This window comes from Leptodactylus fuscus, chromosome 6 (assembly GCF_031893055.1).
Source record: "Leptodactylus fuscus isolate aLepFus1 chromosome 6, aLepFus1.hap2, whole genome shotgun sequence".
Lineage (NCBI taxonomy): Eukaryota > Metazoa > Chordata > Amphibia > Anura > Leptodactylidae > Leptodactylus > Leptodactylus fuscus.
Genome location: NC_134270.1, coordinates 102,398,330 through 102,465,497, shown reverse-complemented (window position 1 = coordinate 102,465,497; position 67,168 = coordinate 102,398,330). Strand labels below are relative to the sequence as shown.

Genomic DNA, 67,168 nt, shown 5'->3' with positions numbered 1-67,168 from the left:
GGACGGGTTTCCCCGCCCAACCACGCCCCTAGCCCGCCTACTGGGTGTGTCTGGACAAGCCCCTTTTCACCCCTCCCTTCGGAATGCGCACATTCCTGAGGTTGAGGAATGCGAGGCGATCAAGAATGTTAATTTGATACAGGTTTGATAAGGTTTTATAGCTTAATTTTCAGATCCAGACCATTCAGTATGAGTTTCGGCTGATTAAATATGTCGCCAAATATAGGACCCAATAACTGCACGGCTCGAGAAGTATAGCGAGCTCTTTTAGCAAACCCAAGATTATTACCCGCGAGGGTCCTTTCATGATGTTGGCCGGCTGTGTCTTTATAGAACAGGCCCGACGTGAACTGCGACGACAGAGCTTGGGGGGAGTAATTCAATATCATTTCTATATAGGCCCTATAAGTATATAAATTATCACTGCGCGATATAAGTCTGTCGCCGAGCGTCACGTCCGTCTGAAAAGCGTAGCTATCGGGTAATTAACCAAGCCAACATTAGCGTCCGCGGGAATAGCCGTATTGTCCGCCTTCACAATACGGCAGGTAATGTACAGAAGCGTATTGTTCAGGTCGTAATAATATTCACCACTCCCTGAAATGAAGAACTCCAACGGGGCATTGTCCGCGAGAGCCGCTATGGGCTGTACTTCTACAAAGAGCGATTTTTCTATGCTCGTCTGCGTCGGGGGTAAATCAAAAATATCTAGTTCGGATTTGGTACACTCTAAAGAGCCGTCGTGTATAAAGGCCATATTATTTCAGTAAAAGATGTCGTCTCCGGACGATCTAACAACTCTCTGACGACGACGTCTTTTACGACAGTTGTTTTTATTCTTGAACACGGGCGGAAATGAGGCGGTGTGTTTTCTTTTAGCGGGTTTCTTCACAACATAAACTAGGCCCGAGCCACTCTGATCTTTCGGCTCGTGGTTTAATTTATCCATCACAGCCGTTGATATACTTGTGACGGCGTCTTTAGCGATATTTCTGGCCGCAGTTTTGACGTGTGGTTTCACAAGAGCAATGCCGCGCCTGAAAAGAGGCACAGCCCGTCTGAAAAGACCGCAAAACAGACCGCTAGGCCGGCGCCGTACATATACTCATCCCCCTTGAAGCCTTCTAGACCATTACCTGCTTGATTAATGTAATAGCGCGCATAAACCGAGGGGTCCCCAAACGAACGAGGTGCCAGCATTTTAACGTGTCAACACCTTGCACGGTCTGAAATGCAATCGGACGATGGTCTTTCCGTACTTGAATTTAACGGGTTTAGCTTGATCATTTAATATTGATATTTTAATGGAGTCAAATGCCCTCGTGCAGAGGGGTATATAGTCCGGGCTATTGTAACGCAACGTAACAATATCGTTTTTTTTTACCGGCAATCTCTACGGTTCTTAAAAGTTGAACGTAACTGTCACCCACCAACTGATGTTGTATGATGTTACTGTAGACGTACAGCGTGTAAAACTCGTCTTTTATATCAGGATGCGGCTTCCGAAAGCCGGGGTTCTTTACAGTCTCGGACCCGTTAAAACAGCACGGTAACCCAAAAATATTAGACAGCTTACGACCTAGCTCGAATCTCGTTGTGCGGGATGTGGGTATCCTCACAGTGCCCCTTATTTCATCATAGCTGAGCCTAAAGTTTTTGTGATTTAATTGCTTGATCTCGTCATTCAGCGTTGAAACTAACTCTTTCAAGCTCGAAAAATACGCGGGGGTTAGAAAGTGCTCGGTCAGCGCTTCACCCTGTTTAGCGATAAAAAAGTTAGCCTCCCACGCATCAAATGTGTTCCAAGAATGGGGGTACTGTATCTCTGTCAGAGCAACTTCAAAGGGACCCGAGAAATGGAGCGGCCGCGCTAATTTTGTCGTGTACGTGGCGATAGTGTTTTCCGGGTAGGTAGCGGATGATGCGTTACAAGGAAGCGTTAAAAAAAAGGCGCCGGAATCCATGATTATATAGAAGTCAGCTGATTTTCACTAATCCAAGAATTGAAAGACGAAGGGTAGCCTAACCACTTTACGAAAAAATGAGTCTCTCCCCTCAAGCGTTTCCTTTTCAGTATGCGTTCTACTCTGTAGACTCGTTCAGAATCGGCAGGTACCTTCACCAGTTCCTCTCTGTAAAACGATCCCTCTATCGGATCATCCGCCAAATCAACAAGTTTATACATAGGTTTTTGAAATCTTGTGTTAACGGCCGAGACGACAAAAATCTCCTCCGTGTAAGTCTGTTCATACCCTTTAGCGAAAGAGCCTTTATACTGCGTTATGCGAACATTGTCACCTATTTTTAACGTCTGTCTGTCCTGTTTAAGACCCAAGCACTTGCCGTAAATGGTCCTCCAGACTCTCAATGAATTGTCTTGTGTTACGTCCGCAGGTCTGCAACGAATTGTATTGTGGTATGTGTTATTATAGCTGTATAAAAAATTATTTAATTCATCTATATAACGATGGGTATTGCGATTATTTAAAAATCTCCACATTTTTGATTTTAAAGTACGATTAAAACGTTCGACTAAAGCAGCCTTGATGCTGTTTGTAGTAAAAAAATGCCGGATATTGCGCTCTTGACAAAGGCGCTTCATAGCTTTGTTCATAAACTCGCGCCCCCTGTCAGTCTGTAGTTTACGCGGTACGCGTCCGTCATTCTTGAAAATCGCTTCAAAAGCTCCGGCCACGGTAGGACCCGTCTTATTTTTCAAAGGAACACCCCAAGCGTATTTCGAAAGTCCGTCAACAATTGTTAAAATATACTTAAAACCGTCATTCTCTTTTGCGTAGGCCGAGAGATCGCATAAATCACTTTGCCATTGATCATCAATTGATCCAAAATAAATCTTATTCCGACCAAAAATTTTTCTACATTGTTTATAGAGTGTATAAGTCGGCTGATCACACAGCCAAGAAGCTACGGCGGCCCTCTTTATACCGTATTTTTTAACACCTCTGTATAAGTTCTCTACGCCTCCAAAAGATCCGGGCGCTTTAGGATTAAAATATATCTTTCGCAAATATTTTTCAGACGACGGCGGGGTCATGCTGAATCGTTTATGCGATTTAGAAGATCGATATCAAAATATCGGATTAATACTGGTGTACCAGGTGTTTTAGCCGTCCAAATAATTGTCACATGTGTAGAGTACAAAATAGCCCCCCCAGCCTAACAATTCTAATTACTAACAGATGTTACGTTCTGGACAAATGACCATTAGAATGTCTAGGGGCGTGTCATTACGCATATAAGGTCAGGCAATCTGCTTGGGCCCCACGCACAAGGATCGATACCCAGCCACCTTGCTACACATCAGTTGTCAAGACCGTCCTAAAATGTAAGTGTCCTCTTTTTATAAATCCTTATAGCTTTTACAACGCATAGCCGCATTCTAACTGCTATTTCTAAAATGTATTGCTGCGTATGCATCTTAAACGGATTATCTATGTATATACCGCTATATGTTGTTATATATATATAATATAATATAATGTGATATAATATATACATAAATATATATATGTTCAGTATTTGGTAAATTATTAAGTTGTATTTTAAAACTGTAGAGTATCTACCTGTGTTATTATATATATATATATATATATATATATATATATATATATATATATATATATATATACAGTCCTATGAAAAAGTTTGGGCACCCCTATTAATCTTAATCATTTTTAGTTCTAAATATTTTGGTGTTTGCAACAGCCATTTCAGTTTGATATATCTAATAACTGATGGACACAGTAATATTTCAGGATTGAAATGAGGTTTATTGTACTAACAGAAAATGCACAATATGCATTAAACCAAAATTTGACCGGTGCAAAAATATGGGCTCCTCAACAGAAAAGTGACATTAATATTTAGTACATCCTCCTTTTGCAAAGATAACAGCCTCTAGTCGCTTCCTGTAGCTTTTAATCAGTTCCTGGATCCTGGATGAAGGTATTTTGGACCATTTCTTTCTACAAAACAATTCAAGTTCAGTTAAGTTTGATGGTCGCCGAACATGGACAGCCCGCTCTCAAATGATCTGAAAACAAAGATTGTTCAACATAGTTGTTCAGGGGAAGGATACAAAACGTTGTCTCAGAGATTTAACCTGTCAGTTTCCACTGTGAGGAACATAGTAAGGAAATGGAAGACCACAGGGACAGTTCTTGTTAAGCCCAGAAGTGGCAGGCCAAGAAAAATATCAGAAAGGCAGAGAAGAGGAATGGTGAGAACAGTCAAGGACAATCCACAGACCACCTCCAAAGAGCTGCAGCATCATCTTGCTGCAGATGGTGTCACTGTGCATCGGTCAACTATACAGCGCACTTTGCACAAATAGAAGCTGTATGGGAGAGTGATGAGAAAGAAGCCGTTTCTGCACGTACGCCACAAATAGAGTTGCCTGAGGTATGAAAAAGCACATTTGGACAAGGCAGCTTCATTTTGGAAACAAAAATTGAGTTGTTTGGTTATAAAAAAAAGGCGTTATGCATGGCGTCCAAAAAGAAACAGCATTCCAAGAAAAACACATGCTACCCACTGTAAAATTTGGTGGAGGTTCCATCATGCTTTGGGGCTGTGTGGCCAATGCCGGCATCAGGAATCTTGTTAAAGTTGAGAGTCGCATGGATTCCACTCAGTATCAGCAGATTCTTGAGAATAATGTTCAAGAATCAGTGACGAAGTTGAAGTTACGCCGGGGATGGATATTTCAGCAAGACAATGATCCAAAACACCGCTCCAAATCCTCAGGCATTCATGCAGAGGAACAATTACAATGTTCTGGAATGGCCATCCCAGTCCCCAGACCTGAATATCATTGAACATCTGTGGGATGATTTGAAGCGGGCTGTCCATGCTCGGCGACCATCTAACTTAACTGAACTTGAATTGTTTGTCCAAAATACCTTTATCCAGGATCCAGGAACTGATTAAAAGCTACAGGAAGCGACTAGAGGCTGTTATCTTTGCAAAAGGAGGATCTACTAAATATTAATGTCACTTTTCTGTTGCGGTGCCCATACTTTTGCACCGGTCAAATTTTGGTTTAATGCATATTGCACATTTTCTGTTAGTACAATAAACCTCATTTCAATCCTGAAATATTACTGTGTCCATCAGTTATTAGATATATCAAACTGAAATGGCTGTTGCAAATACCAAAATATTTAGAACTAAAAATGATTAAGATTAATAGGGGTGCCCAAACTTTTTCATAGGACTGTTGTTGCACACCTAATGAACTAACACTGGTGTGGTTGGGGGGGTTTATATTCTTTATTCACCTTATCTGTAATCATAAGGGACATGCATCAATATGGAGAGTAGGACCTCCCTTCTTGTGGTTATCTGAGGTGCACTACAATAAGTGTCCTTACATACTATCTAGTAGTTATACATTAGCATCAAGTTCTCAGTCATTCCTAACATCAGTGACTGTATCAACATATACTGAACAATACAATATGAGAATATAACAACAACATGGCTGCAGCAATTAATCACTGTACCTGTAATCATAAGGGACATGCATCAATATGGAGAGTAGGACCTCCCTTCTTCTTGCTATCTGAGGTGCACTACAATAAGTGTCCCACCAGAAACACACCTCTGAGACACATGGTCCCACTCTAGTGTCAGATTACAGGACCTGTAAACTGCTAGTCTGACACTAGGTAATATCCAAATTTTTGTGTGGTGGATCTTTCTGTATATATCTCACATTCTTCCCCACTAAATTAATGTCGTCCTCGACATTCCGCATTTCCACAATTATGTGGGTTGTCTTAAGGTACTTTAGTAATTGGGAACAATCAATTGGTGGTGATATCTCCAATAGAGGTCAATGCCTCATTGTGACATATGTTCCTATAAAAATGTCACAAGTTACTTCTAGGTCCGTTGCTAGCTAAGAGACCTAGAAGAGCCAATGTTAGCACTGGTTCTAAGTAGTATTGGACCACCATGCATAACAATGCTACTACAATATCTGAACCTCATTTTATGAGGTGGAGATTGGTCAGGTCTAATTTTTGCATTAAATACGACCATATGACCTTGTAACCTCACAGTTTCTATCGCTAAACAACTAGAAACATTGCCAAATAAACAAACTAATTATAAACGTAACAGTGCAATTGCTTTGAAGGTAAATAGTCTTTATATCTGCTCACAGTTCTCCAGAAAATATGCTGGTGGTAGGTACCATTCAGGTTGTTTCTCTTGGCCAATGGTTTTCACTACCTGTTTAGCATGAAAACTTCTTGGTACCCTACTTGGTTCTCCCATGGTATCATAAGTAAGTGTAACCGGCCTTCGCCTTTCTCTCGCAACAGAAGATCTTTTCAAAGTCTGTTGTCCTGAAGTTTCTGTTTCTTCATCTGTTTCTGGGTCTGTTGATTCAGTTGTTGCAGATTCCTCTGATGACTTTTCTGACTCTGACAGTAGACCTTCAGGTGATGCCAAGATCTCTGATGAATTTTGTGGTTCAAATTCTACTGCGTCAGGATTAAGTTTACTGCCTTGTGCTGTATAGTTATCTGTTATAGGTGAACTTAATGAACACATTTCATCTTCTTCATCAACACTATCAGTTTCATATCCTACATGTGATGTTGGTTTTGGTCGCTTTGCTTTGGAGGATCTCTCTTGGCCTAACAATTCAGCAGTCTGCTGTACATCTGGAAGATAGTCACAAGATAATAACAGATTACGGTGCAAAATCCTTGATCTGTTGCCACCTGACTCTGGTTTTACCTCATACACTGGACTGTTTTCGTGTTTTCTTCTCACGACAACATAAATCTTATCTTCCCAATAGGAGCGAAGTTTTCCTGGTCCTCCTTTCTCATGTAAGTTCTTCACTAGAACTCGACTTCCTGGAGTAAGTTCAGCACCATGACTTTTTTGATCATAGTATTCCTTGCTTTTACATGCTGACTTCTTTGCTGTTTCTGAAGCTATTTTATAAGCTTCTGCCATTCTCTTTTTCCAGACTGTAACATAATCTGCGTAAGTTTTGTATTTCTCTGATACTGGAGTGTCAAACATTATGTCAATTGGAAGTCTTGGTGAACGACCATACAATAGGTAGAAAGGTGAATACCCTGTTGCTTCACTTTTAGTACAATTGTAAGCGTGGACAACTTTTGACAAAGAGTTCTTCCAGTCTTGCTTTTCCTCCTCTGTAAGAGTTCTCAACATTGACAACAATGTACGATTAAAACGTTCAACCTGTCCATTACCCTCTGGGTGATATGGAGTTGTATGAGAATTCTGAATTCTGCAGTATTTCCCAAGTCTTGCAAATAACTGATTTTCAAATTCTCTTCCCAGATCATGGTGTAATTTTGTTGGAAAGCCAAACTTTAGAGCAAAATCATTAAATATCTTGTCTGCTGCAGTCTTACCAGACTTGTTTGTGGTAGCATATGCCTGTGCAAACCTTGTAAAATGATCCATTACAACAAGGATGTACTCATATCCTCCTTTGCATTTTTCCAGATGCAGAAAATCAATCGATACCATTTCAAAAGGATAGGTGGAGACAATGTTGTTCAATGGTGCTCTAGTTGGTTTATTGGGACGTTTGTCTTTTAGACACTTGCATTCTCTGGTGACATAATGCTCAATATCCTTCTGCATGTATGGCCAGAAAACGCGTTCTCTAACAAGATTGACAGTTCTTTCTACTCCTAAGTGTCCCATTTGCTCATGGAGTTCTTTGAATACTGTCCTATGGTAGACTTTTGGCAGGACTAATTGTAAGTTATGGCTAGTCTTCCTATAAAGAATACCATCTGAATTGAGGTATAACTTAGACCATTCTCTGAATAAGGCAGTTACAGCTGGTGGTTCTGTTTGTCTCTCCTTCTTAGCCGGAAATCTATTTTGATGTTTGTAGTGTAGCAGTCTCCCAATGATCTTGTCTTCTTCTTGTGCTTTTCTGATAGTTTCTTTTGGGAGCTGGTTAATGCTTGCTCTGAGGCTTCGTTCAGCTTCTCCAGCCGCACTTTCTACAGTTACAGGGCACCACCATGGCATATGTTCCTCCTCTTGTATCTGAACTGCTTGGACAGTGCTACCAATAGCTTCCATGCTGATTTCTTGGGAACATTCCTTCATATACTGGTCAGGATCTAGTGGCATTCTTGACAATCCATCAGCGTCTGCATTTGCTTTCCCTGGGCGGTATTTAATGCTAAAATTGAAGTCTGCGAGTTCTGACACCCATCTATGGCCAGTCGCATTTAATTTTGCTGTAGTGAGAACATAGGTAAGTGGATTGTTGTCTGTATATACAACAAATGATGGACTATAGTACAAGTAGTCTCTAAAACGGTCACATATTGCCCATTTCATTGCCAAAAACTCAAGTTTCCCCGAGTGCAAATGGTAGTTTTTCTCTGCTGCAGTAAGAGTTCTTGAGCCATAACCAATAACTCTCAACTTGCCATTTTGCCTTTGATATAGGACAGCACCAAGTCCTTCCTGAGACGCATCACAGTGCAGTATGAATGGGATGTTGAAGTCTGGATATCCCATCACTGGTGGCTTAACTAACAAATCAATCAGTCTCTCCAGGATTTCTTGATGATGGGCAGTCCAATTGATGGGCTGATGTGCAGGAAGTTGACTTTTTTCCTTCTGTTTGGATCTATCTCTCTTTGCTTTCTTTTGTGTGGGTGATGGTGAACAAGGCCCTACCGACAGTAGATCATACAGTGGAGCGGCAATCCGGGAGAAATTTTGAATATATGTCCGGTAGTAGGACAGAAAACCTAGTATTTTTCTAAGCTCTCCCACTGTAGATGGAGGTTTGTTTTTCAAAGCCATTACTGGAGCAATTTCTGCTGGATCCATAGTATAGCCATCACCAGAGACACTCTTACCTAGGAACCGGACTTGTCTTTTGAACAGCTCACATTTCTTCGGTGTTAGCTTGATTCCATGCTGTTGGTAGCGCTGAAGCACAGTCCGTACATGTTCCACATGTTCAGTGAAAGACTTACTGTGAACCAGGTTGTCATCAAGATACGGTTGACAGATACTGTCTCTCAGTCCTTCCAAGCATTCTTCCATGCTTCTCTGAAATTCCGCTGGAGCTGAGCTGAGCCCAAAAGGAATACGGATCCATTCATATAATCCCCAAGGTGTTATAAAGGCTGTCAAAGGCCTACTGGATTCTTCCATAAATCCTTGGTGATAGGCTTTCCCTTGATCAAGCACAGAAAACCATGAACTTCCTGACAAACTATTCAGCATATCTTGGATTCTCGGTATAGGATGACGGTCAGGAACTGACTTCTGGTTTAGTTCTCTATAATCACAGCAGAGTCTCAAGCTACCATCTCGTTTTCTTACACATACTATAGGAGAAGAGTAGGATGATTTTGACTTTCTAATCCATCCTCTATTTATCAGGTCTTGTAGGTACTCCTTCACTTCGTTATGAAGCGGTTTCGGCACGGAAGTATATGTCTTCTTAACGGGGGTGGTGTCTTTTAGATTAATCTTTAATTGGAGTGATGGAATATATCCAACATCAGACTCATCTCTGGAGAAGGCATGACATTCTTCTCTTAACATCTGCCTTACTATGCACTGTTCGTCTGCATCAAGATGATCCATAGGAACCGGAGGATCCCATTCCTCTTTAACTGAACACACTTCACCCTCTGCTTTGTCAACATTTTCCACTGTTTGTATGTTTGCAGTCAAAGAAGAAACTTGAACAGGTTTTATGCAAGCTGGATATACCGCTTTGACTGTTTCCAAGTGACCCAACACGGTTTTTGGATCCAGTACAATATCATGTTTAGTGGGGTTCATTACTGGAATGGTTACCCGAGCATAGTTGTCATAAGGTACAATCACAACTGTCTCATCTGTATATATTCCCTCTGGTAACTGTGCAGTGCTACTTGGCACAAAGAGCTTTTCCTGGTTCTTCTTATGAGGTCCCACATGGACACCACACTTGACACCCATTATAGTACCTGCAGGAATAATGGTACGACGTACTCCAGTTCTTACCTCCTTCACAAATGTTTCTGCTTGGCTCACTTGGACGGCTTTTACCACCATCTCTGCTCTTCTTGTCGGCAGTGAAAATGATGCAGCCAGTGTACTCACCAAAGATGATGAAGGGATTTTTCTCAGGATGACTTCCTCAATCACATTATATCCAATGATTGGCTCTTCAGCTACATTATTGTCACTAGATACTAGAAAAGGCACCAGAAGTTCTATGTTGTCATTACCAGAGGACAGCTGAAAGGTTACTTCTATCCAACCAATGAAAGGAATTTCGGTCTTGTTTACCGCTCTCCCGCATAATGGTTCAGAGCCTAGTAATTCTTCCACTGCCCTTACTTCTGTTTGAGGAAGGTACTGCTGCCGCCAACTTTCATTGATGATACTTGCTTGAGCTCCAGTGTCCCATAATGCCTGAAGAGGAACCCCATTTAGTTTACATAGGACCATACACCTTTTTCCTATTAAATTGATGAGTTTTCTTTGGCCTCTCGACACACTTTCACTCATCTGTAAGTTAGTTGTCGTGCACTTCCTAGAGGTGACTTGCTGTATACTGTTCTGTTGAAGCTCCAGTTGTTGGATACGATCACATACATTTTGGAAATAAGTATGTAGCAGATTTTCTTTGGCTTCCATACCTGAAGATGGTACTTTCTTTGGTTGGGACTGGGGCTTGGCACAGGTTACTGATTGTCCCTCATCAGCAACCTCCTGTCTTTTAACTGTGCAGATCTGGGTGCACAACATCCCCTAGCATAATGTCCTTCTTTGCCACATTTGTAGCAGTGGCGACATGTATGACCTTGATTTGATGTCTTGCAGGCCTCACAAATTGGATTCTGCTTATTTCTGGAAGTTACTTGGGATGAAACCAATCTTGGTTCTTGAGAAGTCTTAAGTAACTTTTTCAATTCTGACATCTCATTCCTCAGTTCTTTCACAGCCTCCTCCCAGTTTGTCACTTCTGTATCTCCTGAAAGTGGAACTTTCTTTGATTTTAGCGTAGGTGGGGCGGTTTGAGTTGTAGATGACTCTACTTTTGTAAGTAATCCTTGTTGTGTGGTACCAGCCTGCATTTCGCCAAGTTTGCTGATTTTGCTGGAAGAGTACTTCTTTAATTTCTGTTCCCTCTCTTGTTCCCAACTGGCAGCTTCATTCATTTTCTTTATTAATACGTCATCAGTGACAGTGGGATCATCCAAATAAGGTTTCAATTGGAATTTAATGTGTTCACTGAGCAGTCCTGTTCCTACTGATCTCAGGAATTTCCTTTGAATCAAATCCGTTTCAAATTTTTCCTCTGCTCCCACTTCTCTAGAGGCAAAGAGAAGTCTGTCCTTTAGTTCTATAGCCCTGAAGAGGAAATTTTGAGGAGATTCTTTGCTGTCTTGCGAGATATTTACCAGCCGGTGGTATAAGTCCGAGTTGCTCTCCTCCTTGTAGTGTCCTTTTAGGATAGTCTTCAGCTGTGGCAGTGTTAGATCACTTTTCATCTCTAACATATTTCTTATACTCAGGCCGGGGCTTATTGCTTTAACTACTGCCTCAATCACTTCTAATTCACTGTAGCCCTTTTGCAGTCCCATGTCTATCTGGTGCATGAGATTTGTGTAAGACAGTTTGTCTTTTTGACCTCTTTCACCAATTTGACCACTAATTTTAAAGTCTTTCCGTATTGTCATTTCTGGCCACATGTTCTGTGGAGAAGTCCTGCAGTAAGTCTCTCTCTCTGACACCTCTTGCTTTGCTTGACTTGATGTCTCAGAAACAAGGGCTTTTTCTAACAGTTTGCTAGATTCCTGGAATGCTTTCTGCAAAGCAAGGTACTGTGCCTTTAAATCTTCCAATTGAGTCTGGGTCTTAGTCTCTTTTGCCTGTGCCCCGACCTCTGCCTCTGAATGCAGATCTGTAATGAACTGTTTGCACTTTTGGAGGAACAGACAGGTAACATCTTCATCCTCTGTTTCTCCCACTTCATCAAGCAGTTTATTGATGGCATTCAGCAGGTGCCTGCGGGTTCTGGCTTTGGAGATTTGCTCCCCTGGCACTTTAAGATATTTGCTAACAGCACCCAGTTCATCAAATGTTAGATGCAGCAAGGACTCACTAATGTTATTAATACAGCTCTCCACATCCATTGTCAGTCTGCTGGGCAGGATCTCACTGAGGGGACACTCACAGGATATCACTGAGATGGCTGCACTTTACAATTGGTTCTTTTCTATCTCTTATTGAGTGAATTCTGCTCTGTATCTTCTATGAATTGTCACTCAATCCCATCCTCGTCGCCATTTTTGTTGCACACCTAATGAACTAACACTGGTGTGGTTGGGGGGGTTTATATTCTTTATTCACCTTATCTGTAATCATAAGGGACATGCATCAATATGGAGAGTAGGACCTCCCTTCTTGTGGTTATCTGAGGTGCACTACAATAAGTGTCCTTACATACTATCTAGTAGTTATACATTAGCATCAAGTTCTCAGTCATTCCTAACATCAGTGACTGTATCAACATATACTGAACAATACAATATGAGAATATAACAACAACATGGCTGCAGCAATTAATCACTGTACCTGTAATCATAAGGGACATGCATCAATATGGAGAGTAGGACCTCCCTTCTTCTTGCTATCTGAGGTGCACTACAATAAGTGTCCCACCAGAAACACACCTCTGAGACACATGGTCCCACTCTAGTGTCAGATTACAGGACCTGTAAACTGCTAGTCTGACACTAGGTAATATCCAAATTTTTGTGTGGTGGATCTTTCTGTATATATCTCACACTGTATATATATATATATATATATATATTTTTTTTTTTAAGAGTCAAACCGTTAATACGTCAAAGTTAACCGCGCAAACTTATCACGCCTTATTCTAACAACCGTGTATCAATTGTTTTGATAGCCGCTTATACTTTTTTCTTACAACGCATAGACATAGTCTAACCTATACTTATAAAAATGTATTGAAACGGTCTATCTATGTATATACAGCTATATGTTGTTTTAAATATATATATATATATATATGTAATATAATATCAAACATTATCTTAACGCCGGTTATCTATGTATATAGTTAGTGAGACGTGTCAGGACAAAACCCCTCTACAGCGCAATGACATTACGTACTATAGTACTAATATTTGAAAGCTAACGCCTAACTGACTAAATGTAACAAACCTATTTAATAAATATTCATTTTAGATGACTCATCAGAACGAACTCGGTTTTCAAGACATCCTTGATGGTATAACAGCGTCTCAACTTGGTAAATAGAGTATATTTACGGTTTACGCTTTGCACACACACACACACACACACATACTCTAATATCGTTAATAACTTTTATTCTTTTATAGCGACTGTTTTTGATGTCCCTTTTGAAGAGGAGGATCTAACTCAGACCTTGTTTAGCGATCAGATGAGCCTCCCCGACACTATTTTGGAACAGTTCCTCAATGGTAAGTAGATTTCATCAACACGTGTATAAACATCTGATAAAGGGGTCCCGCAAAAATCTAACACACTATGGCTTATACAGCGAACGACGTACCGGGTGTTGAGACTGTCGAAGCGGAACCCGCGGTCTGCGCTCACAACAATCAGGAAAAGAACCCATCAGACGATACAACGGGTAAAAATCTCGCAGTCTATATTACGGTAAAATGCATGCCTCGTGAAATAAGCTCTATAGCTATATTCATACATCTCGCACTGTGTTCGCAGAGGTCAAATTTACTAAATCAAGAGAGACCGTCCTTAAAGAGAATGTGCCACCGCCACAATCGTATCCTTGTGATGGAGCAGGGCCTAGCGGCGCCGCTAACTCTTGTAAGTATATATATATATATATATATATATATATATATATATATATATATATATATATATATACACACACACACACACTTTACAGGTTTTTACCCATAGCCAAACTGTTATACGCAAAAAGACCTAACATTATTTATTGTTTTGTATACAGCCGCTCGTTCAGCGGGCGATACCGCGCATTTTCAACACGAAGGCCGGAAGAAGCCGCTGGCGTGTAAATTTACTAAAACAAGAGAACACGAGTTTAAGGCTAACGTAGAGCCGCCGCCCCCGTATCATCGTGAAGGAAGCGGTTCTAGCAGCGCTGCACCGACTTGTAAGTATACATATATATACACTTTACATGTTTTTTACTCGTAGCTAAATTGTTACACGCAAAAGAGCTAACATTATCTATTGTTTATATACAGCGAATGGCGCGGCGTGTGCGCCTACGCAATTTCAACAAGCGGGTCAGAAGAAGCCGCCGGCGTACAAATTTACTAAAACGAGTGCCCACATCTTTAAGGAGAACGTGGAACCGCCGCCCCCGTATCGGCGTGAAGGAGCCGAGGACGCCCAAACTGCACAACCTTGTAAGTATTAATTGTACATGTTTTACCCAACGTAAATTGTTACATTCGCCGGTTATCCCGAGTATGTTTCGCCGATTGTTTATAATTCATACGTGATACAACGTTTAATTCTGTTTTAGGTAAAAAAGGTAAAGCGTCGGCACGCCGTAATCAGTCGAGCCATCCGTACAAATTCACCCCGATGAAAGAGAGTGATACAACACCAACGCCAGTTCACCAGCGGTACAATTCTACACCCTTATCTAGAGCCTGCGCCCCTGCAAAAAACGACGTTACACGTAAATCACGCCACAAGCGGCGCATTACACTTACCACTCTGGAGGATTCAGCCCTAGCACAAGAATTGTTCCCCGAAGAGAACCCCTTTAATAATAATAATCCTACAACGTTAGCGACAATCCCTGAAGTGGAGGAAAGCGGAACTGCGCAAGACAAGGCCAGTAAGCAACAAGTCATAAATTCAAACTATAGTCGGGTTTGTTACAATCAACACACACCAAACACTTATACACACAACACGTCTGTAGCACGTTGTGGAAGGCTGCCGCCTTGTAATCAGGGTGAGTGGCCGAGACAACCTCTGGAAACATTGACCGCTCTGTCCGGCGTGTGCGTCTATTTAGTCAATCTGAGAAACAGATTGACAAGCGTAGTAAACGCACACGCAGAACTGAGCTTGTCCATGCCTGATGAGGATAAAATTATTCAACTGTGTGAACTGCAACAAAATATTAACGAGCTATTTGCTACAAGCCTGAGAAGGCCTGTTAGCCCTTTCATGAGATCGGGCGACAGTCCTTTTGCATTTCAGCCTGTTGAACACAATCGTGTTACACATACCGCACCATCACACGCAACACCTTCAACATGCTGTGTGTGGTTATCGTCTTGTAGCAGGGGTGAGTGGCCGCCAGAAGCGCTCTCTGCCTTGGCTCAGACGTCTGCTGTATGCCTCTATTTAACCAATCTGCGAAACCGCTTAACTTATTTAGTAAATGCACACTCTGTACTGACCTTATCTACACCAGACGCTGATAAAATTCTGCAAGTGTCTGCGCTGAAAGATAATATCGCATCTCTGTTCGAGACCGTTCTGACGAGTCCAGAGAGTCCGTTTCTAAGGACGCCAAACACTCCGCATCCGCACCATGTTAGTCTGAGAAATCCTGATTGTTCATTATGACTAAACATGGTTGGAAATGGACTGTCTGCGCCCCCTTGCAAACGCAGAAGGGTTAACAGGGGAAAAACACCAGACGCTGAGCTACAACCAACGCCCCAACAACACGTTACAGACAATGACGACCCCTTAGAAGGGCCTAGCGGTGTTGGTTTCAACGCAGGGCGCCACATACCTGAATCTGACTGTAACGATTCTGGTTATCAGATTTGGAGTCCAAATGGTGGGGCAAATGGTACAGTACTTAAATAGTAATAAATGAAGGATAAGTACCTCAGAAGTAGAAGAAACCGTGGTCAGACGTTAGCAGGGTTCGGTACACGGTAGGAGCAGATCAATCGTAGTCAGGCGTTAGCAAGGTTCGGTACACGGTAGGAGCAGATCAATCGTAGTCAGGCGTTAGCAAGGTTCGGTACACGGTAGGAGCAGATCAATCGTAGTCAGGCGTTAGCAAGGTTCGGTACACGGTAGGAGCAGATCAATCGTAGTCAGGCGTTAGCAAGGTTCGGTACACAAGAGCAGCAAGGCAGTGGTGAGATTCAGGGCAACAGGAAGCAGACAGCCAGAATAATCAGGCACAGGATGGAGTGAGCTGTGAGTTTATATAGGACGGGCTAAACTGTGATTGGCCACAGAACAGGTGATCTTAATAAACCAATTACTCCAACAGAAGAGACCAGACAAGGTAAAGCACAGAACAAAACAGGTTTCCAAATAGTGCAATGGTTAAGGCCGCAGAACATAGTCAGGAAGTCATGGGTTCAAGATCCAGTGAGTTCAGTTCGTGACATTACTCCCCCTTCTCCAGGAGCGTCCTCTGGACGGTACTTGGCTTGGCTTTTCTGGATAGCGCTGATGAAATTCTCTTACCAGTTGTGGAGCATGGATGTTGTTTACAGGTTCCCATGAATTGTCTTCAGGACCATACCCTTGCCACTTTATCAAGTACTGCAACTGATTTCGATGAATACGAGAATCCAAAATAGCCTCTACTAGATATTCCTCTTCTCCCTCAACAATAACTGGGTCAGGTGGAGGCAAGTTACGTCCCGGGAATGGATTTTCCACAAAAGGCTTGAGAAGAGAGGAATGAAAAACAGGGTGAATCCGCATAGATTCTGGGAGTTTTAAACGAAATGCTACAGGATTAATTTGAGCCACAATCTCAAAAGGTCCAATAAATTTCTGACCTAGCTTGGCTGAAGGTACCTTGAGCTTCAAATTCCTTGTAGAGAGCCATACCTTATCTCCTATACCAAAGGAAGGAAAAGACTTGCGATGTCTATCAGCAGTCTTCTTATAGCGATCTTGGGCTTCATGCAGAGCGTTTGTCAATTTTTCTTGAACTTGCTTCAAAGTAGACAGTCTGTCGGAGACAGCAGGAACTGAAGAAGAAATTGGAAGGTTGGGAATGAATGTAGGATGGAAACCCATATTGGCAAAAAATGGACTCTGGGATGTAGAAGAATGCTGGGAGTTGTTATAAGCAAATTCCGCTGTAGGAAGGAAATTAACCCAGTCATCCTGGAGGTAACTTGTGTAACACCGCAAATACTGTTCAAGGGTTTGGTTAGTGCGCTCAGTTTGCCCATTAGATTGTGGATGAAAGGCAGAAGATAAGTTTACTTCAATTCCTAGAGTGGCACAAAAACTCTTCCAGAACTTTGAGGTAAATTGTACCCCACGGTCAGAAACTACATTGTCGGGTATGCCATGTAGGCGGAAAACTTCTCGGATGACTAATTCTGCAGTCTCTTCAGCAGAGGGTACCCCCTTTGTTGGTATAAAATGAGCCATTTTGGTCAGACGGTCTACCACTACCAGAATTGTACGTATATCTCTTGAAGATGGTAGTTCAACAATAAAATCCATGGAAACAGAACCCCAAGGACGAGATGGAATAGGAAGGGGTTGAAGTAATCCCACTGGTGAGGATCGAGGGGCCTTATTCCTAGCACAGGTTTGACAGGAAGAAACATACTTCTTTACATCCACTTGATATTTGGGCCACCAAAATGAACGAGACAAAAGTTCTTTGGTTTTTTCGACTCCCATGTGACCTGCGGGTTTAGAGTCGTGAACAAGGCGCAGAATTTCTAATCGAGTAGTCTCAGGAACATATACACACTGATCAAGAGTCCAAACCCCATCTCTAAACACCAAATCAATATCTGTGGGGGGATGATTAAGGAAGGGATCTCCATTATAACCTTCTTTGATCTTCTGAAGTATATCCTTGGAAATGATTGCCCCTACAAAATTCTTAGCAGGTAAGATGGTGGTTTCGGATGTGTCATCTTATGTTATGTCAGAACACATCCGGGATAGGGCGTCTGCTTTTCCATTGCGGGATCCCGGTCTGTAGGAAATAATGAAATTAAATCTTGAAAAAAATAAAGACCATCTAGCCTGTCTACCAGAAAGTCTCTTGGCTGATCTAATAAATTCTAGATTTCGGTGATCTGTAAGAACCTGAACCACATGAGATGCTCCTTCAAGGAGATGCCTCCATTCTGTGAATGCTTTCTTAATTGCAAGTAATTCTTTATTCCCAATGTCATAGTTTCTTTCTGGAGGAGACATCAGGCAAGAAAAAAAAGCACAAGGATGAAGCAACTGTTTATCTCCAACTCTTTGGGACAACACTGCTCCTACTGCTGAATCTGAAGCATCCACTTCAACTATAAATGGGAGGTCTGGATTAGGATGAACTAAGATAGGAGCAGAAGTAAAAAGTGTCTTTAATTGGTTAAATGCTTCGTCGGCACTTGAAGACCATTTAAAAGGAATCCCTTTCTGGGTTAATTTTGTTATCGGACTAATAACTTTTGAGAAATTCCTAATAAATTTGCGGTAGAAGTTTGCAAAGCCGACAAATCTTTGGATCTCCTTGACATTCTTGGGAGAAGGCCAGTCTAAAATAGCTTGGATCTTACTAGGGTCCATGCGCAATCCTTCCGTAGAAATGATGTACCCCAAAAACTGAATTTCTGTCTTTTCAAATTCACATTTTTCCAGTTTAATATATAGTTGGTTCTCTCTTAGACGGCTCAAAACCATGGTAACCTGCTTACGATGTTCTTCAAGGTTCTCAGAGTATATTAATATGTCATCCAAATACGCCACCACAAATTGATCCAGCAGATCTCGGAAGACATCATTAATAAAATGTTGAAAAGTTGCTGGGGCATTGCAAAGTCCAAAAGGCATAACAAGGGATTCAAAATGGCCGTAGCGTGTTCGGAATGCTGTCTTCCACTCGTCCCCAGGTCGTATACGGACAAGATTGTATGCCCCTCGGAGATCCAACTTAGTAAAGATCTTTGCTGACCGTAATCTCTCGAGTAACTCTGGAATAAGCGGAAGAGGATAACGATTTTTAACGGTTATTTGATTTAGTTCTCTGTAGTCAATACAAGGACGTAATGTGCCATCTTTCTTTGGTACAAAGAATATAGGTGCACCTGCCGGAGAAGTGGAATGCCGTATAAATCCTTTGGCCAGATTTTCTTTGATGTACTCATCCAGGACCTTCAGCTCCATCTCTGCAAGTGGATAGATGCGTCCATAAGGTATGGATGCGCCTGGTAAAAGTTCAATAGGACAATCATACGTGCGGTGAGGGGGTAGCTGATCAGCATTCCTTTTGTCACAAACATCTTTAAATTCCTTATAAGGTTCAGGTAATTCGACAGCGATAGTGCTGGATCTTTCAGTAGCTCCCACCTGTGAAAGAATAGGCTGCTTCAGTTGACAATTTTGTTGACAATATTCAGAAGTGAAAGTTACATTTCCTGACTTCCAGTCTACTGAAGGATTGTGGATGCTAAGCCATGGTATGCCCAAAATTACTGGAAATTTTGGTGAAGAGATTAACTGGAAACAAATCCTCTCCTGATGACCGGGATCAATCAATACTTCCAGTTCAGTAGTTTCATGAGTAACCGGACCAGAATTTAAAGGTGACCCATCAACAGTTACTAATTCAACTGGTGAAGATCTTGCACTGTGCTCAATATGATTATCAAATGCAAACTTAATGTCCATAAAATTTCCAGCTGCACCGGAATCCAACATTGCTGTAGTGGACAACTTGTAGGAACCATATGAGAGCTGAACTGGTAAGGTGAAATGAGGTCGGTTAGAGGTCATATTGTCAGGACATGGTGTGGTGGAAAACAGAGGCTGTGTCACCAGACTAAGAGAAGCACAGTGGGGACAAGATTCCAAATTTGGTTGAATCTCAGTTGCCGCAACTGCCCGTTGAGGTTTCTTAGGGCAGTCAAGAACATAATGTCCAGGTTGTCCACAATAAAGGCATAATCTTTCAGCAAGGCGACGACGTTTTTCAGCAGTTGAAATTGGTCCCCGGATGGCATCTACTTGCATAGGTTCTGGGGCCGAACCTGTTTGAGAAGGTGTCTGCATCTTTGGGAGAAACCGTCCCTCAGGTAAATGAGAAAAGGTGCCTGCATCATAATAGCCTCGTCTTTCTCGCTTCCTTTTCAGGAGTCTTTGGTCAATACGGATGCATAACCGTATATACTCCTCAAAGTCAGCTGGAAGATCTACTTTAACAAGTTCATCTTTAACAGATTCAGAAAGTCCTCCATAGAACCGCCATTTTAGTGCAGAGTTGTTCCAGGAAACATCAGAAGCCCAGCGCCGAAACTCTGCAGCATATTCCGCAACAGAGCGTCTTCCCTGGCGAAGATCCCGCAGAGCCCCCTCAGCAGTGGCGCAACGATTGGGGTCATCAAATACTAAGTCCATTGCTGCAAGAAAGTCCTTCAGATTGTCCAAAATCTCATCATCCTGTTCTAAATAAGGTGATGCCCATGCTTGTGCATCGTCTATTAGCAGGGCAATGATGAACACAACCTTGGACCTATCAGTAGGGAACTGTGAGAAATGCGTAGAAAAAATCATCCGGCAATGATTAAGGAATCCTCGGTACAAGTGTCTCTTTCCACCAAATTTTTCTGGTAGTGGAATCCGGTAAACTTGCGAAGTGGCACTGACAGCAGCAGAATTTGCACGCAATTCATTTACTTGTTGTTGTAATTCAGTGACTTGACTTTTCATTTCATTTAATTGTCCTTGAAGGCCATACACAAGGTTATGCAATTCCGAGATCTGGAAGGCATGCTGTGACAAAGCAGACTCCGCCCCTCCGGCCTCCATGTTGGGCCTGATTATTATGTAACGATTCTGGTTATCAGATTTGGAGTCCAAATGGTGGGGCAAATGGTACAGTACTTAAATAGTAATAAATGAAGGATAAGTACCTCAGAAGTAGAAGAAACCGTGGTCAGACGTTAGCAGGGTTCGGTACACGGTAGGAGCAGATCAATCGTAGTCAGGCGTTAGCAAGGTTCGGTACACGGTAGGAGCAGATCAATCGTAGTCAGGCGTTAGCAAGGTTCGGTACACGGTAGGAGCAGATCAATCGTAGTCAGGCGTTAGCAAGGTTCGGTACACGGTAGGAGCGGATCAATCGTAGTCAGGCGTTAGCAAGGTTCGGTACACGGTAGGAGCAGATCAATCGTAGTCAGGCGTTAGCAAGGTTCGGTACACAAGAGCAGCAAGGCAGTGGTGAGGTTCAGGGCAACAGGAAGCAGACAGCCAGAATAATCAGGCACAGGATGGAGTGAGCTGTGAGTTTATATAGGACGGGCTAAACTGTGATTGGCCACAGAACAGGTGATCTTAATAAACCAATTACTCCAACAGAAGAGACCAGACAAGGTAAAGCACAGAACAAAACAGGTTTCCAAATAGTGCAATGGTTAAGGCCGCAGAACATAGTCAGGAAGTCATGGGTTCAAGATCCAGTGAGTTCAGTTCGTGACACTGACACTGACGACGCTACACCACAGACCTCGCAAAATTTGACGCAGAGCCCTCAATCAGATGGTAGTGCGCGGCCTGTAGACTGTCCCAGGACCCAACAGCCTTCAGACGTTGTTCTACCAGCAAACGTACCTGTGATACTAGAACATCAGTTCCACCGCGAGAGAAATCTGGTTGGTTTTAACGGTGTTGAGTATATCGACCATTTTAGGTTCGTGAATTTAGAACATATTGACTCTTTTGTAGCTGCTCTGGAGGGTGTGCACGATGCCGTTCAGTCTTTGTTGGACAGAGTCCTCAGAGATATTAATCCTGGCGATTTTGTTCAATTAAGGCTTGAAGGCGGATGCGCCTTAGACGCGATTTACTCTACAAAACAATCGCGAGAGGCTTTTAACGCAGAAACGTTTCTGTACGCCGTTGCAGCGCTCTCCAGAGCAACGCGGAGGTTCTCTCTTTGCAGCAACTTAAACTTGTTGTTATTGTGATTAGAAACCGGCGCGGCGGCGTCAGGCGCCGTCTGAAATCGGTGGTTTACAGCAAAATTATACAACAGAAAAAGAAATGGTTGTACGACTTTAATAACGACGACTCTAACTTGTGTCTTGCCGCGAGCTTATGCGCTCTGATAGACGACGGTGATGTAGACGATGCTGCTTTATTGTCGAGGGCTAGACAGATACACGCAGACTTGGGTATTCCTGAAAATGAACTGGTCAGTTTCAGCCGTATTGATGCTTTTGAGGCCCGCCTTGACATTGTGATTAAGGTTCTGTACCATAGTCGTGGTGATTGGCGCTATTTTGATACGGGGAAAAAGGGGCCGTGGAGAACCGTGTACATTTTGCATCATGACGATCATTACTACGGTATCAAAAACATAAAGGCATTTATCGGCGAGGCATACTTCTGTGAAAAGTGTAGTTCTGTGTTTCACCACAAAGACAACCACTCTTGTCAGTATTTCTGCAGAGCTTGTCAAAGAGAGGATTGTGTCGAAGTTGAGCAGCAACCGCGGTGTCCCACTTGTCGTGTGTTTTGTTGCTCAGAAGCCTGTTTAGATCGGCATGTTGTGTTAGCCGGGGAAAGACCGGAGTTTTGTAGGCTTAAAACATTTTGTGATCGTTGTTGTCGTTTTGTGTACAATAGAGAGGAAGAGCACAAGTGTAGCGGTTTGCGTTGTAGTGTATGCGATGCCCCCATGTATAAATTCGATGATCATCTTCGCTATATGCAGCCTTACAAGGTAAAGAAAGAGACGGAACACTATGTTTTTTATGACTTTGAATGCATGCAGGAGAGGCAGATTCATGAGCCCAATTATATCTACGCCACAACGTTGTACGGTGCTAATTCGTGGGAGTTTGAGGGCCGAACATGTACAAAGGAGTTTGTTAGCTTCTTTACCAGCGGTAAATTTGCAGGGTACACGTTCGTAGCTCATAACGCTGGTCGTTATGACGGGTATTTCCTGCTGAGCGAACTCATAAAAGAGAAAGTACGTGTAAAATTGATTACTCAAGGCGGCCGCCTCTTGTGTGTGACGTTACCTGACTTGAAATTGAGGTTTATAGATTCCCTTAACTTCCTACCGATGAAATTAAGCCGTTTGCCAGAGGCGTTGGGTTTCTTGGGTTCAAAAGGCCATTTCCCCCATTTCTTCAACACCGAAGAAAATCAAAACTATGTGGGTCCTTTACCAGCACCGGAGTATTACGGGGTTGACTATATGATGCCTAGTGACAAAAAGGATTTTTTGGAGTGGTATGAGACGCAGAAAGGGTGTACTTTTGATTTTAAGGCCGAGTTAAAATCGTACTGTAAGCAAGACGTTGATGTTTTGAGAAGGGCCTGTGAGCATTACAGGGAACATGTTATGGAGATGACGAGAAAAGAAACGAGAAAATACTGTAAGCGACAAAAGAGACACGTTGTAAAAGTCGAGAGCATCGACCCTTTTCAGCTGATCACGCTGGCCTCTGTATGTATGGCTATGTACAGGTTTAAGTTTCTCCCCAAAAACACCATAGCCATTTTACCCGCAGACAACTACCACAAAACAAAAAAACGTTACTCGACACCCGCTATACAGTGGCTCATGTACGTAGCGCACACAGAAAACATTGACATTCAGCACGCTTTGAGAGGGGGTGAAAAACAAGTCGGCAGATATTTTCTGGACGGTTATGCTGTAGTTAATGGGGAACACATAGCGTTTGAGTTTCAGGGTTGCTTTTACCATGGCTGCCCCACCTGCTATAACGAACACGACACCAATGCCGTTACAAACACCAGTTACGGTCAGCTGTACCACACCTTCTTTGTAAAAAAACAGTTTTTACAGCGCTGCGGCTACACTGTACGTGTGCTTTGGGAGCACGAGTGGCACGACATGGTAAAGAATGATTCTAACCTTCAGTCGTTCCTCCTTCACATGCGGTTCCCAACGCCGCTTGATCCTCATGATGCGCTTTACGGCGGTAGGACTAACGCCATAAAGCTCTATCACAAACTGAGTGAAGGGGAGACTATACATTACTACGATTTCACCAGTCTGTATCCGTTTGTCAACAAAACAAAAACGTACCCTGTAGGCCATCCCGACATCATTTATGAAAATTTTGGGTACATAAAAAATTACTTTGGTATTGCCAAGGTAAAAGTTTATCCACCCCGTGACCTGTTCTTCCCTGTCCTACCTGAAAAAATGAATGGTAAGTTAATGTTCCCCCTTTGCAAAACCTGCGCCGCTGGTTCAATGACGGACGTCTACACGCACAGCGATGAACAACGCTCTCTGACAGGTACTTGGTGTACGATAGAATTGTTGGTGGCTTTGGATAAGGGTTACAGACTGGCAGAGATCTATGAGATTTGGCATTTCCCCGACACGACTGACAAACTGTTTGCCCCCTACATCGAGCTCCATCTTAGGGCTAAGCAAGAGGCGTCGGGGTATCCGGGCTGGTGTACGGATTCTGGTAAGAAAAAAGAATACGTTGACGCCTTTTTTGAAAAAGAAGGTATACAGTTGGATACAGCAAATATCGCCGTGAATCCCGCGAAAAGACAGGTCTCCAAACTTTTCTTAAATTCATTATGGGGAAAGTTTGCGCAGAGAGCTAATTTACCCCGCACCAGTATCGTGAATGACCCCGACAAACTCTTTAGCCTCGTCTTTCTCCCATACTACGAGGTGTCGGAGCTCAATTTCATCGATGATGAAACAGCCTCGGTCAATTGGAAATACGCAGAAGGGCACCACACAATCAACAGAAACACAAACATTTTTATAGCCTGTTTTACAACCGCCTACGCCAGACTAGAGCTCTACAATCTGTTGGATGGTCTGCAGGAAAGGTGCCTGTATCACGACACAGACTCTGTCATTTTTGTTCATCGTGAAGGTGACTGGTGTCCCCCTTTAGGTGATTATTTGGGCGAGTTAACCAGCGAGATACCCGATAACACCTACATCACAGAATTTGTATCTACAGGGCCAAAATCCTACGGGTACAAACTGAATAGCAGTAAGACGGTTTTGAAGGTTAAGGGCATCACGCTGAACGTTGCTAATTCTAGGGACGTCAATTTTGAGAGTTTGAAGGATTTGGTTTTGGATTACATCCACAACCGTAGTCTTGAGACTCAGAAATGCATCTCTGTGGAGCAGCCCGGCATTGTTAGAAACAGGAAATTGTGGCAGATTGAAACAAGGCCTTTGCGCAAAACCCAGCGGTGTGTATACACAAAGAGACGGCTACAAGACGATTTTACCACACTACCTTACGGTCTCTAATACACTTATGACACACTTACACTATTCTTTTTCAGGCGAATTAGTTGCTCTTTTTAAGAAGCTCCTGGATCCTGTTTTTGAAAGACGCTCGCCGCACGATTTTACAGAAGGGTCATTCGAGTTTTAATACCATGGACACACGCCTACAACATCCTTTTTCATGCATATTGGCCGGTCCGTCAGGATCTGGAAAAAGCTATTTTGTAACAAAACTGTTAGAAAATACTGACACGCATTTATCACACAAACCCGATAATATTGTTTGGTTTTATGCTTGTTGGCAAAAACTGTACGATGAACTCTCTCTACGCTTTCCACACATCAGGTTTATTGAAGGATTACCAGATAGCTTCGTAGATGACGATCTTTTCCCGCCCGACAAGGTAAATTTGACTGTTGTTGATGATCTTATGGAAACCGCTAGTGTAAACAATGAGCTTGAAAAGGCATTTACCAAGTACGTCCATCATAGAAACCTAAGTATTTTGTATCTGGTACAGAACATATTCTATCAGGGTAAAAAAAGTAGAACGATAAGTTTAAACACCAAGTACATGGTTCTCTTTCATAACCCTCGTGATAAATTGCAAATTCTAACATTAGCGAGACAGATGTATCCTGGTAAAACACATTTCTTCTTGGAAGCCTTTGAGGATGCTACGCGGGAGCCTTATGGGCACCTGCTGGTAGATTTAAGGGCTACCACCCCCGACCACCTACGTTTAAGGTCGGGGTTCTTACCACCGGCACTGCCGACTGTGTATATTCTGAAGAAAAATACTTTTAAAAAGTGAGATTTAGACGGTTAAGCGCATTCTAGGCCGACTACGTAGTAGCGGCGAGATGTCGGAGAGATTACGCCGTAATTGGGCTCTCTTAAAAACGCTTGTAAAAGCGACGCCTTCTGTCAGGAAGTCTATTTTGCGTCATGCTAGCGATGATTTAATAGCGACCATAGGCAAAATCGCCTTAAACATCTTGAAAGGTCGAATTCCGTTAAAGGAATGACAGAGAAAGGTTCTAAAGAAGTGGCGAAAAGTTATAAGGAAGCTTTGTGATAAATCAGTCTCCATAAAGAAAAAGAAGCGCTTAGTGAATCAGACGGGCGGATTCATAGGTTCGCTATTGGGATTTGCAATTCCGTTAATAACGAGCTTACTTTTTAACAAACAATGAATCATGCTGAGAAAATGTACTTGGGGCCCAAACACGAACTCAACAGAATAAGTCAAGTCTTTACACCGCCGCCCGATGTAAGACAGAGCGTAATACAACGCTTGGATACTGAAATTAGCGATATTTTACGCAGCTCTGACTTAGCGGATGATGTGAAAATTAAAAGGTACACGGACGTAATGCAAAGGTACTTGGTTCTTGCTAAGCAGAGCGCTAAAGAGAGCGCTACTTTACACCTTGTTAATCGTTCTGAGCCTGATCATCAGCAATTGTCAAATACAACCGCTAATAAAAGCGATCCGATTCATGAGATTGTAACCCATGTGAACCCCCGTTTTAAGAAGAATGCTGAACTTTTGTTAAGTAGGATGCTGCAGAGTGGTGAGATTGCTACCTGGAATGATAAAGGTGAATTTATTTACAAGGGCGACGTTGTTCCGGGCTCTAACATGTTGGACCTTGTACGCAACGCTACGCAGAGCCATAGACTCTCGAGAAACAAAGCCCCTCCTGTATGGGATGCGTTTATGCTGGCCATGGCGGACATAAATATTCCTTCTACTGTTGTAGGTAATTCATCTACGAGAGAAATTCTGGACGGTTTAAAAACTAACCTGACTGACTCTCCTGTAAATTGTAAAGCTTGTAAATTGTAAATACTATTCGTGTGTATATAATAATGTGAATAAAGTTATTGAAACATTGATGTTATTATATAATGTACCTCGGATTTGTTGAATAAAGTTATTGAAACTTTGCCTGTTTTACTGTGTTTAATCCGTATACACCCCTTGTCGCTGTATACTCCTCTCAGTCAATATCATTCTCATTCCGGCGACCTATAACAACACAGCTTTCTATAAAAGCGTTGCACATTCTCAGGGACGTATCAAATTAACATTCATGATCACAATCAATATCATTCTCATTCAATAAGCCTATAACGACGCATCTAGATATAAAACCTTATCAAACACGTATCAATTAACATTCTTGATCACAATCAATATCATTCAATAAGCCTATAACGACGCATCTAGATATAAAACCTTATCAAACCTGTATTAATTAACATTCTTGATCGCATTCCTCAACCTCGATCGATATAAAACCTTATCAAACCTGCAGACACACCCTGTAGGCGGGCTAGGGGCGTGGTTGGGCGGGGGAACCCGTCCGTAGACAAAGAAAAGGGGCGTAACTGGGCGTGTTGAATGGCCCAAAAGGGGTGTGGTTAGGGGCGTGGCACCTATAATAACGTCTGGGATATTACCATATAGGCCTGACGCCGGCTAGGATTAACATGAGCACAAACAGAATGTCATGCATTTTCCCCCCTCGGCTTATACTCGAGTCAATAAGTTTTTCCTGTTTTTGTAGTAAAATTAGGGAGGTCGGCCGATATTCGGGTCGACTTATACTCGAGTATATACGGTAATTTTTCATCATGGGGACAAATGCTCAAGGTGACCATTTTTAACTGTGTTATGGTCCACACTAGGCCACTGTGGAGCACTATAATGTATGGGGAGGGGGCTCTGGGGAGCATATTACTGTGTGGGGCCCCTTTACTATTATAGGCTGTAATTAATTTACACAGGCACTATAAAACAGATACTGTCTCGCCACTGAATGGTTGCATTGCCAGCAGATTGTCCATTTTGTTTTTATCCAATTCGGCTCTCTGAAGGTGTCCCCACCGACTGTCTTTGAAAAACTATGTCGTGCGGGCACCTCTACTGCAGGCCTTATCTCTGGTATTTATGGTATCCTCTCCTCCTCTGGACAGCAGGGCCCCATATCGCATAAATATATGGAGAAGTGGTCTGGGGCCTTGAACAGGCAGATCTCCCCGAACCAATGGCAAATTATCTGGTCCCGTGCGGCTAAGTCATCCACCTGTGTTTCGTGAGACCCAGTACAAGCTACTTATGCACTGGTACCATACCCCAGCCTTGCTCCACTCCCTTAACCCTAACATCTCTTCCCTGTGTTGGCGTTGCTGGGAAGGAGTGGGTACTCTGTATCATATTTTTGGGGACTGTCCAGGGATCCACCCTTTCTGGTTGGAGGTCAAGTCCCTTACAGGTGCTCTATTTATCCAAGGTATCCCTTTAGACCCCCTCATCTATCTCCTCAATCTCCCTCCTGCTCATCTGGGTAAGCACACCTCTAAATTGTTTCTATATCTCTGTACTGCAGCCAAACGCTCATTGCTCTCCGATGGAAGAGTGCCTCTCCTCCCTCTGGTTCTGATCTTGTAGCCCGAGTTAAGGATGTCCGTAGTATGGAGAACTTGATGGCCACACTTTACCATACTGTTGAGGCGTTCCAGGCTATATGGTCATCTTGGGACGCATACTGTATTTTGAATGGTCTCTGACTCCTTCCCCTTCCCTTCCTCCCCACCCTCTCATTTCCACTCTCAGGTTTTTGTGATGTGTATACATTCCCAGTCTACTTGACGGTTTGTGCATTGCTTCACGTTCATGTTTTTTATGTTTTCAACTCTTTTGTTATATTGTATTTTATAAAAATCCTTTCAATAAAAATTCCAGTTCAAAAAGACCCCCAAACAGATACTGTAAGATGTAAATGGAAAAGGGCTAACAGTGTTTACAAAAGCACCACGGTCCCTTCAAACAGCTGATCAGAAGGGGACCTGGGTGTTGAACCCTACTGATCTCTTAGATCTTAGACTGTTAGTATCCCTGCAGATCAGCTGTTTCAAGTTTCGGAGATACTGCTGCAGTATCCATAACCGTCGTTATCGAGAATATGCTGTAGGGAGAGGGTAGGGGGCCCACAAGGGGTCAAAGTTTGCACGGGGGCCCACAAGATTTTAATTACACCACTAGTCTAAACCTTGCTTTAAACTGCAGCTCAACTTATTCATTTAACCTACTGTGTAGAAAAAAAGAACCAGTTCAGTACAATGTCATTGCATAGAGAGTTTTCTGGTGAAGTCTGATCTGAGATCTGCAGTTTAGAGCAAACTAAACCGCTCCCTGTAAAGCTGATTTTCAGCCTTCACATTATTGTGAGACAATGAAGACACTTGGAGATCAGTCATGATGATTAAATATCCCTGGAGAGAGAGAAAGGAGATCTTGGTGAGAATCTAAATACAACTGAAGGACAAAACATTGAATATAGCAACTGTGCTGTTGAGCTTAGATATCCAAGTGTGATACTCTCTGTTAAACTACCTTATATAACCCTATCATGTGCTACTATCTGCAGATCTGTTTTATCTAAACTCACTGATGCTGCCTGCTGACCTATATGTATGAGACTATTATGTGCGGTACTGTCTAATGAGTGCAAATACACTAAAATTCAGGCAGAATTTAGGTATGATTCTGGCAGGGTGGCACGGTGACTCTGTGGGTAGCACTGTTGCCTTGCAGTGCTGGGGTCCTGCATTTTAAGGGCTAGTTCATATGGGGCAAGATGCGGTGGATTTTGGTGCGGAATTCACATCATAATCCGCCCCCTCACAATGGTGGTCTATGTAGACCGCTAGCTTACTTTTTTGCATGGAGTTTTCCTAAGGGCAGGCCATCAATATTAAAAAGATGGATAAACCCTTTAAAAGGCTTGTCCAGGAATTGAAAATTAAAATTGAAAATTAAAAAACACACTCTCCAGTCCCCATTACTCTGCAGCCAGTGTCTATACAGTCTTATGACGACACCTTCTTGCTGGAAAACCTGCGCTTCATGTGACCATTGAGACCAATTAGTTATAGCAGGTGCAGGATGGGGACAGGTGCCTAGTTTTTTGCTATGGCCACTTTGTTATTGTCTTCATTTTTTCCCAAAACTGGCATACTACTACTTCATTGTTTTAGATACTTTTTACACTTTGTCTGTCACAGTGGCTTAGTGTCTAGTCCTAAATTTAATAGTTAATGCCCCATTGTATGAGGGTTTATCAATGGTAATGTAATCTACTAAGTCAGTAAATCTAAGCCTTTGAGGTGTGATATTGTTTGTTGTATCTAAGTCTAATATATGATGTGTGAAACTGTCTGCAGAGCTACTACATCTAATCTTATCGTGTGATGCTGTCTGTTGGCTGACGTATCTAAACCTAATATGTAAGCTCCTGTATCAAAGCCTTTCATGTGTGATACTGTCTGTGGAGAAAGTAACTTGGTAGAAAAGTTTTTACCTCCTTTACACGAACAACAGGGTCTTGTAGACGGACCAGGGGTGTTGGCAATGGGAACATTTTCTTGAGTCGCGCTGCAAAAAGATTATAGTATGATCATTGTTAGAAAAGCTGACACTTTTTTATCACTAACAATTCCTTTTCTTGTGACTCTGCTGTATAATATTGGAAACCTTCTATATAGTTGTGTAGAGCATAAAGCTGTGCTGTGACTTACATAAGTCAGAACCAAGGAACACCTGTACACTGGCTATAGTGCTCAGATAAAAGTGCTCCTTATGAGTAACTGAAGAACACTGTGGAAACACTATAAGATGTGTCAGGGTCTGGGGTTGCTAGGTAGGGTGGCATAGACACACAAGTCCAGTTTCTTTTAGTCCAAAACAAAGGTAGAGTTTATTTTCACTTAAAAATATAGTGCAGCAACAAAAGGAAACAATACAAAAATAAATCCCTGCCCGGCTAGGCTCTAACTAAACATAGAATATGTTACCTCACCTAGAATAACAGAAATCCAAAGCCAGTAGAATCATTAAGGACACAGCTCCAAAAATTTGACCTCTCTCTTTGGCTCTCCAGACAAACTCTGCCAAAGTGTTGCTGCTGGAGCTGGCTTCTTAAGCCTCCTTGACAAGGAGACTCTCTGCAGCTGAGTCGCTGCCGGAACACCCCAAAGTGTGGACTGGAGGGGGGTGGAATGACAGGTCCCACTACCAACCTATCTGTCATTCCTAAAAATCCAGCTCAGTACTGAGCATTTACCAAAATTGTCTGCTGAGAACAAACATTCCTGGAGTTTTCTCATCTCACCCACCTGAGTAGTCTGGGTGACATGTACACCCCCTCCATTACCTGACCAGCCATCGGCTTACAGATGCTAATGGGATTAATAAATTATCTGGGTTTTGCATAACACTTACCATTCAGGACAGGGGTCATTATTTTCAGGCCAAAGTTAAGAGTTTTCTGCAGAGAATCCATCTAATAAAACAATACATGACATATAGGTCACACATACAGTTATTCATGCATAGGTAAATTCAATGGCTACAATACCTGTAGGTGAAACCTATGACTGTGGATGCCACTACTGTAACAAATGCTTTCTCTACTCCTAGATATTCCACCATCACCTGTAAGTGGTATTATTGGCAAGTAGAACTGTCTAGAAACCACAGCAATGAAGTGGTAGATCATGTAAATTTACAGAGTGGGGATGCCGAATGCTGGTGCACACAATACAAAAATGTTGCCAACTTGACAACTCCTCTGGCATTAACATTAGCACACACACAACAGCAGGAGCTGTATAACATGGGTTTTCATGGCCAAGCAGCTGTATGCAAGCATCACATTATCATGACTTAGATGGAGTGGTATAAAGCAAGACGTCGATGGACTCAGGAGCGGTGGACACATGTTCTGTGAATCTGCTAGTCCGATGGGCAAGTCTGGGATTTCCATTACAACACCATTACCTGCCTGACTGTATTGTGGCAATTGTAAAACTTGGTGCAAAGGGAAAATGCCATGGGGTTATTTTCAGGGGTTGCTTTAGGTTTAGGTTGGTTTAGGTCCTTTATTTGCAGCGAAGAGAAATTTTAATGCTTTAGAATACCAAGACATTTTGGACAATTATATCCATCCCACCTTGCGAGAACCGTTTGGGGAAGGGCCTTGACTGTACAATGCCAATCCCAATGAAAGTGTGGAAGCTGTTTTAGCTGAAGAAGAAGTTGTGTGTGTGTGTGTGGGGGGGGATGCAACTACATATTAATGGATGGGATGTAATAAAAGCTCCTGTAAGTTACTGTGTTGGTATCCCAATAATTTTGTCCATATAATGTACAGGGCTGTGAAGAAGTACTTGACTCCTTACAGATTTCTTTTGTAAATACATTTTTTTTTTCATTAAAGTTTTTATTTAAGTTTTGCACAAAAGAAAAGGGAGGGACATCAGGACATTGGGAGGGTAAGCGAGGGGAAGGGGGACAAACAGATGCTCTGGTGCAGTAGCGGAAAACATTTTATCGAAAAATAAAACATCCAAAACAGATGATGAACAGTAAAATGTTTGTAACTTCATTAGGAAAAAAAAGGGAGAAAAATTTTTTGGCTCACTGTTCTTTGCAGAATTGTTATAACAGCCACAGTTTTCGAGCAGGAATGGCCTGTTTAAGGTCATGTCACGGAATCTCAATCAGATATGAGTCCGGACTTTGACTATGCCAGAGATGTACTTGCTGGTGTACTTCAGATCACTGTCCTGCTGCACAACCCAAGTAAACTTGAGCTTAAGATCGGACATTCTCCTTCAGGATTTTTGACAGGCTTTGACATGTTAGTGGACGTTGTTCTTCATTCTCTTCAAGTAATAACGGTCACAGATTTTGGCTAACTTTTTATCTCTGCCAATGACCTCCAGAAATTGGGTTGTTATGACAGGCCTTCAGAAAATTTGTCAGTTGGCATTTAGTGAGAACCTCCTTTTCCTTATGGTAAAGAATCCCTCTGTCTGCTCAATATGGCTTAGCTGTTTGTCTGAACTGGGACTTGGCATTTACACATTTCTCTGGATGTAGATCATAGGTCCACTGGGGATACTATAGTTGTGTTATGGTGTAGAATCTCAACAGCTGGTCATACAGTTGGCCTTCCATGATTGTCAAAATTGGAAAAAGTTTGTTGTCATGTTGTCAAAATTGAAAAATATTTGGTGTCAGAGAGTAGAGAGAAACATACATAAAATGTTACACTACATAACATTAACTATGCATTGATGGGACTGCGTCATCTACTTTCAGCTCAATGTAAGCAGTGTACGGTATTTTCCAACAAGAGGCAGCGGCCCTGTGTCTGAGTTTGATTTAAAAAAAAAGACCTGTACACTTTTCAACAAATTAGAGACAGGGTGAGGAAAGCAGAATTAACCAGAATCCCATCTATTATGTGGGTATTGTAAACTGTCACGGTCAAATTGTGGCCTTTTTGCAACGTGGGCCCCGGCCTTAAGGGGTTTCCCATCAATGCAACTTCCAATTCCTATGATAGACTGGGAAAAGGGGTTTGACATTTGGGGCTCCCAGCGATCACAGATCATGATAGGTCACAATGGTGCAAAGCTCCCTTTTTATTATTAGAAATGTTAAAATGTTTATACATATATGTATATATTACACGTATACATGTCTATGTATGGAACACTTACCTTGACAGGGCCCACATTGGAATGAATCAGCTTCAGTGAAAAACTATGAGAAAAAATTCAGTTCTTAACTTCATGTTGTTACTATAAATAGGTGGTTTCTAACCTGTCTCGCCTCAGCTGATGGGAAACTACAACTCTCAGCACTCCTTATAGCTGCAGGCTGGAAACCAAGATTAATAATATATACTTATAAATTCCCCTTCATGTGTAACTCTGAAGACCTGAAAATTCAGGAGTAACCATATAAACTCTCTATGTCAAATTCACAGGGGACCAGAGAGCTTAGATTTAAGACACTGTCTACTAAAAAAAAGTCCTTACAATGTAGCAGAGGAGATGCTGGAGCAGAATCATTGGTAACCAGTGTGTTCCCTCTATAGCAAAAAGATGGCTACAGAAGCTCTACCATGTAAGGATCCTGCATACAATTCATATTATTAGCTTCCCAGGTTATTGTAATATTACTGAAGTAAGAAACGCCACTCTTATTAAATTCCCCCTGGTGTTTCCTGCATGAACAGTAGGTCGTACTCACAATAATAGTCTATTGGAGTCAAACTGAGACTAAGACTTGCATTGTGAGTTTGACCTTGTGTTCATACAGGAAACACTGTATGCACCCGTAAGATCACAGCCACATGGGATGCGACCATGACCGCAGGCATAGGTTATCCATAGCTAGCTGAGCGGAAGATGCAAATGCCCCACAGTATCATGACAGCCTGACGATAATGAAAGCCTTAAAGGGGCTCTATCATTAGATTTTGGCCATTTCAGTTAATCATAATCAATCTTTAAAAAGGCTACTCAGGTGCTGCTAATCATTTTTGCAAAGACCCCCTGTTTTTATGATTAACCGGTAAAATGGATATGCTAATGAGTCCCTCCGTGCACCCTGGGCGTTCCGTGCAACCCCTCCAGCATCATACCTTGCTCATGTAAGAGGGTGAAACAGCCCCTGTGTAGTGAATGTGCAATGTGTAATTGAGTTGGTGTTTTCATAACCTGACATTTTGTTGTTTGAGGTCGACCACAAGAGGTCGCTGTTGCGAGATAACAAGTAAAAGGAAAAAGGCTGTATGCCCCTGGAAGATTGATGTGGAGACCCTGATCGTTGGAGGAAGGTTCTAGGAGCCATTTTGAGTCAGAGTGTGCTGGACTCTAGAGAAGAGAGAGCTGTGGAGACATCACTGTGCAGAGAGGGTCCTTGGAGGGAGAAGCCACAGCAAGAATAGCTGAGGATTTGAGACTTTCAGAGTCTGTCCAGACACCATCCTAAGGAGAAGATTACTGTCAGAGACTTGGCTGAGAAGTGAGACTGTCAGTGAGACCGCATGCTGTCCGAGGAGCTCCTCTTCACCCTGATGCTAACAGAGACTAAAAGGTACTCAACAGAAGTAAGCGTGCACGCACCACACTGCAAGTTGTCCCATATTGCTGGGACTGAGTAAAAAGCCTGTAGTTAGCTAGTTAGGTATAATCATCACCCCAGGCTGCAATACTGGTGAACTATCTACCTGTCTGGTAAAAGGACTAAGCCACAGAGGATTTCTACAGAGTTATATCTCCCAGAGAGGGACTTTTAACCCCTTAAGGACCAGGCCATTTTTTGGTTTCGCATTTTCGTTTTTCCCTCCTCACATTTCAAGAGCCATAACTTTTTAATTTTTCAGTTCACAGAGTCACATGATGGCTTATTGTTTGCGGGACAAATTGTACTTTGTAATGGCATCATTCAATATGCTGTGCAATGTACTGGGAAGCTGGAAAAAAATTCAGAATGAGGTGCAATTGGAGAAAAAATGCATTTGCGCCATTTTCTTATGGGTTTAATTTTTACAGCGTTCACTGTTTGGTACAAATGACATGTTACCTGTGTTCTACGTGTCAGTACGAACGCTGTGATACCAAATTTATATAGTATTTCAAATGTTTTGATACTTTGAAAAAAATGATAAACTTTGCAAAATAGAAAAAAAATTTTGTGTCATCATGTTCTAACACCTGTAACTTTTTCATATTTCCATGTATGGAGCTGGTTGTGGTGTCTTTTTATGCGGGACAAGATGACGTTTCTATTGATACCATTTGGGGAAAGATCCGATGGTTTGATCACTTTTTATTAAATTTTTTATAGGAGGCAAAGTGTTGAAAAAAACGCTTTTTGGCTGTTTTTATTTTTTTTGCCGCTACGCCGTTCGCAGTACGGGATAAATGTTTTAATATTCTAATAGTTCGGGCATTTTGGAGCGCGGGGATACCTAATATGTTTATGTTTAATGTTCTTTAATTACTTCAATAGCTAATCTAGGGAAAGGGGGGTGATTTGAACTTTTATATTTTTTTTATTTTTTTAATACTTTTAAAAACTTTTTTTTTTCTTCTGTTACATTTATGATCAGACCCCTTAGGTACCTTGAAACCTAGGGGGTCTGATCGCTCATACTATTCACTGCAATACTACAGTACTGCAGTGAATAGCAGAATCCCAGCACTTCTATTAGACGATGCCTCTGGCATCGTCTAATAGATCTCGGGCAGAGACAAGCCTGGAAGCCTTCAATAGGCTTCCGGCTGTCATAGCAACCGATCACCGCCCTCATGTGACGTTCAGGAGGGCAGCGATCGGGGAAACATGGCGGCGCCCGTGCCGCCTGCGCTGTTTACACGCTGCGGTCGCGTTTGACCGCAGTGTGTAAAGGGTTAACAGCAGCGATCGGCTCGGGCACCGACCGCTGCTGTTATTGGCAGGTCCTGGCTGTATTATACAGCCGGCATCTGCCGTGTATGGAGCGAGCTCAGCGTGTGAGCTCGCTCCATACATCCCCATGCGACCCATGACGTACACTTACGTCAAGGGTCGCTAAGGGGTTAAGGAAGTCTGGGAGCAACATTTAGTTTAACTTTACACTGTTTGGCTTGCAAGCTAACTAACCATTATACTTGCTTAGTTGTACTTGGTTTGGGGGGAATTTAGTAGTATTGTGATAAGATTGTAAACCCTGGTGTTACACCGCCGGATGCCTGTGTCACACACACTGAATTGTTCCTGTGTAATAGGGTAATAACAGGTAACAGGCAGCTGCATAGGCGCAGCCTGCAGGTAGGTAAAAGCTTGGAGTATATTGAAGGCCACATTAGTGGGCACCGGGCTGTATAACACCAGGGTCCCAGCCTCTAGGCTGTGTAAATGTAATACCTGGGAGTGTTCTTTTGGACAAAAGAGGTTATCTAAACTAAGTAAAGTCCTATCTTGGTTAAATTGAATTGGACTCACTTCCTTTGTTCGTGACTTCGCTGTATCCTGGGGAGCCCACCTCGGTACACGGCTTACACTCATGCCCACCTCTATTGCAAGTGCTCTAACTAATCCTCCTCCTCCCTGCGAGTAACCGCCTCCAGCGTCTGTATTCTCAGTGGTAGGGAATTGAAATCTCGGGCATGCGCAGTAGGCAGGCGATTTTCTAAAAGTCCAACAGAAGCAGCAGGGTCAGCGCTCCCTTTGGAGCTACTGTGCATGCCCTATTCTCGGCAGTAGGGAATTAAAATCTCGGGTATGTGCAGTAGCTCCGAAGGGAGCGCTGACCCTGCTGCTTCTGTTGGACCTTTAGAAAATCGCCTGCCTATGCAACACAGCAAAATGGGAGGTTCCCGGGACTCTTTGCTGGAAATGAGCAGCTCTGGAGCTGGTTGGGTACAAAAACAAGGAGCTGGAGCTTACTCCAATCTTACACTCGGGCATGCTACTGCCCATTCCTGAGATTTCAATTCCCTACCGCCGAAAATACAGGCGTTGGAAGCGATTACTCGCAGGGAGCAGAAGGACGACTTAAAGCACAAGCAATAGAGGTGGGCATGAGCAAGGTATTACGCTGGGGGTGCACGGAATTCCTAGGGTGCACTGAGGGACTTATTAGCATATCTGTTTTACTGGTAAATCATAAAAACGGGGGTCTTTGCAAAAATGATTAGCAGCACCTGAATAGCCTTTTTAAAGGCTATTCAGGCATATGAGTATCTCAGATGGCAAAAATCTAATGATAGAGCTCCTTTAATCCCAAACTGCTGTCTCCTATGTAAAGCTAATACACTTCCAGAAACTCTGCTGCATGAGGAGGTCACTACTGAACTCTCCAGACAGCAGAGAAGAGTGCTGATCTCTCCTGTCAATGTATTAATTTCACAACAGAGACAGCGATGGGGATATCAGACTTTCCCTGACTGCTGTCATGAAACTGGAGTGGGGCCACTTAGTGAATAACATCTCAAAACAGTTATTCCAGTTACCTGTTATTAATTATCTATCCTCAGGTTAGGTCATCAATAAGAGATCAATAGGGTTCCAATACCTATAAAAGCCCCATGGTCTTTTCAAACAGCTGATCAGCAGTTGTTCTGGGTGCTGCACCGCAACTGATCTTTTATTGTTAACCTTTTAAAAATTAAGATATTCTATCAATTTTATATTGATGAAGGTCTGACTGTTAGGACCCACAGAGATCAGCTGTCTCCTAGAGCACACAGCTCTCAGTATTGTTTACATGTTGGACACTGCGCTGCTCCATTACCATATTCTTGATAACTGCAGTTGTGGGAACTATAGTTTTATCCCTTTCAAGTATCTGGAGTATCACTGCAGCATCCATAACTGTTGCTATCACGAATACACTATAGGGATGAGTTAAGGGACCCCATAACTGGTCAAAAGTTTGCATCAGAACCCATAAGACTTTAGTTACGCCGCTCAGTAGCACATAACTGCCAGTAAGTTATTAGTAACCTTACACTACACACAGACTCAGTTTTTTTTTTTTTTTTTTTAATTGGAGTGCTTCCTTAAGCATACTCTCAGCTTTATGAGTCTTATTTTTCGTTATCAGTCAAATGATTGACCTGGGAAGTTCTATGGGCAGGAAGGTGCGGACTGAGAATCCCTCAGTGTAATAAATATAATCCATTATGACAACTATATGACCATTCCTGTCAAATCAGTGATAAATGTGCGGAAATAAACACTAAAGAGGAACTAAGTAGAGATGAGCGAGTAGTATTCGATCGAGTAGGTATTCGATCGAATACTATGGTATTCGAAATATTCGTACTCGATCGAATACTACTAGCTATTCGCAGTAAATATTCAATTCAGAACCAGCGTTGATTGGCCAAATGCTATAGCATTCAGCAAATCAATGCTGGTTCTGCAGCAGGCTCGTCCTTGTTAGTCAGGAGAGCTGGCAGCTTGCGGTTACGAGGGAGCTTACTTTTTATCAGCGCAACTGCAAGCACTGTGCAGTTAAAGCGCACGGACCCGATAGACTATAATGGGGTCCGTGCGCTTTAACTGCAAAGCGCTCCTCCTAAACACTCTCCTCCTGCTATTCGTGGATTTGGCGACTCTCCTTTAGTCGAATAGTGGTTTCCCCTGAAACGAGCATTTTTTCCCATAGACTATAATGGGATTCGATATTCGATTGAGTAGTGGAATATTGAGGCTCTGCTCGAAACGAATATCGAATCTCGAATATTTCACTGTTCGCTCATCTCTAGATCTAAGTAACACCTTCCATTATCATCACAGGAGTCAGTGATATACTGTATATACACTCATCGGCCACTTTATTAGGTACACCATGCTAGTAACGGGTTGGACCCCCTTTTGCCTTCAGAACTGCCTCAATTCTTCGTGGCATAGATTCAACAAGGTGCTGGAAGCATTCCTCAGAGATTTTGGTCCATATTGACATGATGGCATCACACAGTTGCCGCAGATTTGTCGGCTGCACATCCATGATGCGAATCTCCCGTTCCACCACATCCCAAAGATGCTCTATTGGATTGAGATCTGGTGACTGTGGAGGCCATTGGAGTACAGTGAACTCATTGTCATGTTCAAGAAACCAGTCTGAGATGATTCCAGCTTTATGACATGGCGCATTATCCTGCTGAAAGTAGCCATCAGATGTTGGGTACATTGTGGTCATAAAGGGATGGACATGGTCAGCAACAATACTCAGGTAGGCTTTGGCGTTGCAACGATGCTCAATTGGTACCAAGGGGCCCAAAGAGTGGCAAGAAAATATTCCCCACACCATGACACCACCACCACCAGCCTGAACCGTTGATACAAGGCAGGATGGATCCATGCTTTCATGTTGTTGACGCCAAATTCTGACCCTACCATCCGAATGTCGCAGCAGAAATCGAGACTCATCAGACCAGGCAACGTTTTTCCAATCTTCAATTGTCCAATTTCGATGAGCTTGTGCAAATTGTAGCCTCAGTTTCCTGTTCTTAGCTGAAAGGAGTGGCACCCGGTGTGGTCTTCTGCTGCTGTAGCCCATCTGCCTCAAAGTTCGACGTACTGTGCATTCAGAGATGCTCTTCTGGCTACCTTGGTTGTAACGGGTGGCTATTTGAGTCACTGTTGCCTTTCTATCAGCTCAAACCAGTCTGGCCATTCTCCTCTGACCTCTGGCATCAACAACGCATTTCCGCCCACAGAACTGCCGCTCACTGGATGTTTTTTCTTTTTCGGACCATTCTCTGTAAACCCTAGAGATGGTTGTGCGTGAAAATCCCAGTAGATCAGCAGTTTCTGAAATACTCAGACCAGCCCTTCTGGCACCAACAACCATGCCACGTTCAAAGGCACTCAAATCACCTTTCTTCCCCATACTGATGCTCGGTTTGAACTGCAGGAGATTGTCTTGACCATGTCTACATGCCTAAATGCACTGAGTTGCCGCCATGTGATTGGCTGATTAGAAATTAAGTGTTAACGAGCAGTTGGACAGGTGTACCTAATAAAGTGGCCGGTGAGTGTACATTCTAAGTCCAGAAATCATCAAGGTGAAGACAAGTTCATAGCCAGAGGAACATACACTGGAAATGCACTGCTTATCTTAACATGCAAATCCAATGTGTTAAACTTTCTAAAAAGAATGATAGTTTTGAAACATTAAGTCACCTTGAACATCCATTACGTTCCTTATCTTGTACTGATCCATAGATTTTGTAGGACTGTCTAGTCTAACATTACATCACTTGTTAGTTGGCATAAACAGTTTTGGTGCACAGCGTAGCTACAATGGCTATACCCATTTCTCAAAAAAGTAAAAGTGGCCAAAACAATTCATAAATGTGGTACACAACATGTTAAACATTTTTTTATGTATATTATGACGATAGTTTAGGTCTGAAGTATACTACATAGTGTAACTCAGAATCCATAAAGGATAATATAATATATGTACATATTATTCCACCAGTAGAATAGGGAGTGCAGCTCTGAAGTATAATACAGGGTGTAACTCAGTAAATCTATTACATTACTTATCTCGTTCTGACACATACTCTTTAAAGAACAGGTTCTACGAATATGAAAATAATGTCATTCTAGGAGTTCTTGACTAATTTGGATTGGTGACAACTTACTTTTTTACAGATATGGTTGCTCCCAGCGTCTCTTCAGATAAGACCACATTAACTGCTGTCACAGAGTTCTGTGCAGACAATATTGGGATCACAGTAAATAAATAAACCTTACAAAATCTGCACCATCTTCTTAACCAGTACTGTAACTCACAGCCTGCATCAGAAACACTGGGACTTGTGTCTGATTTGGATACATGACAAAGGCCTGGATGTTGGCAGACGCCTGCACTGTTAGGGAGTCCGTCTGGCAGCTGACAACTGGCGCTGACTTGGCAGAGACCTGGAGGACGAGCGGCAGGTATTCTGGGAAATGAGTGGGGAGCTGTAGAAGAAGGGACAGACTTAAGGAACATACAAGAAGTTTTTCTCTTCACAACAAATCAGATCTCTTGTCTCATCTTTCGAGGTTCTTTACAGAAGTAGTAGTGACCCTACTCTTGGCCTTGTATCCCAACATTTCAAAAAGTGTCATGAAACATACGAGACGTTTTACACTCACTAATGCAATTTTTTGGTGCCATTTGTTTATTAAGTCTCCAATAAGACTCCATTCATGTGACAGTAAAAACCGTCTGAGTAACATCTATTTTTTTAACGGATGTCACATGGCAGCATTAATTTCACTGTCAGTGAGTGGGGGCTATTCTCATGAATGTTATTTTGATATAGGTCATGTCCTATTTTCTGTAATATTTAAGGGGTTCCTCCATATACTGAATGTACGGAGGATCCATGAAAAAGGCCATCCCTCGGGTGCAAGACGGCATCCATTTTTCATGGTGGTTTTGCACCGCGGTCATGTGCATCTAGCCTAGTGCTTACTTTTACTTACCCCAGGAGCTGGTCAGAACAGCAACAGCTGGCAGCTTCAAAACGGCTTAGATTTTTTTCTTTTACAGCAAAATAGAATTGATGCTTATGGAACTGTATAGAATACTGATTTCCTTCACTCATCCCTTCAGTCATTCCCTTTCCTATCCCTTGGTTGAACTTAATGGACATAAGTCTATTTTGTACTGTACAAACTATGTACCAAAGTAAATACACAAGAAACTTTTACCTCTGGCGCAAAAAGGGCAAAATTCTTCACATTCAGGTGTAACGGAGATTGTTTGGGGATCTAAAACAAGAACGACATTAATTACTTCTCACTACTTAAAAGACAAGTCCTCTAAGAATAACAAATCCCAGTCCTTGAATCTTCCTTTATCAAGTTTCTCTAGAGGTTGTCATCCAACTAATCCCCGTGTTTGGCTCTACGCACACAGCCATGTGCTTTCTTAGCATGGTAACCGTGTTTTCTCAGTTAGAACACACTGACCCATTTATCTCTATGGCCACATACATACGGTCATGTATTATCATAGGCCAGTGTGTATGTGGCAGTGAGCCCATGGCAAAACTCAGGACTGGTCCTATACCTGTCCATTTTGCGGCTCACTAGATTAAATGAATGAGTCTGCAGAGGCATGGGTGGCAGACAGATGTCATCCATGTGGTATTCATGTTGTTTTACTAAAGGACATCCGGTCAGGTGCTTGTAGAAGTAGATTGATAATCTTACAACTATGGCACAATAGTTATAATATAAGGGATCTATCTTGTGAGCCAGTGCTGGAATAATGAATAAGCAGAGGTAGGCGACCGACTAGGCAACCATCTTGCACCAGGATGAAGGCTGTACAGTCAGAGGTTTACCTTCCATCTAGCTTGCCTCAAATTGCACATTATATCACATGACCAAAATGTCCTTGAGTCATTCCAACATCATGACTCTGGACAGAAGGAGAAGAACCTGAATGCTGTGTTTTTGTGTTTGTTGTAAGAATGAGTGTTGAGTGTAATGTATGATATACGGTCAAATTCTGTGTATCTGCCCTAGTCCTCCTTTATCTGATGCCTTCACCCCCATATTGAATCACTGGCACGCTCATGTCACCTGCACCTCAAAAACATCTCCAGAATACGCCCTTTCCTTACCAGAGATACACTAAAGACACTTATTGTCTCTCTGATTCATTCTCGCCTTGACTACTGTAACTCCTTACTAATCGGTCTTCCCCTCACTAAACTCTCCCCTCTACAATCTATTCTGAATGCAGCGGCCAGGCTCATCTATCAGGCGAGACGCTACAGCGATGCCTCTGGTCTGTGCCAGTCGCTACATCGGCTGCCTATTCATTACAGAGTACAATATAAACTTATCACCCTCATCCACAAGGCTCTCCATAATGCCGCACCTCCATACATCTCCTCCCTCATCTCTGTCTACCACCCAACCCGTGCTCTCCGTTCACTTAATGACCTAACACTTACATCCTCTATCATCAGAACCTCCCACACTCGTATACAAGACTTCTCCCGAGCTGCACCACTTCTCTGGAATACTCTACCCCGGACAATCAGATTAACTCCCAATTTCTACAGTTTCAAACGCAAACTAAAGACACATCTTTTCAGACAGGCCTAACACAATTCTTAATATAAACCCTTCTGTACCGTAATTAAAATCTCTAAAATTTAAACCCTCCTCTGTCCCCGCTCCCACATTACCCCACACGATCTGATACCATATCAGGCTAACTTTATATGTCCTAGCACCATCTGCATGTTAAAGGACACGACTGGTGATGGCTCATAAAGTTTTATGTTTTTGTAATGACAGTAACCTCTATTACAAAATTGTCTGACCTCTGTATAAGCAATGTTACCTCTGATGCCGCCCCTGCTACCTCTTGTGTCACCCCCTCTACCTCATAGATTGTAAGCTCTTGCGAGCAGGGCCCTCAGTCCCATTGTGTGAAATGACTTTCTTTGTAATGTATCTTTCTGTCTGTATTTGAACCCTACAAATTGTACAGTGCTGCGGAATATGTTGTCGCTATATAAATAAAAAAATTTATTATTATTATTATCGTATTTTCCGGACTATAAGGCGCACATATAATACTTCGATTTCCTCAGAAATCGAAAGTGCGCCTTATAGTCCGGTGCGCCTTATATAAGGCTTGAAGCGGCGGCACGCGAGGAGTTAAGCGGCGGCCGCCGGCAAAGTCTCCATGCCGCTTCCATACATTGCAATGGGAGCGCGCTATTCAAATAGTATTCGTTCATCTCTAACTATTTGAATAGCGCGCTCTCATTGTAATGTATGGAAGCGGCATGCAGACTTTGCCGGCGGCCGCTGCTTAAAGAGATTCTGCTAGAGATGAGCGAGTACTGTTCGGATCAGCCGATCCGAACAGTACTCGCTCAACTCTAGATTCTACCATTAAAAGAACTTCTTCCCCCTAACCACGTCGGAATAGCCTTAAAAAGGCTATTCGTCTCTTACCTTTCCCATAGCCAGCGCCGCCTTCTCCCTGAGCTGTGTTCGCGCCTTCCGTGTCGTCTTCTTTGGGCCTCATGGATGACGCATGCGCAGTCGGCTCTGGCTGCGAGAGCCTGTTAGAGCCGACTGCGCACGCGTCATCCATGAGGCCCAAAGAAGACAGAGACGGAGCTGCGGAAGAAGGCGGCGCTGGCTATGGTAAAAAGGTAAGAGACGAATAGTCTTTTAAGGCTATTCCGACGTGATCAAGAAGGAAGTTCTTTTAAAGGTAGAATCCCTTTAACTCCTCGTGTGCCGAGCGCTTCCATTCATTTCAATGGAAGCGTGCCATTGAAATGAATAGAAGCGGCTGGCACGCGGGGGGTTAAGCGGCCGCCGGCAAAGTCTGCCGGCTGCCGCTTTCAATCATATAAGGCGCACCGGACAGCGCTGCGCCTTGTAGTCCGGTGCGCCTTATATATGGACCTAGGCAGGACTATAAGGCACTCATGGGTAATGCGCCTTATAGTCCGGTGCGCCTTATAGTCCGCAAAATACGGTATTACTAGCTGGTACCCGCGACTTCGTCTGCGGTGATTGTAGCAGTGGGTATATACAGGCGCGGGTAAGGTTTTCGTACTGTGTATAAGGGATGGGATATGAAATGTAACTTTGTGTCTTGTTTTTGCTGTAATTCTGAGAATACGTGAGACTTTTGTGTTGGATGTAATTTGTATTTGAGCTGCTATACGGTGTTGTGAGAAACTTTATATAGTGACTTTGGGACAGAAGTATTTGAAGTTAACCCTTTCCCGTCGATGGCATTTTTTGATTTTCGTTTTTCGTTTTTGACGAATAACCCCATAACTTTTTTATTTCTCCGCTCCCAGAGTCATATGAGGTCTTAATTTTTCCTGGGACAAATTTTTCTTCATGATGCCACCATTATTTATTCTATATAATGTACTGGGAAGCAAGGGAAAAATTCAGAATGGGGTGGATTTGACGAAAAAATGCATTTCTGCGACTTTCTTACGGGCTTTGGTTTTACAGCGTTCACTTTGCAGCCAAAATGACATGTCCCCTATATTCTGTGTTTCGTTACGATTGCGGGGATACCAAATTTATATGGTTTTATTTACATTTTGACCCCTTAAAAAAATCCAAAACTGTGTTAAAAAATTTTTTTTTGAAAAGTCGTCATATTCCAACAGCCGTAACTTTTTTATACGTCCGTGTACGGGGATGTATAGGGCGTTTTTTTTTGCGTGGTCGGGTGTACTTTGTAGTTCTACCATTTTCGGGAAATGTTATTGCTTTGATCACTTTTTATTCAAATTTTTATCAGAATCAAAACAGTGAAAAAACGGCGGTTTGGAACTTTTGACCATTTTTCCCGCTACAGCGTTTACCGAACAGGAAAAATATAGCTTTGTAGAGCGGGCGATTTCGGACGCGGGGATACCTAACATGTATGTGTTTCACAGTTTTTAACTACTTTTATATGTGTTCTAGGGAAAGGGGGGTGATTTAAATTTTTAAGCCTTTTTATTTGTTTTTATATTTTTTTTACTTTTTTTTAAACTTTTTTTTTTGCATTTATTAGACCGCCTAGGGGTATTGACATGGGTGGGCGGTGTCGCGGATTGTCAGAGCGGTGGGGGTCGGCAAACATGGCTGCTCCGGAGCGTTAAAGAGAGCCTCCTGGAGTATCGTTAAGGTGAGGGGCAAAGTGGTAAAGTATATGTATATGTGATTGTGTGGGGTTAGGGGCGAGGCTGTAGAGGGCAATATGAATTTTGTGGCTTGCTATGGTCCAAAGTATGTGAGACTAGCTGGTACCCGCGACTTCGTCTGCGGTGATTGTAGCAGTGGGTATATAGAGGCGCGGGTAAGGTTTTCGTACTGTGTATAAGGTATGGGATATGAAATGTAACTTTGTATCTTGTTTTTTCTGTAATTCAGAGAATACGTGAGACTTTTGGTTGAAGTTAATTTGTATTAGAGCTGCTATATATACGGTGTTGTGAGAAACTTTACATAGTGACTTTGGGACAGAAGTATTTGAAGTTAACCCTTTCCCGCCGATGGCATTTTTTGATTTTCGTTTTTGACTCCCCTCCTTCTAAACCCCATAACTTTTTTATTTCTCCGCTCCCAGAGCCATATGAGGTCTTAATTTTTGCGGGACAAATTTTTCTTCATGATGCCACCATTAATTATTCTATATAATGTACTGGGAAGCAGGGAAAAAAATCAGAATGGGGTGGATTTCAAGAAAAAATGCATTTCTGCGACTTTCTTATGGGCTTTGGTTTTACGGCGTTCAATGTGCAACCAAAATGACATGTTCCCTGTATTCTGTGTTTCGTTACGATTCCGGGGATACCAAATTTATATGGTTTTAGTTACATTTTGACGCCTTAAAAACAAATCCAAAACTGTTAAAAAAATTTTTTTTGAAAAGTCGCCACATTCCGACAGCCGTAACTTTTTTATACGTGCGTGTACGGGGATGTATAGGGCGTCTTTTTTTGCGGGACTGGGTGTACTTTGTAGTTCTACCATTTTCGGGAAATGTTATTGCTTTGATCACTTTTTATCAGAATCAAAACTTTTGACCATTTTTCCCGCTACGGCGTTTACCGAACAGGAAAAATATTTGTATAGCTTTGTAGAGCGGGCGATTTTGGACGCGGGGATACCTAACATGTATGTGTTTCACAGTTTTTAACTACTTTTATATGTGTTCTAGGGAAAGAGGGGTGATTTGAATTTTTAATCCTTTTTTTTGTTTTTAATATTTGTTTAACTTTTTTTAAACTTTTTTTTTTTGCATTTATTAGACCGCCTAGGGGTATTGACATGGGTGGGCGGTGTCGCGGATTGTCAGAGCGGTGGGGGTTGGCAAACATGGCTGCTCCGGAGCGTTAAAGAGAGCCTCCTGGAGTATCGTTAAGGTGAGGGGCAAAGTGGTAAAGTATATGTATATGAGATTGTGTGGGGTTAGGGGCGAGGCTGCAGAGGGCAATATGAATTTTGTGGCTTGCTATGGTCCAAAGTGTGTGAGATTGCAGAGATGGTGATGTGAGTTTGGGGTTTGTGGGGGTCCTGGGAAAAACGTATGTGCGCTATTGTGACGAAAAGTAGCCTATTGCGCAATGGGGTGTATTAACTATGTTTGTGGAAAATTTCAGCCAAATCGGTCGAGCGGGTTTTGCGTGATTGACTAACAAACATCTGAACACACAAACCCACAAACATCCAAACTCACAAACTTTCACATTTATAATATTAATAGGATATACAGTATATACCCAGGTTATACCAGCATGGTCCCTATCACTATATATAAGATGTATAACTTATACAGGCTGTACATATATAATTATATACAGTATATACCCAGGTTATACCAGCATGGTCCATATCACTATATACAAGAAGATGTATAACTTATACCAGCTGTACATATATAATTATATACAGTATATACCCGGGTTATACCGGCTGTACATATATAATTATATACAGTATATACCCAGGTTATACCGGCTGTACATATATAATTATATTCAATATATACCCAGGTTATACCAGCTGTACATATATAATTATATACAGTATATACCCTGGTTATACCAGCATGGTCCATATCGCTATATACAGGTGATGTATAACTTATAGCAGCTTTACAGATATATTATATACAGTATATACCCAGGTTATACCAGCTGTACATGTATAATTATATACAGTACTAGCTGGTACCCGCGACTTCGTCTGCGGTGATTGTAGAAATGGGTATATACAGGCGCGGGTAAGGTTTTCGTACTGTGTATAAGGTATGGGATATAAAATGTAACTGTGTATCTGTAGCTGTGTATCTGTAGCTGTAATTCTGAGAGCACATGAGACTTTTGTGTTGAATGTAATTTGTATTTCAGCCGCTATACGGTGTTGGTATAAACTGTACATAGTGACTTTGGGACAGAGGTATTTCAGGTTAATATACTTCGATATACGACATTGTATGATTTGTTATTTTCCGCCAGTACATGTAAGTTTTGGGCACAGGATACTCTTGAGTAAGCAACATAAAGTCTGTCCCTGTGCATGACAGTTTAGTAACTCCATGTGCCTCTTATTAATAGCAATTAACCCCATCATGTCCCTCACATTAACCCCTGTGTAAGAGTTACTGATAGAGATGAGCGAGTACTGTTCGGATCAGCCGATCCGAACAGCACACTCGCATAGAAATGAATGGACGTAGCCGACACGCGGGGGGTTAAGCGCGCTGGCTACGTCCAAGCTGAAGTACCAGGTGCATCCATTCATTTCTATGGAGCGTGCTGTTCAGATCGGCTGATCCCAACAGTACTCGCTCATCTCTAGTTACTGATATGTGAGAAACTTGGAGGTAATAATTAAGTATCTTCATTACTGAGGTCTTTTATTAGTACCTCCATATGTCTCACATATTAGTAACCTTTATATGGGGCACACAGGGGTTAATATGAGGGACATGATGGGGTTTATTCCTATTAATGTGAGGTACATGGAGTTACTAACACTAAACTAATAACCCCATGCCTGACATTAATGAGAATAGGAAGTAAAGGAAGGGAGGTGTGTTTCTTACTTTGTTTGCTAGCAGCTTCGGCAGGAGCTATCACTATAGCAGGCAGAGACTTGAGCGACTAAGCTCCACCCCCTGGGTTTCCTGCACATCTCGCAAAGGGGGGTGTCCTTATGCTTGAGCTCTAGCAGAGACTTTATTTAACTCTTGCAGGTCCTGTGCTGCTGGCATGCCAGTGAAATATGGCAGGAGTGCCACTCTTGGCATGTGTGCCAGGGGTTGCTGACCTCTGCTGTAGGGGGTAATATGAATTTTGTGGCTTGCTATGGTCCAAAGTGTGTGAGATTGCAGAGATAGTGATGTGAGTTTGGGTTTTGTGGGGGTCCTGGGAAAAACGTATGTGCGCTATTGTGACGAAAAGTAGCCTATTGCGCAATCGAGTGTAGGGACTATGTTTGTGGAAAATTTCAGCCAAATCGGTGGAGCGGTTGTTGCGTGATTGACCTCCAAAGATCCGAACATCCAAAGGGTCCTGGGAAAAACGTATGTGCGCTATTGTGACGAAAAGTAGCCTATTGCACAATCGAGTGTAGGGACTATGTTTGTGGAAAATTTCAGCCAAATCGGTGGAGCGGTTTTTGCGTGATTGACCGCCAAAGATCCGAACATCCAAAGGGTCCTGGGAAAAACGTATGTGCGCTATTGTGACGAAAAGTAGCCTATTGCGCAATCGAGTGTAGGGACTATGTTTGTGGAAAATTTCAGCCAAATCGGGGTCCAAAGTGTGTGAGATTGCAGAGATAGTGATGTGAGTTTGGGGTTTGTGGGGGTCCTGGGAAAAACGTATGTGCGCTATTGTGACGAAAAGTAGCCTATTGCGCAATGGGGTGTATTAACTATGTTTGTGGAAAATTTCAGCCAAATCGGTGGAGCGGGTTTTGTGTGATTGACTAACAAACATCCGAACACACAAACCCACAAACATCCAAACTCACAAACTTTCACATTTATAATATTAATAGGATTGCAGAGATGGTGGTGTGAGTTTGGGTTTTGTGGGGGTCCTGGCACAAACGTATGTGCGCTATTGTGACGAAAAGTAGCCTATTGCGCAATCGGGTGTATTAACTATGTTTGTGGAAAATTTCAGCCAAATCAAAGCCAAACAAACATCCAAACACACAAACATCCAAACTCACAAACTTTCACATTTATAATATTAATAGGATATATAGACACTGCACAGTACAATATCTGTTGCTCTCTGTAAAGACATGGTACCATTTCTATAGCCTTGCACATAGACACTGAACACCACCACCTCTATAGCCCTGTATGTAGTATACTGATTCCCTTGTACTATATATATGGACACTGCACAGTATGACTTTCCTTGTCATATATACTGTATAGAGAGAGAGAGAGACACTGCATTGTTTCATTTTTAGGTTATTACATATACTTAGCCTGCAGACATTAAAATTACATATACTTAGCCTGCAGACATTAAAACTTGTATTTATTCCCTGAATAGATTCTAGGTCAAGAAACTATAGTATTAGCACATTGTTTTAGAGCTCTACTTTGTACACAAGCCAAACAACTTTTCTAACAAATTATTTGAAAATACTGAAAAACATCTCAAGACATTAGCAAGGAACTCAAAGATCTGGCACAAATGGGTCACAGACATGGACAGTAAAGCACACTTCCAGAGTTGTGGCAAAGTGGCTTAATGGGAGTCTGTCAGGAGTAAATTGCCTATTAACCTAATCCCAGTACCTTGACAGAATTAGCTCAGGGATCGCTGTCTACTGAGATAGACGGGCACGTTTGGTGATCACGGCATGTTTGGCACATGAATAACAATCAGCTCCCGTCCAGTATAGTGGAACTGGCAGCAACCAATTTTATTGGCGGTTCTTAGGCAGTCAAGAATAATATAAACAATACAAAATGAAACCCTTGGCTGTCTGGCCACTACCTACACCACAAGCTACTACATAAAGAGAGCTGAGCCTACTGCACAGCATGCTAAACACACCAAACAACTTTTATTTTACTCAGCAGTTTTCCCAGAAGCAGAACCACCAACCTGTGAGCTGTCTGCCCAAACACACATCTGGGTTGCAAGGAATTTGTCTTAAACATCCCAAATACTTGAAGTGTCTGAATGGAGTCGAGACCCAGCCAGCTCTCCCCACTGCAGCAGACAGACCCTTTTCATCAAGATTTAACCCCTTTCCACTCAACACCATACTATGACGTCACACTGAGCATTTACTTAAAGGGGTTGTCCCATCACAAGGATCCTATCTATACTGCTTGTTAATGTGGATGTAAGACTTTTCCTAAATACACTGCTTCAGAAAAACTGCTTTGTTTGTCCACTATCTTACTTTATTCAATTCATTGTTGACACAGCCCTGACTTAGCTGCTCATGAGTCAAGTGATGTATCTGCTGCTCTCAGGGGGGAGGGAGGAGGGGCTAAGTGCACGGGAGCGAGCCTGTGTATCTAGCTATTCCTGTGTCTACACCACGTGACCTAGGTCCTGCACTCAGATAGAGGAGAGGAGCTGCTTTCATTTCTTCTGTTCTCCCAGTTATCAGGCTAGCTAATTCATTTGTGTTCATTATAGCAGAGACAGGCAGTGTTTGTATGTAACACAGAATGGAGTTGCTGCTGCCTGTACTTCATAGTCCAATGTGGGTGGGCGGAGCTACACACGAATTTGGGGGCAGAGCTAAACGGCAGGTTGCATGTGAAACCCCGCCCACCAAATGATGCAAGAAACCAGGAAGAATGAAGATTTTACAGTAGTAAAGACTGATGAGTATGTGAGGTGGGAATACCCCTTTAATTCTCAGCACCGTAATAGTACAGCACTGTAATGTACAGGAGCTGCTGACTCCACTGGCGTCATCCGTTGGATGCCATGATCAATAGTGATCACAGCATCTGGATATTCAGGGGTAAGATCGCCTTCTCCTCACCACCCCTCTGATCCCCCCACAATGAGATTGCGGTGTTCAAGTGGTTGTCATGGAAGACAGGAGGCCGAGCAAACAAAATAAAATAAACAAGCATGTTATGTGCATAAAAAAATTATCCAAAAATATATCTGTATGTTATGTGTACTCCTCAGTATCTATTATTATTTTGTGTCCGGCCACTGCACAGTATCACTTCTCTTATCCTGTATATTAGGGATGATTTCAGTGTCTGTATTATGTATTAAAATGGTCAATGCACAGTACCACTTCTCCTGTCCTGTGTGTTATGTGTAATTCTCAATATCAATATTATTCTGTATACACAGACATTGCACAGTACCACTTCTCTTGTCCTGCATGTTAAATGTAATTCTCAGTATCAGTATTATTCTATATATACAGACATTGCACAGTACCACTTCTCATGTCCCATGTGTTATGTATAATTCTCAGTATCAGTATTATTCTGTATACACAGAGATTGCACAGTACCACTTCTCCTGTCCTGTATGTTATGTGTAATTCTCAGTATCCGTATTATGCTATATATACAGACATTGCACAGTACCACTTCTCCTGTCCTGTATGTTATGTGTAATTCTCAGTATCAGTATTATTCTGTATATACAAACATTGCACAGTGACACTTCTCCTGTCCTATATGTTATGTGTAATTCTCAATATCAATATTATTCTGTATACACAGACATTGCACAGTACCACTTCTCCTGTCCAGTATGTTATGTGTAATTCTCAGTATCAGTATTATTCTGTATATACAAACATTGCACAGTGACACTTCTCCTGTCCTATATGTTATGTGTAATTCTCAATATCAATATTATTCTGTATACACAGACATTGCACAGTACCACTTCTCCTGTCCAGTATGTTATGTGTAATTCTCAGTATCAGTATTATTCTGTATATACAAACATTGCACAGTGACACTTCTCCTGTCCTATATGTTATGTGTAATTTTCAATATCAATATTATTCTGTATACACAGACATTGCACAGTACCACTTCTCCTGTCCAGTATGTTATGTGTAATTCTCAGTATCAGTATTATTCTGTATATACAGACATTGCACAGTACCACTTCTCCTGTCCTATATGTTATGTGTAATTATCAATATCAATATTATTCTGTATACACAGACATTGCACAGTACCACTTCTCCTGTCCTGTATGTTAAATGTAATTCTCAGTATCATTCTATATATACAGACATTGCACAGTACCACTTCTCATGTCCCATGTGTTATGTATGATTCTCAGTATCAGTATTATTCTGTATGCACAGAGATTGCACAGTACCACTTCTTTCCTGTATGTTATGTGTAATTCTCAGTATCAGTATTATTCTATATATACAGACATTGCACAGTACCACTTCTCATGTCCCATGTGTTATGTATAATTCTCAGTATCAGTATTATTCTGTATACACAGAGATTGCACAGTACCACTTCTCCTGTCCTGTATGTTATGTGTAATTCTCAGTATCCGTATTATGCTATATATACAGACATTGCACAGTACCACTTCTCCTGTCCTGTATGTTATGTGTAATTCTCAGTATCAGTATTATTCTGTATATACAAACATTGCACAGTGACACTTCTCCTGTCCTATATGTTATGTGTAATTCTCAATATCAATATTATTCTGTATACACAGACATTGCACAGTACCACTTCTCCTGTCCTGTATGTTATGTGTAATTCTCAGTATCAGTATTATTCTATATATACAGACATTGCACAGTACCACTTCTCCTGTCCCATGTGTTATGTATAATTCTCAGTATCAGTATTGTTCTTTATACACAGAGATTGCACAGTACCACTTCTCTTGTTCTGTATGTATTGACACTGCACAGTACCACTTCTCTTGACCTGTATGTTATGTGTAGCTCTCAGTATCTGTTATTATTCTTTTTTTTTCTTTTGTAGATTGTGAGCCCCTTACAAGACTCATAATGTACATTTTTTCTTTTCAGTATGTCTTTTGCATATGAGAGGAAATCCATGCAAACCTTGGCAGGATTTGAATCTAGGACTCCAGCGCTGCAAGGCTGCAGTGCTAACCACTGAGCCACCGTGTTGCCCAATTATTCTGTGTATATATGGACATTGCACAGAATCACTTTTTTTCAACATGTATGATAAGGCTAAGTTCACACGTGAAAAAAGCTAGCTGATTTTGTCACTGATTTTTAAGCCTCGCTTTTTTTGGACGCTGTTTTTTGCATTGGACGCTGTTTTTGACGCTGTTTTTGACGCTTTTTCGGTCGCTGTTTTTTTTTAAGCTTTTTTTTTTCCCCAGCCCATTTTTTAACTAGCCAGCCCACTGGGCATGGCCAAAACCAACCCCTTTTTGTCTGTAGGCGCCATTTTAGCACATATCTCCAACTGAGCAGAGCTCACTGCTACTTCATAGCAAGCTGCTATCTTTGATATCAAAAATGCTGCTGTATCCAGATGTGCTGTGCTGTGATGAGTACTGTCACAAAATGGCTGCAGGAAGCAGCCAACACCCATGGCCACTCCTCTGGGATGTCACTTCCAAAAGTGTGATAAAAAACAGCTAGCTGTTTCAGTCGCTGTTTTTGCCAAAACAGCTGCAAAAAAAAGCGACCAAAAATCGCTAGCTGTTTTTTCAGCGCCCAATAGACTCCAATTCATTTTTTCAGGCGGAAAACGCCTGAAGAAAGGTCATGTCGCTTCTTTTTCTGCTAGCAAAAAAGCTAGCAATAAAAAAAGCTAGCAGAAAAAAAAAAGCTAGCAATTCACATAGGGCTCCATTTTATGGAGGCTGATTTGGCCGCAAAATCAGCTGTCAAAATCAGCGTCCATGTCCCCGTGTGAACTAGCCCTAAGGGTAATATACATACAGGGTAATACTAGGGTAATACTAGTCATACTTAATACAATGTGTACACTTATTTGGGGGTTATTTTATCTTTTATGTTGAAGGGTTTGTAGTTTTTAGAAGGTCTGGAGCTTGTATTTAATTTATTTTGATTTCAATTAGTTTTGATTTTGGGGTGTGGTATCAGGCTATGTTCACACTTTGTGCCTGAAAAATGCATATGTGCCACCAGCACAGTATTCAAATAACTTTATACCCACCGTCAGTAAAATCCTGTTATAGCCCACATGGCTCCACATATTCAGGAGCATCATCATATCGCAGTTACCGATTAATTTAAATACTGCCCCTTGTCCATAGAGTTTTCAGATGCATTGTATGCCACTGTGTAGCATGTCAGTAATACAGTCGAGAAGAGGAGGTTACAAACAGGAAAGTGTCTTCTTTGCAGAATAGTTTGGATAGACCTAGCCATAGAGCATTCTGTGTATGTGTCTTCATATGTTCTTTGTACATATGTGCATATTCTGTATAGGTATGTATATATGCTGTATTGTTGTGAGTGTTAGTGACCACATGTCTGCCAGTGGCTGTCCGTATTACAGAATCCTTGCTCTCTCAGCTCCATATGTAGTCTTTATATTGTATTTGCCAACTCTTTTAGAATAAAGAGACTTCCTGAATTACTGATAGTGCGGACAATTCTACTAAGAACTCTACTTTCTGGCTAAATCCTCACCTCTCCTTGTTCAAATAGTCCTCTTCCCTCTCAGGACATTAAAGGGGTTGTCCACTTTCAGACCAAAATTGAGTGACAAATGTTATTTTTTGTATAATGAAGTTCTACAATTTTACAATATAGTGTCCTCACGGTTTTCTAGATCTCAGATTGCTGACTTTCATTCTGCTTACTCCAAGTGGATAAAATTCATTCTATGGTCATGTGATATATGGTCCATGGTCATGTGATGTACAGTCCATGGTCATGGGATAGACACATAGGTGTACAGCTCGTTACCAAGCAGATGTCTGATTACCTTGCGGTGACTATAACGAACTGTGCACTTGTGTGTCCATCACATGACCATGGACTGTATATCACATGACTATGGACCGTATATCACATGACCATGGACTGATTTTTATCCTCACTATGAGTAAGCAGAAGAAAAGATAAGCATCTACAGAGTCTGGGTCTGTATTAGTTTAGGTAGGTCTGGGGTCTGTTCTTATTTAGATGGTGTGGTCTGGGATCTGTATTTATTTAGGGGGTCTGTGTTTACTGTTTATGTACAGTGAGTGGCCTGGGGTCTTTGGGGGTGTAGTCTGAGTGTTAATGAGTTTGGATATTTGCTTCATATTCCATAGCTCCTCTGCTTACCATGTCATCGGTGATGTTAATCCTCAGTGCTCCAGCTTTATAGTGCACTAAACCAGCAGAGTTTGCTGTAAACTCAGAAAGCGCCAGGAGTAACATGTGGGAATCAATATCTGGCAGGATAAGCTTCTCTGGAGGAAAGGGAAGATACCAGTGTTCATACCGACCCACAAATTCACCCTGAGGAGGAATTAAAACAATGAAGGGTTTATATGTTCACTCATCTTAACCCATCCACCACACCACCTACCTTCACCAGGAGATCAAAGTTCTGTTCAGTGATGAGAGGAGGATTCAACAATGAGATCTCAAATAAGGAAACTTGATCCACGGATAAGAAAACTGCAGATACAAAGAGAGTGGAGGTGACATGCTGTAGGAAATGTAAGTCCATTAGTTGTACAGCTCTGGTAGGAGATGCTGAATGACCTTATATAAGGAAAGGTTATAGGCTCCTTGCAAACAGAAGGGGGCTGCAGTGCATGGAACTATTGGAGGGCAAGGACAAAAGGGCAACTTTCACTGACAAATAGGCTTGGTAGTAGAAACAGTGGACAGTATGTAAAAGTGTCATTACAGACTGGTTACCTGGGAAGTTGCCCAAAATTTCCTCCATATTTTCAACTGTTTTTGAAAACTGAGGGCAAATCTACAGGAAACAAAGGACACATGATGATAACATTGCCCAGCCCCTGGCTAGTGACACCCGTGCACCCATCTACTGACCTCATTATGTAGAGCATCATGTATGGGTCCCATTATTGCACCTTTGAACATATCAAATAGCCATCTGTGTGTAGAGACAGAGAGATAAAAAGATATAAAATATGGTATACAGATAGATAGATAGATAGATAGATAGATAGATAGATAGATAGATAGATAGATAGATACCACTCACCCAGATCCACCATGGAACCAGAGGTTGACATATCCGGCATTGGAGGAGCACCCAGCATCCCATACAGCTCCATGTCCGTAATCATCACATGTGATCCCCAGTGTTCCATTAAGAGTCAGACCTTGGACTTTGAGCTCCAGCCATGATGATGCAGAGCTAAGGAGAAGAATGTTGCCTAGTTTTGTCATTAGTTTCTTATGTTCTATCTTTGGTAAAGCTGAGAGATGATTTATGGAGCTTATACGGTGGTGAGATAGTGTCACCCAGCTCTCCCAGAAACAGACAAATAGCTTTTTCTAATGATACAACTCTACTATTCCCCTCACAATGTTAGTTCCCCTCTGCCATCCCCTATACACTCACAAGATAGCTGTTTTTATTTTTAGTAATCCTGTCACATGGATTTGCCCATTGTTGATGAAGACATTAACTCCGGTGTCCGATGAGAATGTGATATCTGAAGACGAGAGATCCAGGTTCTGTATCTGTAACCTGCATTGGAAGCAAAAATATACAGCAAAGTCTATAACAACGTATCTGTTGGTCTTCTTCAGCTACATATAAGGCTAAGGCCCCACATTGCAGAAACGCAGCTTTTTTTGTTGTAGATTTTGTTGCGGTTAATACCATTACCTATTATCAGTGGCCAAGAATTTATGACATTTTAGGCCTTCATAATCACTGCTTTATAGCAACAGTAGTAGTTCTAATTTTTCCATTCAGAACTTGAAATTCTCCACATAGACACAGGCTTGCATGAAAAAGTTTTAACTGCCTACAAACACCACAAAGGGGGCTTATTATATACAGCGTTGGCCAAAAGTATTGGCACCCCTGCAATTCTGTCAGATAATACTCATGTTCTTCCAGAAAATGATTGCAAGCACAAACTCTTTGGTATTAATATCTTCATTTATTTTGTTTGCGATGAAAAAAACACAAAAGAGAATGAAAAAAAAGTCAAATCATTGATCATTTTACACAAAACTCCAAAAATGGGTCGGACAAAAGTATTGGCACCCTCAGCCTAATACTTGGTAGCACAACCTTTAGACAAAATAACTGCGAACAACCGCTTCCGGTAACCATCAATGAGTTTCTTACAATGCTCTGCTGGAATTTTAGACCATTCTTCTTTGGCAAATTGCTCCAGGTCCCTGAGATGTGAAGGGGCCTTCTCCAAGCTGCCATTTTGAGATCTCTCTACAGGTGTTCTATGGGATTCAGGTCTGGACTCATTGCTGGCCACTTTAGAAGTCTCCAGTGCTTTCTCTCAAACCATTTTCTAGTGCTTTTTGAAGTGTGTTTTGGGTCATTGTCCTGCTGGAAGACCCATGACCTCTGAGGGAGACCCAGCTTTCTCACACTGGGCCCTACATTATGCTGCAAAATTTGTTGGTAGTCTTCAGACTTCATAATGCCATGCACACGGTCAAGCAGTCCAGTGCCAGAGGCAGCAAAGCTACCCCAAAACATCAGGGAACCTCCGCCATGTTTGACTGTAGGGACCATGTTCTTTTCTTTGAAGGCCTCTTTTTTTCCCCTGTAAACTCTATGTTGCTGCCTTTTCCCAAAAAGCTCTACTTTTGTCTCATCTGACCAGAGAACATTCTTCCAAAACGTTTTTGGCTTTCTCAGGTAAGTTTTGGCAAAGTCCAGCCTGGCTTTTTTTATGTCTCTGGGTAATAAATGGGGTCTTCCTGGGTATCCTACCATACAGTCCCTTTTCATTCAGACGCCGACGGATAGTACAGGTTGACACTGTTGTACCCTCGGACTGAAGGGCAGCTTGAACTTGTTTGAATGTTAGTCGAGGTTCTTTATCCACCATCCGCACAATCTTGCGTTGAAATCTCTCGTCGATTTTTCTTTTCCGTCCACATCTAGGGAGGTTAGCCACAGTGTCAGGGCTTTAAACTTCTTGTTGACACTACGCACAGTAGACACAGGAACATTCAGGTCTTTGGAGATGGACTTGTAGCCTTGAGATTGCTCATGCTTCCTCACAATTTTGCTTCTCAAGTCCTCAGACAGTTCTTTGGTCTTCTTTCTTTTCCCCATGCTCAATGTGGTATACACAAGGACACAGGACAGAGGTTAAGACAACTTTAATCCATTTCAACTGGCTGCAAGTGTGATTTAGTTATTGCCACCACCTGTTAGGTGCCTCAGATAAGTAACAGGTGCTGTTAATTACACAAATTAGAGAAGCATCATATGATTTTTCAAACAGTGCCAATACTTTTGTCCACCCCTTTTTTATGTTTGCTGTGGAATGATATCCAATTTGGCTTTTTGACAATTCTTTTGTGGTTTTCCATTGAAGACAAATTAAATGAAGATAATAATACCAAAGAATTTGTGATTGCAATCATTTTCTGGAAGAAAATTAGTATTATCTGACAGAATTGCATGGGTGCCAATACTTTTGGACAACATTGTACTGTATCATTACTAAAGTAATACCCGTCCACCAGCTCCCCCTTTATTAAAGGGGTTGTCCTGTGACAACGAATACAATCCATATGTCATATATTGGCACACAATTGTTAGATACAGTAGAAAAAAAAATAAGCTTAGTGGCTGGCAGGGCCGCACCTCTAACGAAGTGAGGTCAGGCGGCACTCTGGAGGGGCCGGCGCCACAGCAATTTAATTTTTTTTCTTTTTAAACCCCTGAGTATAATAATCAGAGCCATAGGGGAGGTGAGGGAATTTAATAAACAGTTTTACTTACTTCTCCGGGATTCGATGTTAATCCTACCAGGCTTTGGGCCTGTACGGCGGAGATCACATCTAAAGGTAAGAGACGAATAGCCTTTCTAAAGGCTATTCTGACATCTTATCCACAAAAAAAGAAGTTTTAATGGTAGAATCCCTTTAAGGATACACTCTGGGTAAATCCTGAATACTGCTATGTCTAGTGCATGGCCTGAGAAGGGATTCTATTTTTGCTATTTTTTGTATCCTTGTGTCATGCTCCACCACCGCTCAAGCCCTGCACTAGGTATAACAAAGTATCAGTGTACCTGAAGTGTTGAGTAATTTCCCTTTCCATCTGACGATAACTTACTCAGAGACATAATAGTAAATGCGACCAAGAACAGCAACCGAGACTGAGCCTTTGACGTCGGGGATTTGAAGGGTCTCAAGTCGCTTGTGCATCTCCTCCAAACCTACCTGCCAACCTGACAGGAAAAAACAGATATAACATAAAATTCAATAGTATAGTCACCCACTATTCATTAAATAATGAAGCCATATACAGCACTAGTTGGGACACCTGTTTCCATATTATGGGTTCATATATCTCCTGGGATTAGCCCCTACATTCAGGAGACTTTTTGTCCTTCCTGCTAAGGAAAGTGATGACTTGAATTGCCTTTACACTGTAACAAACATCAGCGGTGTGAGCAGGACAAAACAAGTTGTAGAATTTCCCATTATATGATGACTAATTACATTAACAGACCTTTAAGTAGGATTGTTCCATTCATACATTAGAAGCCGTATACTCACCATACTGCAGTCCCTTCAGGGTCAGTCTACCCTTTATTCCAGGGTCACTAGCTTTAGTCTTAGACAGTATGAGAGCGAAAGTAAGGAGGATCAGGGTGCGCGCCATTATCTAAAGAGAAGAAAGCAACAAATAAACGCCATGCATTGCAGCATGTTGATGACTATGTGTTCTTCTTTGCTTGGTGTCAATAAATGGGAACGTTCTGTTTCACATCCAGCTATAGCTAATGCTGATCAGAGGTGAGGGTTTCTTACAACTGTGTCTAGATAATCATCTATGAGGTCAGCAGCACAAACCTCCAATGTATCAGTGTAGGTAGAAAACCACAGTTTAGAGATCAAAAAGGATTCATCTCTCCTAATAACTGAGGTCCTCCATGCACCTTATTAGCTTTGTGGCCCTCCATATAACCTTTTCCAACTCTAGGATGTTCTTTCTATGAACTGGTGCCCAGAACTAAACTGCATATTCCACCTGGTTCCGCATCAATGACTTATACAGTGGTAATCTCACATCCCTGTCCCATGAGTCTATATTCCCATTAAGACATGACAATATCCTGCTGGCCTTAGAAGCATCCGACATTGCATGCTGTAATTTAACCTATGATCTACAAGTACACCCAAGCCCTTCTCCACCAGTGACTGTCTCAGCTTTACTCCCCCCCAGGACATGTTACATCCAGATTATTTTTACCCAGATGCATAACTTTACATTTATCTACATTGAGCCTCATTGGCCATGTGGATGTTTAACCACTCAGTTTATCCCAAGTCTGCTTTTAATATCCACCATAGACTGCACTGTACTACATAGCTCGGTGTCATCTGCAGTGCTATTAATCTCATCTTCTATATCATTAATAAATAAGTAAAATAACAGAGGACCCAGCACTGAACCCTGGGGTGCACCACTTATAACAGAGGACCAGTCTAAACTGCAGCCTTTGACCACAACTGTCTGAATATGATCCTTTAATCAGTTTTAAATCCAATTACAAATTATATTATCCAAGTCAATTGACCTAGAGCCCTATCTGAAAACCCAACATTTGCCTTGGCACTGTATCAGTCACTAGAGAATCCCTAACATTCAAGTTCTTTAAGTACCCATGGGTGTAATGCATCTGAACCTGGAGTCTTGTTCACGTTTGATTTGTCAGTCTAGTATACCGACATTGGTGGCATCGACATCAATTACTCCCTGTTCTTCTGAATACACAAAACTAAAGAACCCATTTAGTAGCTCTGCGTTTTCTTGGTCTCTGGTGACCAACTCTCCATTACTATTATTTAAGGGACACATTATTTTTTTTTTTTATATGGTTAAAGAATTTGGGGGTTAGTTTTAATTCTCCTAGCCGCCTGCCTTTCATTATGTATTTTAGCTGATTTCATTTCCATTTTGTAGATTTTATTAAGGGCTTTGTAATCCTGCAGATTTATATATTGTTTTTAAATACACATTTTTTGTTGTTGTTGTTTTTCCCCTATCAGTATGTCTTTGGAGCGTGGGAGGAAACCCATGCAAATACGGGGAAAGTATACAAGTTCCTTGTAGATGTTTTCCTTGGCAGGATTCGAACACAGGACTCCAACGCTAACCACTGAGCCACCATGTGTGTATTCATATACAAAAAAATTTAATTGTTTATTGAGCCATGAGGGGAAGATAATGTAAGACTTGTTCCCTATGAGTGTACATTTTGCTGTAAAGTTACTCAACATAGATTTAAATGTCTCTCACTTATCCTATGTAGTTGCCCTCCCAATCTCTGTTAGTTATTTAGGAGGAATCTGAACAGGTTATGGTCACTATTACCAAGGTTTTCACCAACAGAGACATTTCCAACAAGTCCTGGACTATTAGAAATGATCAGATCCAGCAGATCATCCCCTCTTGTTGAATGTTTTACAAACTGCATCAAATTACCTACAACAACTAGAATGATTTATTTTGTTTCCATTCTGTAAATGGCCCCTGGATGAGCAGCTACAGAATAACATTCAGCAGACAACAAGCTGCTGCTGGTCACAATGTGCTATACAGGAACACAAGGAAGAGTGAGAGTATATATTGTGGGTAAGGAGACCGTAAGAGACATTCATATATTATCAAAAATTAAGGAAAGTTTTGAGGGAACACTGACCTGGTGAGCTAGCGCTCGGTGATCTCAGGCTGGTCTGTTGTGGTGTCTTAGCTGAAGTCTTATAGTCACTTTCTGGTCTATTGGAGCAAAAGGCACTAAAATTGAAAGAAGGAACTAAAGATGGGAGGAGCAGTAGCCAAAAATATTGACACAACAAGATGAAAATCAGCGCTGACAAAGAGGAAGAAAAATAAAATAATAAAGGCAGGTAACATTCCAAGAAAAATATTTGACTTCAGTCTCTTCACACCGTAGTTGTGGGCACTGCATTCATATCTACAATACATCAAGGTAGCAAGTAAGATGACATGACAGTGTTCAGGATTCAAGGAGACCCTCTTATGTGGCTGGATGTGCTGGGACTGTTTATATGAACGATCCCACCAGAACGGTTATTAGGTATAGTGAGTGATCGGGGGTAGATGACATGTTGCACCCTGTGCAACTTTGTGCAATTTGCCTGTTGGATGGTTTTAGCTTATCATGGCAACCACTAAAATTGTCAGCTGGCTGGTATCTATTACTGGTAATGCAATATCAGATTGCGTCTATCACTTTAAAAGAATATATTCAGTATATTGTAAGCAGCTGATTCATTAGAATGTCTTATTGTTTAGCAACGTTCTTCTCACAGATTATTATCAAGGTCTCCTGATAAGATGGTCCGGCTGTCTGCCTCACTCCCATACCCCCTTTACTTGGGAAACATGATACAAGAGCTAGGCCTTATCGTGAGAAGAACTTTCAGAAAATATTTCTATGTGATGTATTGTGTGATGCTAAATTGGCATAAATCCATTATTTTCCTTTATAATTCTGTGCGCAGCCTCAATATACCTCAGAGAATTATCATAGAGAACGCACACTGTCCTGATGGTTTTTCTTCCTGAGCTCGTTATAATTAATTAATTTGGACATCTCCTGACAATCTGAGACTGGAACCGTTTAGGTTCCGATAACACCCTCGTGCACATCAAACAGTTGGCCAGTTCCATCAAAATTGCTGGATCCAGCCAATACATATAAATTGTGCAAGACCCAAAGGGCTTTTCCCATATGAATGAATCCCTTAGTTGTGCATGGTACTGCAAATACATTGTCAGGTAACAAATGCTGACATCATTTTATTGTGTGCCTATATGCCTACCCTGTTTCCCCGAAAATAAGACAGTGTCTTATATTAAATTTTCTTCCAAAATATATGACCTGTCTTATTTTTGAGGGATGTCTTATGCAGCGGCTGGAGCGGGGGTCAATCGGCAGTCATGACTGCCGGTTGTAGGTGGTCCAGGTGGTGAAGGGGGGTGGGGGGTATCTTATTTTCGGGGAAACGGGGTATGTTACACCCTCTGCTTCCTGATGTCAGTGCCCTTGCCCTATATCTCACTTCCTTATTGGCATTTCACTACAAATAAAAGACATGGCACTGCAGCACATGGATGTATAAAAGAGACAGCACACTGCGGGAAGGTGGTGACTGCCATTTAATTCTAGAACTAGAAACTATACCTGTCTGTTTAATACTCCCTGAAGAGTCAGCTAATACTGGGAAAATTCATCAGATAAGCAGGATAGTAAGGATAGTAAGAAGAAAATAGGGACTTGAAGAATGATCGGGTGCCTGTTCCTTAGGGGTCTCACTTTTCAGCGCACACTTTCACGCTAGTCTAGGACATTCTAGACTAGTAGTGAGGACCATAGAACAAACCTCTGAAAATACTGACAAATGTTCAGACTACCCTGGCATAATGTGAAGCAATAGGTGTAACAAAGTACTGAGCAACACCAGCCCTACTCTGCCTTACTCTTGTCTGTTACAAAGACTCCCTTTAAAGGAAAGTCAATAATTTATTCATTAGTGTTTTGTTCGGTGACTAATAAAAGTTAGGTTCTAATATATCAATCATTTGCCCACTGTCCATATTCTATTGGGACTGAAGCAGAAGGCCTTCATGAAACATTATCTGAATGCTCAGGACATTTTTTGTCTTTTGGTTAAAATTAGGTAGAATTGCCCCAAAGAAATGACTTTTTCCAGGGGTGACATCAGTCTGAAAAGTTTGGGAAACACTGCTCTATTTAGTTGCTTTATCAATCATAATCTACCTGAAAACACCATCGGAGATCAGCGCTGTACAACATATGATCAGGAGATAAGCACTTGGCCTAGAACAGAGCGATAAGCAATGGGATATGAGCACACACACGTCCACCAATCTATCTAGGTGCCAATGGATGTTGTCCTCGGAAACGCAAATGAAAAACATACTGGCCTAGATTTACAGAGAAATCAACTTTGGCAGTCTGAAAATGCAACAGATTTATTACGGTGACTGATGATAAATCTGTTAGATCTTTAGATAGTCTAAAGTTACCATTAGTTACATAGTTGATGAGGTTGTATAAAGACATTAGTCCATCAAGTCCAACCTATAACCCTACAATCCCTACAGTGTTGATCCAGAGGAAGGCAAAAAAAACCCGATGAGGCTCATGCCAATTGCCATATTTCAGGGGGAAAAATTCCTTCTCGACTCCAAATCTGGCAGTCAGTATTAAGTTGACTTACTTTGAGCCAGAATGTTATTCCAAATTTTTTGTGTAATTTATACATTTAAGCCCTGCCCCCTTTTCATGTAGAGCTACACCCACTTGTCTAGCAATTCGGAAACATTTTATCTCAAACTATATTTTAGTGTATTTTACACCCGAGTTTAGTTCTAACTACAATAGTAAATCTGCCCCACTTTGTGATAGTGTTTGCTGAGCTGATGTATCTAAGGTTATTCTGTGTGATAGTGTTGTAGGTCGGCCTACTTCATGTATGATACTGTTGTAGGTAGACCTACTTCATGTGTGATACTGTTGTAGGTCGGCCTACTTTATGTGTGATAGTGTTGTATGTAGGCCTGCTTCATGTGTGATATTGTTGTATGTAGGCCTACTTCATGTGTGATACTGTTGTATGTAGGCTTGCATCATGTGTGATACTGTTGTAGGTCGGCCTACTTCATGTGGGATACTGTTGTATGTAGGCCTATTTCATGTGTGATACTGTTGTAGGTCGGCCTACTTCATGTGTGATACTGTTGTATGTAGGCCTACTTCCTGTGTGATACTGTTGTATGTAGGGCCACTTCATGTGGTATACTGTTGTATGTAGACCTACTTCACGTGTTATTCTGTTGTAGGTCAGCCTATTTAATGTGTGAAACTGTTGTAAGTCGGCCTACTTCATGTGGGATACTGTTGTATGTAGGCCTATTTCATGTGTGATACTGTTGTAGGTCGGCCTACTTCATGTGTGATACTGTTGTATGTAGGCCTACTTCCTGTGTGATACTGTTGTATGTAGGGCCACTTCATGTGGTATACTGTTGTATGTAGACCTACTTCACGTGTTATTCTGTTGTAGGTCAGCCTATTTAATGTGTGAAACTGTTGTAGGTCGGCCTACTTCATGTGTGAAAGTGTTGTATGTAGGCCTGCTTCATGTGTGATACTGTTGTATGTAGGCTTGCATCATGTGTGATACTGTTGTAGGTCGGCCTACTTCATGTGGGATACTGTTGTATGTAGGCCTACTTCATGTGTGATACTGTTGTAGGTCGGCCTACTTCATGTGGGATACTGTTGTATGTAGGCCTACTTCATGTGGGATACTGTTGTAGGTCGGCCTACTTCATGTGTGAAAGTGTTGTATGTAGGCCTGCTTCATGTGTGATACTGTTGTATGTAGGCTTGCATCATGTGTGATACTGTTGTAGGTCAGCCTACTTCATGTGGGATACTGTTGTATGTAGGCCTACTTCATGTGTGATACTGTTGTAGGTCGGCCTACTTCATGTGTGATACTGTTGTATGTAGGCCTACTTCATGTTATACTGCTGTAGGTCGGCCTACTTCATGTGTGATACTGTTGTATGTAGACCTACTTCATGTGTTATTCTGTTGTAGGTCAGCCTACTTAATGTGTGAAACTGTTGTAAGTCGGCCTACTTCATGTGTGATACTGTTGTACGTCGGCCTACTTCATGTGTGAAACTGTTGTATGTAGGCCTACTTCTTGTGTGATACTAATTCAGTTAGACAGGCCTGTATTCAAGTTGCAGGGTGCCATGTGGTTTCAGCAGCTTTACATTGGTCTCTATGAC

At 41.9% G+C, this 67,168-nt stretch overlaps 1 protein-coding gene across 1 annotated transcript; it reads right to left on the bottom strand.

Moving 5' to 3' along the window:
- Window positions 1–29,303: 29,303 nt before the first annotated feature.
- Window positions 29,304–63,090, bottom strand: LOC142208428 (bactericidal permeability-increasing protein-like). The gene is made up of 16 exons (XM_075276934.1): window positions 63,015–63,090; window positions 60,865–60,973; window positions 60,419–60,533; window positions 57,710–57,838; window positions 57,347–57,502; window positions 57,172–57,235; window positions 57,034–57,094; window positions 56,696–56,787; window positions 56,449–56,625; window positions 42,361–42,420; window positions 41,452–41,622; window positions 41,301–41,368; window positions 33,867–33,909; window positions 31,579–31,639; window positions 30,659–30,732; window positions 29,304–29,570 (listed from the first exon to the last, which is right to left on the bottom strand). The coding sequence occupies exons 2-16, from the start codon at window positions 60,968–60,970 to the stop codon at window positions 29,469–29,471; spliced, it is 1,479 nt and encodes a 492-aa protein (XP_075133035.1). The 5' UTR covers window positions 60,971–60,973; window positions 63,015–63,090; the 3' UTR covers window positions 29,304–29,468.
- Between the last annotated feature and the right edge of the window lie 4,078 nt (window positions 63,091–67,168).

Bases quoted from the DNA above. Each gene is read 5' to 3' on its own strand.
- LOC142208428 (XM_075276934.1), bottom strand. From the start codon at position 60,970: ATGGCGCGCACCCTGATCCTCCTTACTTTCGCTCTCATACTGTCTAAG. The intron at 56,788-57,033 runs GTAACCAGTCTG...TTGTATCTGCAG, and splicing joins AATTTTGGGCAACTTCCCAG to TTTTCTTATCCGTGGATCAA. The intron at 31,640-33,866 runs GTAAGTGTTCCA...TTGTTTTATTAG, and splicing joins CCAATGTGGGCCCTGTCAAG to ATGGATTCTCTGCAGAAAAC.